A 69,965-nucleotide genomic window follows, 5' to 3' on the forward strand; every position below is an offset into this window, starting at 1 on the left:
CTGATTGTGTGTGTGTGTGTGTGTGTGTGTGAGAGAGAGAGAGAGACATTCACTGTTCCACTTACTTAGAGAGAAAGAGAGACACTTATTGTTCCACTTACTTATATATAGAGAGAGAGACACTTATTGTTCCACTTACTTATACACTCAGTGGTTGATTCTTGCATGTGCCCTGAATGGGGATTGAACCCACAACCCAGAGCATCAGGACGACGCTCTAACCAACGGAGCCACCCCACCAGGGCTCTTCAGTACATTCTGACTGCACCTGGGTATTCTCATCTCTCACACCTTGTGGTTAGAGTTCTAATCCAAGAATTCTAGACCCAGACTCAGGACTGTAGCTGTATGCGAAGGGTCCGATTTATTATTTTATTTCTAAAAGCCTGTCTGCTACTGCTTACAGTCCCAGGAAGGGAGGACAGCGACAAAGACGTGCGCAGCCAGAAACCAGCCTGAGCAGGCGGGCCTGACCGGAGGTGCACGGTGAGGAAGGTGGACGCCCATCCAGCTGCGGGAACCACTGGGCCGTGTCCGAGGCTCGGCAGAGCGATATGCATCATGGACGGCCCCGCCCAGTGCTCTAAGGGGTCGATGGGACTCGGAAACACACTTGTGCAAATCACCAACACTCGTACTCAGGAATAACAGAGCTTTCGTCCCAAGACCGGGCTCTCCGGACGCCTGAGACGCCCCGAGAACAGTGACACTCACCGACGGCTCCCACCGGGAAGCAGCACACAGAAGAGGCCGAGGACACCACTCAAAAGGAGAAAACAGGGTTCGCCTTAACGATTCTGGAAAGGGAACATGCTGCTCCAATGGAACCATAGAGAGAGAAAGTTTTCAGATTCAAATTTGGCAAGACCAAGATAATGTACTTAGCAATTAACAGGGAAGTTGAAATCGCTGTAATGGGCCATGTGCTCTGCCCCAGAATAACAGTTCAATACTACTGCTACCCTAAGTTATTACTACCCCTGGTTCCCAGGCCTGGCTTTGCCGAACATTCAGTCCTCGCCGCTGGATGCTACAGGGAAAACGAGCCACCTCCGCAAAGTGGACTCTGGCCCCGGAGTGGCTTACCATCCATTCGAGGAGGGGACTGGGGGCCGGGGCGGAAACGCACACAAGAGGCACGGAGCTGCGCGTGCTGGGCGGGCGAGCGAGGGAGAACGACGACCTCTGCGGAAAGGGAGGCCCAGACACGCACAAGCGAGAGTGTCAGTGGAGAAGCGGCGGTACAGCACCCGGGAGCTTCACGGTCGCCGAGGTCAAAGTTCGAACTTCACACATACGTCATACTTAGGGCAAACAAAATCTACGGTCCAAAAGAGCTACTTCTCGGAGTAAAGGGGGTTTACTTCTCGGAGTAAACAGGTGGACATGACCTAACATTGGCAGAGACTGGCCCACTGCAGGGAAGCCCTAGCGACAGGGCGCCACTCGGGGGACAGCAGTGGCAGCAGAAGGGGGTCCCTTTGTGAGGGACCGATGTGGGAAAATGAAACACCCAGGTGTATGCACCTCGGAAGAAATGGTGAGATCTGGAGGGGAAGTGTGTGGGGACGGCTGTGAGGGTAAGCTGAAGACCGGCCAGTCAGGTGAGTGTGCCCAGGGGGCAGGGACTCGAGACCGGACGGAGCACAGGCGTCCGGAAAGCGCGTGCCGCCCACAGTGGGGTTGATGAGCGTGGACGGGTGCCGGCCAGGGCACAGCCCCCCCCATCAGATTCCCGTCCGGTTTTATCGAGTCTTACTCTCCTCAATTCCCTTGGCTCACAATGATTAAGCCCTCCCAGCTCTGAAAGAGCTTACCATTCCATTAAAACATCAAATTAAACATCTCCGGCATTTACATTACATTTTCAAAGAGCTTTTAAAATACACTGTGTTTACAAGTACAACCTCCCAGTTTTAAGCTGTTTTAGCACTAAACTAGATAACACAAAACGTGGGAACATAATACCTGTCTCCACAAAAAATCTTTTTATTTTTGGCTAATAGAGCAATTCAAATATTTGTACATGATTTCTTTACTTTTCACAGAAATTTAGCTGTTGCTTCCAAGTAGAGCATCCAGGCAAAGGAGGGAAAACAGTAATGTCACAAAACTGAGTGTGAAGAGACGCAGGCGAGAGACACGTTAACGTCCCCTCCTGGGGGGTGTGTGGGGGAGAAGCTGGGCTGCAGAGGATGCAGGGCCAGGCCGCCTGCACGGGGAGCCTGAGGACGCCCCGAGGCTGGTCTGCAAACAGAGGCCGGGCACTGACTCTGTGGTTCCACAAGGGAAAGGGGGAGGGAGCTGCCACCCTGCCATCCACACAGGGGGCCATTCAGCACTGTCCTTGGCGCCTGAGAAAACAGACGCCTCCCCACGGGTGCAAGGAAGCACCAGTGAGCTGTGATCTGCCAAGTGGCAGGCTCTGCTGGGACCAGTGAGAGCCCGTATCTGAGGCTTGAAGGCTGAAGCCTCGATGGCACTGTGCTCCACAGGGGCCCTCACGGTCCCTCTTCTCATTCCACTAGCAGTACAGCGTGAACTGAGGTCCACCTCGGGGGAACAAGTACTAGAAATCGTGTCTTTCGCCCAAAACAGAATGCTTGAGATTTCAGATTAACACAAGAAGAGAACAAAGTATTCAAGAGTATTTTGTGCTTAAAACACATCGGCTTTCCCTACTTTTCCTTCTTCCCTAACTGCCTCAATAGCGAAAGAAGAAAAGCAGAGCTGGGCTTTGCTTCCACCACCAGGACCCCGGCCTCCGAAGCCTGCCGAGCAAAGCCAGGAACTAAGAGGGCAGGTCCAGGCGGGTGAGAGCTCAGAGAAGACAGCAGCCGAGGGCCCTCCGGCGGGCTGGCTCCCAGGCCCCGCCCTAGAGGCCGGCGCAGCATCTCAGGAGCAGAGGAGGGGGTGCGTCTGCGGCTCAGGGAGGGCCTGGGCCTCTCGGCCTCTCTGGCTTGGCTGACACGCATCTGAGTCACACCCTAGCAAAGAATCAACTTTGTGACTCAGATCGCCTATGAACACGACAGCTACTTTGGCTTCATGAGAACAAACAAACCAAAAAATACAAGCAAACAAAGAAACGGCAGGTAGTGTGAGGACGGCCTTCTGAGTGCTCACACGGTTCCGTGGAAGGCTGTGTCCCCCCCAAGGGGCGCTGAGAACCGGCAGGGGAGGAAGGCTGCCTGAGGGTTTCCCGGAAACACAAGTCAGGGATAAAGGGTTCAGTATGCAAAGTCTTTATTTAAAATTCTGAAAAGTTAAGACTTCCGGCCACCTCGGTTGACGCCATCCCCACCGTGAGGGGGACCGGCAGCTTCGAACTCGGGCAGAGCCGCGTGCCCCCGACAGAACTCTGTAGGCACTTTAGAAGTGAAGCTTGGCTTCAAAATACAAACACTGGGGGCTTTGGCTCAACCTTTTAATATAAAAAATTCACCGATGTACAAAAATGCGAAAGTGTGACCATGACAACATGAAACCCTGTGACTGAGAGTCCCCTCCAGTGCACGCCTCGGTGCACATGCGCCCGCCCACAGACTGGTGTGGAAACAGAAACTAATGCAAACCGGCGCTACCGGGGGGCCGCACGCGCGCTCCACTCCAGTCCCGACCGACAGCAACTCCAACATCAGCAACGAAAAGGAGGGCCTCTCCCAGGAACCGCGAGGCGGCGGCTTACTCCCGATGCACCAGCACAAACAGACCCAGCAGGAAGAGGACGGCGTACTGGAAAAGAAACACAGGGGTCAGAGGGGCCTTCCGGGCGCATGGCCCTCAGCGCTAACAGGCCCGGGACGTATCACTCGCCTATCCACTTAGTCTTCTATCTTTTCAGTGGAATCCATTTAATGGTTTCCAAAATTTAGCAAAAGATCACTTTTTAATGAAACAGAAAGCACAGGATCTTACCTTAAATTTGGGATAGTCATTCATGAGGATTGTCACAATCCCAATATACGGAACAAATCTAAACAAAGAAACAAACAATTGATGGTCAGAGAGCTCCCTAAGGGGCCACCGTCACTTACCGAACACCCTCAGTGTCTCCCACAGAGAAGGAACCTCCGGGTCACAGAGTCGGTCTGTGTGCGCAGCATCCTACAGAGCCTTCCGACGGCCCGCGGAGAGGGGAGGGAGGGGGGCGCCACTTTATAGATGAGGAAACGGGCTCGGCCCGGGCACGGGCTTCTGTGCTTCTGTGCGACGGAACCAGCACCAGCACCAGCTCCCAGGTCTCGGGCCTCTGTCTGGTGACTCATTCTACCTGCTGACCCAGCGCTGGGGGTGGGGCTGTCACCACAACCTTCAGGGAGCTGTCTATCTCGCTGAGGAGACCAGGCAAACGGAGCCAGAACGCTACAAGGCACTTCATGCTAAGTGTCCAGAGAGTGGGCATGAGAGTCCTGCCCCAGTACTTAAGACTCCTCACCTCTCACTCATTAACCACCTGCCACCCGCCTTTGGCTCTCTTACTCTCGCAACTTTCGGGAATGGTTGAGATCCCTCTACGCAGCAGACCAGCCTCAGCTCCCATCTTCCCTTATTCCACAGCCGTGGGCTCTGAACGACCACAAACTTGACCTTGAAATCCCCTGCTCCACCCACCTCTGGGCTGCTGCATCTTTGTGTTTTTACTAGTGTGCTCTTTCCTCCTGCCCTTGAGTCTGTCCCCTTACACTAGGTAAAACCACCTGTTCAATAATCTCATAGCATCTGACACACGTCCTTAAAGTCTTCACTCCCAACTTTAACAACACAGATGTACAACTGGCTATATGGTGCCTGTCCCTCCCACTGGACTCTAAGCTCTAGAAGGGTGGAAACGATGCCAGTCTTGGTCCCCACTGAATCCTCACGGATTCAGGGATCTTGGCCTCACTGTGTGTGAGGCCAAACACAACACCTCACACACAGTGCGCATGCGGTAGGTACTGCCCGACTGAATGTTCGGTGTCCAGGCCTCTTGTTTTCTCCTCCCCTCAGGGATCTCATTTTCTCCCAGGACCTCAATTCTCCCCTCAATGCAAACGACTCCTCAACATCCTAAGACCTCTGGGGAGAAAGAGGAAGTTAGCAGGGTACCACTGATGTGGGGGGAAACTGCACTGGACTCGGGGGGGACTGGGTGATACTGCCCTTGACCCTAGAGAGGGGAGGCTGGGCTGAAGGACAGAGTGACACTTCCAAACGACCCGGATACCTTTATTCTGAACACCACAACCTCTGCACCGTCCCAAAGGTGCACACACGGAAATCATCTCCCACATAACACTTCCACCACCTGAAGAGCAGAAACTCTGTCTTGGGTGTATTTCGCTGCCCTTTAAGAACTCCTCTCCTCTCCTGTCTGCTGTCCTCACCCTGACCTGCCCCTCCCTCCGAGCAGCATTACCCAGACCCGCCTCTCTCTCTCCCCCTCCACCCCCAAATCCCCACTCTGGAGGTTGAAGTTCCTTTAAACCTAGACCTCCTTTGTCAGAATCACTTGGCTGGCTTGTGAAGAGTGCAGATCACTACATCGTCCCCAGGTTTCCTGAGTCAGAGCGTCCCTGCAAGGCAGGGCCCAAGCGACGCCTCGGCACACTGAGGTCCAAGCAGCACAGAGGCAGCACAGACACGCACGGAACAGACGGGTGGTGGCAGAGAGTGACCCCTCGCAAGGCCTACCCTTCGGGTCCCACCCCTGGGACTCTCAGAGCTGAAAATGACAGTCACCACGGGCAGGCACAGCTAAGAAAGGAGAGTAGGTAGATGTTCTCCATGCCTTTAATACATGTGTTTCTTTTTAATGTGGTAACTCTTTGGTGTAATGTTGTTTGTCTCACTTATAACACCTTCATAAAGGCAAGGGCATGCAAAAAAGGTAAATCATCAAATTTAAGAATGTGAAGGAAATAAAACACCTGACAGTAAAATGCAGATTAAAAGACATAAAATCATCTGTAATTTCTATTAAGACACTATCACGCTGCTGGTTCTGGTCTGATGACCAGCCGACAGCCAGCCTCATGGGCAGAACCTTCACTGTTCCCTCCTAACTCCACAGAACCACCACCTCGGGCGCCCAGTGACCACGCAGTCTGTTTGAGGCATCCGTGGACACGTTTCCCCCGAAGGCTGGTCTCCCCTTGCCACCCTGGATGCAGGGGAGCACCTTGATCTGCGGGAGTAATGTGAGCAAAACCTAAGACGGCTGAGGTGAGAACTCCTTTGTCGGGCGTTAAAAGGGACCTATGTCTGGGAAGTCTGCACCCCAATACCTGACTTAGAGAGAATCATTGTTGCTATCCCAAAATAACCTGTCTCAAGTTCAGTAAAGAGTACATTTCAAAAGCCTCCATAAAGCCAACAGAGAGCTCCATTACATCACTCCTTCCATCTGCTTTTATTCCTCTCCTCCACGTCAAGGTGCCTCCCTACCCCTCCAGCTCATTCTTTTCTCCTCCTGCTGCCGTCGACTTGCCTTGGACCAGCGGGTCCTCTAGTGTCCAACTCCCCAAGTCAGAATCACCCGTGACGTAGTTGGTTCGGCGTTCATCTCACTGTCTACAATTGTTTCCCTTACATGTCACAACATGAATGAACCTTGAAAATACTGTGCTACATGAAAGAAGCCAGCCATAAAGGACCACACGGTGTAAGATTCTGTTTATATACACTGTCCAGAGCAGGCAAGAATCTAGAGACAGAAAGCAGACTGGGTGGTTGCCAGGGGCTGCAGGGAACAGGAGATGGGGAGTGACTGCAAATGAGCACTGAGCTTTCCTTCTGGGGTGTGGGAATGTTCTAGAATTAGACAGTGAGGACGGCTGCAGCGCACGTCTTGTGACTAAAACCCAACAAACTGTACACTTTAAAATGGTGAATTTTATATTCCAATACATGTGAATTATATATCTCAACCAAGTTTTTTCTTAAATTTTATTTATTTATTTTTAGACAGAGGGGAAGGCAAGGAGAAAGGGAAAGAAGCATCAATGTGCGGATGCCTCTCACACGCCCCCTACCTTGGACCTGGCCTGCAACCCAGGCACGTGCCCTGACTGGGAATCAAACGGAGGGGGGGACACTTTGGTTTGCAGGTGGGCACGCTCAATTCACTGAGCCGCACCAGCCAGGGCTTTTTAAACTTGTTTTCCTGAGGGCCTTTGGCCTCAGTGTAAAATTTTTAGTGTACAGGCAGCTTTTCAAAGAAAATTTTTAAATGCACATTGACATTTGCACCAGTACAGAATGATCTGCGAGAAAGCTCTACTCTCAAGGTCTGGGCACAGCCTGACTCTGAAATACCAGTTTAGGGTTTTATAAACACAATTTCCGCAAAAGGAGGCAAGGTACCCCGTTACGTGTCAGGGTTAAGTGGTGGTACAATCAATGGCAAGTGGATTTGTGCCATGAACATGCTGTGGCCTTGCTGCTCGCGCCGAGGTCCCACCCCAAGGGAGGTCGCTCGTGTCAGAGAGCACCCGGCCACCACGCTCTTTACCAAAAGCCACAGGAAGGTCTAAATCTTTGATGTGGAATTTTAGAAACGACACTGTATGCAGTTTACAATTTTTCAAAAACTTGTCAGAGGACAAGTTATTCCAGTGCAAACGTCTCGCCTTTCACAGGCTGATGTGCCTGCTGTGAATGAATCAAAATTACACCATTTTCTTTCTTCAGATTGGCAAAAAAATCTACCTTTTGGTGTGCCACAGAATTTTAGTGGTTAGTTTGTGTGTCGTGAGAACCGCCTGAACCCACACTGTCCGTTCCAGGCCAGTGGTACATCTGGGGGGGAGGACCAGCAGCCCCCCATTTAGCAACTGCTGTGCTTGTGATTTGGGGGTGGCGGCTAAGAAAGTGGCCCGAGGGGTCAGCCAGCCCCTTCCCGTCAGTGCGACCTTAGAGAAACAACCGAATCGCCCATGTTTCCTCATCTATAGAATGGAAATATTAGGGTTGTCCTGAAGTTAGCAAGAAGCGATGCTCCTCAAGCACTTAAATGAGTTGCTGGCAGGGAGTAAGTGGTGATGGATGGGAGTTACTGTTAACACGTTAATAACGCGAAGGCAGGTGCAACCGCGGACTTCCTCATACCGGTCATTCCTGGCCATTCCTGGCCTCCACTGATCTGTTCTCCTGATAAAATCTGAAACAAACAGGCTTCATATAACTTTTAAATTTCATTTGACCTCAATAATTCAAGACTAGAAATAAAGCAGTATGAAATAAATTCATATGACCAAATTAACTGAGATGAATGTCTCCCGTGGCTGGCTCGGTCAGCACTGAAGACTCGAGGTCCCGTGAGGCAGGCAGGGCTGACACTGCTCTGGCCCCGAGGGGGGCGGGCGGACGCGGACGCCAGGGTGCGGGGACGGTGCCCACGGACAGTTCTCGACCGGACAGAATAAACAAATGAGTCCCCAGCACTGTCACTCCAGTCCATCGTCTCGCCACTGACAGTGTTCACCGCACCTCCTTCCCTCCCCTCTGGCGCGAGGCACCTGAAGTCTTAGATGCAGTTTAAGATGCACACTTTTCAAAGGACACCAGTGACTGGGTAGAGCCGGGACCCAACCATCACGCTCACCTGTGCGTGGTCACACGCTGGGACCACATCGGCCACACTTCAAGGGGCACGAAACCCCCGGCCAATGCCCGCCTCCGCACTTACCCCCGGGCTCTGCCCACGACGTCCTTTTTCTCCAGCCAGTGCTGCCCATGCTTATAGAGGCCCCGGTCATCCACGGCGTTATTGTCTCCTTTGGTCAAAAACTTGATATGTCCATTTTGCCTTAAAAGAGTAAGAGAAATCCAAGTCATCAAATACCTTGAGGTCATTTGAAAGCATCAAATTTGCTTTTGTTAACTAAAAATTCCTGTGGAACTGTGGCATTTTATATCACTGTTCCCAACATTAAAATAATTATTTGTTTAACTAAAAGGATGTTTACAGGTATATGGTTTTATAACAAGGAAAAACTGGGAAAGAGCCAGAAGTCTCACATTCAGGAGGGAGCGGAGATGCTGAGCAAGTATCAAGGACATGTCATAGAAGACATGATTAGGAGAAGAAAAGATTACAAAATAGCATGCAGTTGTATATTTATATTAAAATAAACACAAGTCGCCAAGTTTTCTGAAATACAAAGAGCAAAGGAACACAGCAAACTGCCCCACAGGCTGTAACGGCCGACACGAAGGTCGTGTGAAACTGCAGAATGACCCAGCCTCTCCAACCAGTCAGTTGCAAAGGACAAAAAGAGTTGGAAAAGTAATCACGTTTTAAATAAAAGAGACTATAGAGCCATGTCAACCAACCGCACCCGAGGACCTTAGCTGACTCTGGATTCGAACACACTGTTAAGAAAAAGCTCAGTGATTATGTTTCACAGATATTTACTGAAATATCTACATATGACATGACATGATACCTACGATTTGATTCAAAACATGACAGGCAGAGGAGGGAGAAGGTGGTCCTGTGGGGGAGACAGATCGGCCCGGGATCAGTAATTGCTGGGCCTGGGTGAGAGGTGCACGGGAGTTTGTGGTGTTGTCTTGTCGACTTTTTGCATGTTAGAAATTCTCCATATTTAAAAATTAGGGAAATAATAGTATCTTACTTTAATCAGAAATGTACTAGGTTAATTCTTCTAAAGAAACATGAGGTTTCTAGTAATTTTAAAATTTAATTGACAGCAAAATGTATTTCACAATTGATAAAAACTGTCTTAAAATTGCCCTGGCTGGTGTGGCTCAGTGGATTGAGTGCTGGTCTGAGAACCAAAGGATCGCGATTCGATTCCCAGTCAGGGCACATGCCTGGGTTGTGGGCCAGGCCCCCCATAGAGGGTGTGTGAGAGAGGCAATCCATGGATATATCTCGTGCACATAGATGTTTCTCTCCCTCTCTTCCTTTCTCTCTAAAGATAAATAAATAAAATCTTTTAAAAATGTTTTCAAAAACTATCTTAAAATTAATTCAAGGGAGTTTGGGTTACCCATTATACTAGAAAAAAGAAAATTAGCTTCAGGCTCCTACTGACTAATATCCACTGAGAAGCTAAGCCAGGACCTGGCTCACTAGACACTAAATTCACAGATGAAACTAAACTGAGAGGTGTTGCAAACACCAACAAGAGCTAGGTGCAAACAGTCACATTAAAAATAAGATTCCAATAAGAAAAAAATGCAGAGAAAAACAATGTGCAGCTGACAAGTCACTAAGTGAAAACAAATGTCTGAAAATGATGGTGGGGGAGGAGGATGGGGCGGGGCCTGCGGCTGCGAGCCTGTCAGGCGACCCAGGACAGGAGGGGAGGTCGGGAAATGCCCCAGGAAAGGAAAGGGACGCTGCAGGAGATCTGGACTGTCCCCTAAGACTCAATTTGCCAATCAATCAACCAACCCACCAACCAAACATACCCAAGCCTCCGCCACCCCGATACAGTCAGCAGAGACCACTGTAGGAAAAAGCAAAGGTCTCCTCCATCTACTCAGTGGTGTAACCAACATTCCCCGGGGGCAACCAGCTCCCACCAGATCTGTTCCGCACCTCACAACTCCTAGGCCCCAGATACTGACTGACGGCCCCTGCCCCGGCTGGCACAGAGACCAAACACCTACTATGACCCACCTCCGCCTCTACGGAGCTCAGTACGCATACAGTTCAATTTAACATCATAACACTGTGACAGCAGGGGGGGAGGGAGTAAGCACGTTCTAGGTGGTAGAATATAAACCATGCAGTGTGTTTATAAAACAAAAGAATCGTCCCAAATTTAACATTCTCTCTGGGTGCTAGGATTACATGTGATTTTGTTTTCTGTATTTTCCAATTTGATGCAGCATCACATGTAACAATACACATGTAATGAGGATGTTCATAAGACGGAGATACATGAGTCAAACAGCGCTACATGATATTTACAGGTTTACCATGGCACCCTGTATACGGAGTGGGTGGAGGAGAAAAGGAAGGAAAAACAGGAGAGAGAGGCCAGCTGAACAATTCCTACCCCTACTCTCCGCAAAGCTCGAGATTTTATTTCTTCTGAGAGAAATGAACAATGCGAAAAAGAGCCCGAAAGCATTCAAGACAGACTGACCAAAATACTTAATTCATTTTCGTTGTTATTTGGTCCCACAGTTAAAAACAATGTCAATACTATTAAATCAGATGATTATTATAACCAGGTATCTTAGTTTCCCTGAAAGAAAAAAGGAAATTGGAAACTTTGGAATATTAATAATAGTCTTGCAGGTTGAAGGCATCTCAGGAGTTGAAAATAAACCAGCAAAAACCCCAGACTGCAAAGTATCATACATCTTAAAATATTCAAAATTCTGTTTAAAAACTGCCTTTAAAATTTAAGGATCTGCAGTTGATAGAACATGACCCTGCCCTGAAACAAGATGAAGTGTTTCAAAATTAAAAACCCAAACCCTCCCTGGACTACAACGGTCACAGATGCAGATGGGCAGTTTCTGCCCTCCCTGAGCGGGGTCAGGGTTTGATCTGCTCTCTGGTGAACGCAGGGGCTGGCTCTGCTGTGTGCACACAGGCCGGGCTGCGCACAGACAACACAAAACCACCTGAAGAATCTGGAAAAATGGTACCCGTACTAAAAAACCCTCCACAATTCCAAAAAATTTAAGTCATTCCTTCCTAGGCAACAACAGAATGCCATTTTCAAATTATCTCTTTCAAAATACGCACTGGAGTCAGAAGAAAAAGAGCGGTCTATCTCCCTTCCACCAGGGAAGAAAACTCTCCTAAACTGGGAGGTCTACAGGGGTTTTCAAAAGCAACCCCAGACAGCGGCCCCTTCCAGAGGCGGGGAGGACATGCTGCCTGGGAGCGCGGGGGGAGCCAGACAGCATTTCCTCGGGGCTTCCTCGCACTCAGGAACCTCGGCACCCCCCTCATTTTGCTTCCCCTCTGGGTGTCCTCCGGGACACCTGCTTTAGCCACGGCTTCCTCTTGTCCTTCCTTTCTCAAAGGGCCCCTTAACCGGAAATGCCACAGGTTTGGAGGGAGGGGCTGGGGACCTGTGGCTGGACAGGGAAGCACAGGTTTAGGCCTCAGAGATGTCACAACTCCTGCTCCTAAACCTCTTTATATCAGAAATAGGGAAACTGGGGCCCAGACAGGTGAAGTTTTTGGCTTATTCTCATGCCCTCCCCCCCCGCCCCCGGCAAGGACTCTGAAGGTATTTCATACATCCTTTCTAATTCTAAAACACAAGTCTATGCTTACCCCCCGCAGAAGCACCACACATTGTCTCTCTCTCTTTCTCCTTCCCTTCCCCTCTGTCGAAAAATAAATAAAGAAAATATTAAAAAAAAAAAAAAAAGAATAACTCAGATTTTAGAAGTTTTCTTGGGGATTTGAAAGAGTTGGTAAATTTATTTTTATTTGAAATGTCTGTTAGACTGCCTAAAAAAGTTGTTTTTGGTTTTAATATTAGGGCTTCCTCATCCATTATATCTTAAGATTCCATAATGTCCGGGCCCTGACCGGTGTGGCTCAGTGGATGTGGCGTCTCCCCGCAAAGCCAAAGTTGGTCGGTGAGATTCCTGGTCGGGACACGCGCCGGGGTTGTGGGCCATGCCCCAGGCTGGGGGCTGCCAAGGGGCAACCAATCAATGTTTCTCTTGCACATCAAAGTTTTTCTCCTTCTCTTTCTCCCTCCCTTCCCCTCTAAAATACGTAAAAATAAAACCTTAAAAAAAAAAAGAAGACCCTATTTGGGACCAACCTTTACATCATTTGGGGGGGGAATTATATGTATTACTTACAGACACACATAGTAACAGCAGGCTGTTCCTATGGCCTTTGTCTACAATACGGACAACTGATGTCACAAAACATGACAACTGTTCCTCCACCCCCTCAGAGGTGCAGGGACCATTCTGGAGGGAGGGGCATGTGAGATTACAGGAGCGGATCACGATATGTGGGCTGTTAGGCCAAATGGTTCTGGTGCTTGACGCAACCAACGCCATTTGAAGCTGCTCCGAGTGACCGCCAGGCTCCCTATCACTCAAAGGGAATGTTCTTACACAGACAAACAGGCCCATTAGCTGTTTACTGCTTTGGAATACACAGAGTTAATGGTCTGGTTGGGAAGCAGAAAAGGACCAAGAGAAAAGTCCAGAAAAACCTTCAGGGAAATAAATGAATTAATAAATAATTTAGTATTCAAATGCTCGCCAAGCCTTCAGACATTCATAAAAATTAACTGGAAGGAGGACCTAGGAGTTTCCCACCCTTTCTTAATCTTTAGGCTATCAAAATCAAAGACTTGTAAACACCAAAACATACACATAGTTTAAAACAGGAAACGTAGAGTTTGCACATACTTTTCATGAATCTTCAAGACTCGGTGAACTATAGGAATCTCTCTTCCTTCTATTCTAAAAACGACAATCTCTCCCACTCGTATGGGGTCCTCGACTCGGTTTGTGAGGAAGAGGAGGTCTCCTCTGTGAAACGCGGGCTCCATGCTGCCACTGCGGGGGCGAGAGGAGAACACGAGAGCAAAGAGACAGTCTGAGATTGAATTTACTTTCAAAATTGGACAGTCAACAAGACAATCAAAACTATCACCTTTGAAATATACTCAATACCTTAATAAGTATACTGACAACATAAATGTATGCTGTTCTGAAAATACGGTTTCTTCAGACTGAGTCACACAAGTTTTCTTCAGTTATTAGCATTCAGTAACTAGTTCCATTTCAAGCATTACTATTCAAAGGAGCTGAAGTTTTTGAAAAGGGCAATGTTACTGATTCCTTAACCTTTTAAAATTTCAAGTGACAAACAGAATATTAAAGAATGAACTTTATAATCACTGCCCTTATTCTCACTTCATCGGAACATGCTAAACATATTCAGATATTCAAATGAGAAGCAGATCACCCGCTCCTGCCATTTATAAAGATGATGACCTTATGATTCCGTACCACGAGGAAGGGAGAACAGCTCTTCAAGTCGAAGAACAGGCAGCGACCGAGACGATGCTTGCGCCTCATCACTTTATTTACTCATTTAAAAAAGAGAAACAAGAAAGAAAACCAGGGACAAGGGCAGAGATCTTTGCCTAAGAGATTCAGAAATGAGCAAAGGATTCAACTCCACGGTAAGTGGTGAGGACAGACTGCTCCCCTCTAACCTGCCCTGCCCAGCGCAAGTGCTTCCAAGGTCCTCAGACGTTTGCACTAATTAACAAACCTTTTCTTTCAATGAAGAAGGAGCCCATCAATATTATTTTCGGGAACTCAAGCTCCAGTTTTCCAGTAACAACAGATTTAGTAAATAGAAAATGGATAGACAGGGAATAAAAAGCAAGACAGGAGAAACGACAAAGCCCAAACAAACCCTTCTGCCGGAAGACTCTGGTTCCCCTACGGAAGGAGACTGAGAGATGGGAAGGCCCAACGCCATACACCACGGCAACGCCACGGCAACGTTCAAGGTGAAGCTGAACGAACCCAGGGAGTCGGACAGACTCCACTCGCACTGTGCTCAACTGTTTCCAAGGCACCGTAGAATTTTAAACGGGAAGTATCATAATAACACTTGCAGTTAAGAAACATCACTTCAGAAGCTACAGAGGGTATAGACGACATTCAAATATTTGCTGAATTAATAAGTAAAGTAGAACAGATGGAAAGGCAGACTGGGAGATCAGCGTCCAGGCTGTTACTTATAACACTTGACAAATACTAAGTGTTATTTAAAAATGGGCACAGGAGAACGAGGGGGCAAATACAGACAAAAGGAGGTATATACAGAGTTACCTCAATTATGTAAGAACTAATACACATGAAAAAGAGACCAAGATGTTAATGATGATTACCCCAGAACTACAGGGGACCTGGTTTCATCCACAGTTGTTTTCAGTATTTCATATAGTGAAAATATATTAACTTTTCCCCTGGTTTAAAAAGCATGATTTTAAAGGTCACGCCAACAGCCCAGGCAGGAAATGAGGAGGGCCTGAAATAGCGCGGCGGCAGGGGGCAGCTCTGACGGGCAGAGCTGAGACGGGACAGGACAAATCTGACTGCGCCGCCGCGGTGACTCCGGCAGACGGCAGTGACAGTCACAGAAGGAGAAGGAAGAGCAGGTTTGTGACAAAAGATGAATTTCATTTTTACTGCATGACTTTCAAGTGCCTGGCTGACACACACACACAGAAATCCAGGGTGAAAACGAGTCTAGACCCAGGGAAGAAAGGCAGATGAGAAATAAAAGGATTTAAAATTTCAGATATGAAACCCTGGGTGGCATAGCTCAGTGGATTGAGCTCAAGCTGTGAACCAAAGGGTCACCGGTTCGATTCCCAGTCAGGACACAGGCCTGGGTTGCAGCCAGGTCCCCAGTGGGGACCATGTGAGAGGCAACCACACATTAATGTTTCTCTCTTCTTTCTCCTTCCCTTCCCCCCTCTAAAAATAAATAAAGAAAAAATATTTCAGACATGGATGTGATTAAACACAGATAAAGTGAGAGGACCATTAAAGAAATAAACCAGGGGAGACTTTTGGACATTAAATAAAATTATTAGTAACCTCCTTAATATGATCTGATCAAACAATACTTTTAAATTTAAACATCACTCGTGACAAGTTTTATAAGGTATTATATATAAGTCACTTAAATATTTTTAAATTGACTTCAGCTCTGTGAAGGGGAAGGTTTTGAATGTCCACTGAAACTTCAGTTAGTCAAATAAATAAGAAGAAAGTATGTGTCCTCATGCCAAACGGCCCTGAGAGGGGCTTCGCAGCACCCGAGCCCCCCAAGGACCTGCCTTCCTCCTCCAGCACGACCTGGTCTCTCTGCTCATCTCTCTCCTTCACTCCGCAGCGGCAATCAGGCAGAAACAATCTACCTACCAAATAACTCAGGCCCAGCTGGTAATACAAATATTCCAGCTATAGCAAAACGGACTCTTCAGAAGAACCAACGAGCAAGTCCTCAGTCTAACCCCACCCACCTCAACACCGAGTCTACAGGTCATTAGACTGTCCTCTGCGCTGACAGCAGTACCACCTGAAGTAACCCAGAGGAACGGCCACGAGAAGCCCGCCTGTACCCTCCCTCCACGCTTCCCCTTCCCTCGGTGTTCGCGCCCACGTCTGGCGCCCTCCACTGAGCGCAGGACTGCCGGGAGCTCAGGACCACATGGCCGGAGAACTGGAAAGGTCTTCTGGCACCACCTAGTGCTGGCCCTCTTTCTCTCGGCCTTCACTTCATAGATGAAGCTGTGGTTCAGTGCATACGTGACTTGCCCAAGGCTGTAGTTAGACGTGAGAGAGACAGACCCAAGTCTCTATACTCCCAGCAGTACATTAAATGCTTTCCCTGCTAATAAAACCCATGTATTTCTTTGGATTGCTAAAATTCCCATTGCGTCTGATTATTCATAAAAACAGGGCTCAGGTACAAGTAAGACACTGGAGACTCAGTGCTTCCGACCACTTGTTCTTGCAAGTGTATCTCATATGACAATGAGGAAGTCAAATTCGTCTTGTTAAGAGTAATGTACTATGAACCAGACTCAAGATAATGTTAATGATTTGGTTCATTTTATGTTTACACTCCATCAGCTCCAGAAAAGACTTGGAAGAGCTTATAATTAAGCCCAAATTAAGGCAGAACTATAATGATTCAATTATGTAACCACATGGTAATTCTCCAAAAATGAGTAAGTTAGGTGTTTAAAGCACTAGGAGTAGGAATATGAGGAGGAAGGAAGTACAGTAGAGAAAAAAATTCAGCACTACGAGTATTTGTAACTTTCAGAGATGGCATTAATATATTCAACCCTCCTGAAGTCTATTTAGAAGTGAGGTTTAAAGGTCAGCAGGACACACGGAAATAACGAGTGAAGCTTCTGCACTCACACTGGGAACAGGCCACCCAAAACTCCTGGGAGTCGGTCTGTCCTCTGGCTCACTAACCACTAAATATCCGCCCTGATGTATCAGAGTGAAGAGTGTGAGAAGATATTTCAGAAAACAAAGTGCATCTTGAGAGGCGTGCTGAAAATAAAGCTCAAAGAGTAAATGTCTCGAAGGGTGGTCGTGAGCCCTGAATGTAAAGGGCCTGGCAGTGGAGAATTCCTCACACTGAGAAACAGCACCACGTGCTCTTCCGGGCCCTCCTCTGGGAAGGCGGAGCTTGCACAGGGACGACACAACAATTATTCAGTAGCTCAGCTTTCCTCCCCAGCAGCGCCATGCAATTCCATGCCCGGGAAAGAGCGGGTCTTACCTGAGCACCACTACAATGGGACTTTCACTTCCGGTTATGACCATTAACCCCTTCCAGATCATTAGCGCCGAGGAGACGATCATCCCAAAATTTAGGACCTGATAATAGAGCTGTGAGAGCAAAGGAGGAGAGGTCAGCTGTATGACTGTCCCTGCCCAGGACAGCAAGTGACAGCAGCGTCAGTGTCGAAGTTTCAAGCAGCAGCACTGGGGCCGCTGGAGTCCTCCTGAGACAGTCTTTCGACGTCTGTACTAATCACACCCTCGGCCTCCTGGGACATCCCCCTCTCTCACCCCTTGTACCGTGCGCCATTTGGTTTGCTAAAGTACGTTACACTTACACCACTTACTGTTTTCGGAACCTTTCACATAAGGTATTTCATTTGGACTTCACGGCCTCTCAGCTGCGATTCAAGCACATTCACGACACACCAGCCAACAGGGAAAAACCTGCTTCCAAACTCCGCTACCACTTCCTGTTCTGCGCATTCCTCCCTTGATAACCTCGGGCTGTTGGATGGCACTCAGTCCCACCCCGGGGACCGAGTCCCCGGGTGACTCAGTCCCTTCCCCGCTTGCAGCTGAGGAAGCAGTGCAGAGAGGAAGGGACTTCACCTGAGTCAAGAGCCCATCAGTCACACAGCTGGGACTTGAAGGCCAGCCTTCTTTCTGCCTTAATAAACTTCCACTGCATGACAAATGATAAAATTCTATGACCTGAGTAAGCAATACTAGAAAGGCATTTCCAGAGAGGGAAATGATGTGAGCTGACTGTGCTGGACTGAGGCGGGATCATGGGTGGATGCGGAGAGGCTGGACGCCGCGGCGCGGGGCTCAGGGAGCAAGCGGCAGGGTCGGAGGGCACCAGGAGAGACGAGAAAAAGCACACTGACTCATTCTGGACAACCTCGAATGTACCATTTTAAATGTGAACCTGAAAAGACATTCATAAAATGCTTTAAAGTGAAAAAACAAAAAGTTTGAAAATAGGTACAACGTAAGTTCACTTTTGTTATTTTAAAAATATACATGCAGGTGGACAATCTATAAGACAACTGTTCTAGTCTTCAAAGATTCTGTGTCATGAACATAAACATGGGAGACTGTTCTAGATGAAAAAGGACCAAGGAGATATAACCGAAGAGAGAAAATTCAGCAAAATAAAAGCAACATAATTTTAAACACTGTCTTTTAACAGGCCACACCTGAAGGTTACATACTGCTCATTTATCTATCACAGTTATCAAATGCAACAGTTCTATTTCTGTTCTTGTAAGAGATACCTGAAGTTCAACATACAGGATATTTTCACAGAAGCCAGACTCCAGTGATTTTAGGCAAAGACAGAAGCGACCATGGAAGCAACAAAATAGCAGCTGGTCTCAGTCTTATCCCAGGACCGAAACTCACAGACACACGAACACAGCCATGACCCCTGTGTTCCCACTCACAGACACACCGACAGCGGCTGGCCGTGACCTGCTGGCCCTGGACACACTGAAGCACGTTCGGAACGGACACTGTTATTGTGGCCCAATAAAGTGGCTGCTGGCCCCAGTGAGAATCTTAAGGGGTAATGAGAGCATCCCTGAAGAGTCCAACAGGCATAACGTTAGCAATAAGAGTAAGACAAATTTCATTTTTAAAAACCTGTTAAACTGTTTTAAAATCTGACAAATGAAAACATATCTATACAACACAGGTACAGGTATAGCCGCTTCATTCACAAGAGCCTCAGATTGCAAAGCGGAGTCCCTCAACAGATGAAATAAATGAACTGCCTTATTTCCATGTCATAGATCACTACTCAGGAGAAGGATGAACTACAACACACACAACAGGGATGAATCTCAAAAATGTCCTGTTTAGGCCAAGTGGGAGCAACAGGGACCAAGTTTACTCTGTGCCTGAAAGAACGGAGACGCTGGACAAAACACACGAAATGAAGTCTGCAGACACCGAGCACGGGACTGCATGCCCACCACGCAGGCCTGTGCTGGCTCCGAAAAGAGAAGCAAAGAGGTGGGGCCGCTGATGCTCCGACTCACAGACTGGAGCGTTTCTAGAACGAGGACAAAGGGGCAATCCAGACAGAGCCTGCAAGTCTCCGTGACCTGAGGATCAAGAACTGGGAGTTTGGGGAGCAAGGGCGGCTGGAGACCCCGGGGCCGTCCGGGGCCCAGAGCTGCACGGAGGTCTGCAGAGGACCCCCGCTCAAGTCCTCAGCTGACATCCAATCAGCGACCACCCACACAGGCACGTGAGGGGACCACCACGGGTGGAAAAGAACCGTCTGAAAGGAGCAGATGGACTAATTCTCAATGCTCATATGGAACAGGAATAGCTTGAGTTCTGGAAATAACAGTAGACTTCTTCAAAGTACTAAGAAAAAAACTATCAACCTGAAATTCCACACCCTGAGAAATTTCTTTCAAAACTGAAGGCAAAAATAAAACCTTTTCAAAGACACAAAAACTAAAATTACTCATCACAAGCAGACCTACATTACAAAAAAAAAAAAAAATTTTTTTTAAAAGTCCTCCAGGCAAAAGGAAAAGATCAAGTGAAACCTGGATTTATACATAAGATAAGCAGCATTAGGAATAGTAATATATCAGTAAATATAAAATATATATATTTTTTATTTAGCCTGGCAGGTGCAGCTCAGTGGATTGAGCACAGGCCTGCAAACCAACGGGTTACCAGTTCGATTCCCAGTCAGGGCTGCAGGCCCTGGGTTGCAGGCCAGATCCCCAGTAGGGGGCGTGGGAGAGGCAACCGCACATTGATGTTTCTGCCCCACTCTTTCTCCTTCCCTTCCCCCTCTCTAAAATTAAATAAATACAAATCCAAAAAAATTTATAAATAAATAAATAAAAGAGGTATTTTTTAATTTAAAGTTTGTGGGAAGCCCTTAAAGCAGTAAGTAGAGGAAATTTTATAGCAGCAAAAGGACTCACATTATATGCCATGTTTCTATTTATACTCAGTTCCAATTCTTTTGTAATTTCCCTTGTGATTCACCTTTGACTTACGGGTTATTTAGAAATGCACTATTTAATGTCCAAATATTTGTAGATTTCCCAAAGTGAGCTTCCACCTTGAAACACTAGGAAAAGCGGCCCTGGCCAGGTAGCTCAGTTGGTTAGAGTGTAGTTCTGGATGGATATGCCAGGGTTGCAGGTTTGATCCCTGGTCAGGGCACATGCATGAGGCAATCAGTGACTGCACAAATAAGGGGAACAGCAAGTCAATGTTCCTCTCTCTATCAAAAAACAAAACAAAAAAACTAGGAAAAGCAAATGAAACTCAAAGTAACTCACAGAAATATTAAAAATAAGAAGAGAAATAGTCCTGCCTGGTGTAGCTCAGTGGACTGAGCAGGGGCCTGTGAAGCAAAGGTTTGCTGGTTCGATTCCCAGTCAGGGCACATGCCTGGGTTGCAGGCCAGGTCCCATCAGGGGACCCATGAGACGCAACCACACACTGATGTTTCTCTCCCTCTCTTTCTCCTTCCCATCCCCTCTCTCTAAAAATAATAAATATTTTTAAAAGAAAATAAAATTAAAAATAAGAAGAGAAATAATGAAACAGAAGACAAAAAACAATAAAATCAATCAAACCAAAAAACTGGTTCTTTGAGATCAATTAGCCAGACTGATCAGGAAGCACTGAGAGAGGTGACATCACCAGAATAACTTTAAGCTAACTCACATTGATATACAAATACGAAAAGAATAATAAGTATTATGAATAGTATACCAACATATCACCAATTCCTTAAAAGACACAAGCCACCAAAGCTCACTGAAGAAAAAACAGATAACCTGAACAGACCTGCGTCTACAAAGAAGCTGAATCACTCTATCGTTTAAAAACCTTCCCACAAAGAAAAACTCCAGGTTCAGACGGCATTCTCTGGGGAATTCTACCAAGCAATTAATGAAAACATCATGAACAATTCTACACCAACTCTTCCAGAAAACTTTAGAAAACAGAATACTTCCCAACTCATTCTATGAGGCCTGCATTACTGACACCCAAACCAGACAAAGATGCTAAACAACAGTTATCATGGGTACAGATACAAAAATGATTAGCAACATCTTAGCAAATCAGACCCAATGATATATATAATACATTATGAGCAAGTAGGATTTATCGCAGGATAAAAAGTTGGCAACGTTGATATCCCTTTCTTCACAGCTTACAGGAGACAGAGAAGCAGCAAGGACAAGGGAAACGCAACCACCAGCAAACGGACAGCAGCTACAGAGCACTGCCCGCCCCGCGGCACAGGGCGCACGCCTGCCTGCCTGAATTGAATTTATTGGGGTGACACTGGTTCATAAACATATAGGTTTCAGGGGTACAATTCTATAACACATCATCTGTATGTTGTACTGTGTCCACCACCCCAAGTTAAGACTCCGTCCATCACCATTTACCCCCCTTACGCTTTCCTATCTAACCCCGCCCCCCCACACACATTCTGTTCAAACACATGGAAAACATTCTCCGGAGACCAGGCTCTAGGCAAGCAAAAAAGGGTCTTGACTTTTAAATTATTATAATCACACAAACTATGTTCTCCAACCACAGTGGAATTAAATTAGAAATAAATAAGCACCAGAAAGAAATTTGGGAAGCCCACAAATATCTGGAAATTAAACAACATTTTCCTAAGTCATCCATGGGTCAAACAGGGATCACAAGGGAAATTACAAAATATTTTGAACCGAGTGGCAACAAAAACACATCAAAATTTATGGAATGTACCTAAAGCATTGCTAAGAGGGAAATTTAGAGCTTTAAATACATAGAAAAGACCTTAAAACTATAACCTAAGATTCCACTTTAAGAAACTAGAAAAAATAGCCAACTAAACACGAAGAACCAAGGAAGAAAGTCTAGAGCAGAGATCAATGAAATAGAAAATAGATGAACAACATAGGGAAAAAAAGCAATGAAAGTCAAATTCAAAGACAGGAAGTAGAGAGGTGGCTGCCAGGGGATGGGCAGAGGGGAGAAGGGGGTGTTTTTATCGGGTACACAGTTTTGGTTTTGCAAGGTGAAGTCTTGAAGATTGCAAAGACAATTCAGCATCTACTACTACTGAATTCTACACGAAAAAAATGGTTCAGCCCTGGCTGGGGGCTCAGTTGGTTAGAACAGTGTCCCTGATGCACCAAGGTTGAGGGTTCAATCCTCGGTCAGGACACGTGAGGGATCGACCAATGAAAGCACAGAGAAGTCGAACAACAAATCAATGTTCCTTTCTTTCTCCCCCATCTCTCCTTCCCTCTCTCTCTAAAACAAAAAATTTTTTAAAAGTATGTAAGAACCACAGCAAGTAAATGCCTTAATTCTTACTATGAATGGTGCTGCATTCTATATTTTGCTCAAAGTTCCGCAGGGTAAAGAATGATTCCTGGGTGAAGAAGAATGTATGTTTGGATAGTAAATATAATTTACAACATAACTTTACTTGTAACTTCTTGTGGATGTAATGGAGAGTGATGTTAGTATTTCTACATCAAAACTGGACAACTCATTACTGAATGCTGACACCCTATCAGTGATGAAGATGTTCCTGCTCTTTAACAAGATCAGATGAGCTTTCAATAATCAATAGAGGTGGTGGACCTGTCCGCGTGCTGCTCACACCTCCTGTTTGCTGCACACTTACTCGTGCTGGGCCCGAGTCTAAGGAAGGAAGAGCTCCCAGGTTTCCGTTTGCTTCGCTAGAGGGCCAACTGATCAAAAAAAAAAAATTAAAAAGTCACCAAAGAGCCCCAAATTCAATCAGATATCACTGCAAGAGTGATGGCAATGAAGAGTTAAGTGACCCTAAGAGATAGGAAGATGTAAAAAGCATAAATGACTCTGCCAAGCCCTGAGGTCACTTGATTCAGGCAGGACGAGTAAAACCAGGGGACCCCATCACAGGGCCCACACGAGGACTGAAGCACCTCCTGGCCCACACCCACTGGCCGTCGGGATTCTCAGAAAGCAGAGGAGCCAGCCCTACAACTACGGGTGAAAGTGACATAAAAATTATTTGGCACGACAGACATATCTCCTTAGTGAGCGAGCCTTTGTGACCTTCCCCTCAAATAACTGAGCACAGAAAAAATATGTGTGGTGTTAACATTTTAACGTAAAGGTCTTTGTGCACATTTGGTACTCCAGTATTTGTAAAATTTAAGATCTGGCCTATTAAAGTATAGGTCAGGTTTGTAATTCCAATTTACAGTGTATAATCAATTGTTGTAGATATATTATTTTAATCAGAAAGTCTGCTGCCTATATAGTGTTGAAACATTTGAGACAACTTAAGAGCTCAGAATTTATAAAAATTACATAAGTATGCAGTGATGTGTGTGGACTATTTAAAAAGAAAATTAAAAAAAATTAAACATTAAATGTAACGTACGTAAGATATTTAAGTTTGTAAAGTAACCCGAATATTCAGAAGTCCTTAAAAGTGACAGTTAAAATTTGCTAAGCTTTAAATAGATTTGTAAAGTGATGCTAAACTTTAAGAACTTAGTTTTAAATTTTTAGCTTTCAATATTTTTTATTACACAGATTTATTTATTATTTTTAGAGAGAGGAAAAGGGAGGGAAAAACAGAGAGAAACATCAATGTGCAAATGCTACATCAATGATACATTGATTGGTTGTCTCTTGCACGCCCCCAGCTGGGTACCTGGCCAGAAATCCAAGCACGTGCCCTGACAGGGAATCTAAGCAGCGACCTTTTGGTTGCTGACCAGCACTCAATCCACTGAGCCACACCAGCTGAGCCACACCAGCCGGGGCAAGCAGTTTTTTAAATGACGATTCTAATAGGCTTCTCTGAGCACAAAGGCCATCTCAAGGGCATCAAGAACCAGTGGTGTGCATGAGCCAGCCTGGTAAATTTTCAGGCATTTTGTAAGTTGACTATTAAACAGTGTTACTGAAAATTAGTACAATTAAATTACATTAAAAACAAAGGTAAAAATATTCTAAATTCATGAGTTCCTAATTATTTTATTACATTTTATTATCATCTATGTTGAGGTTATTTTTTTTTCTATTTTGTCCGTAAGGTAGAAATTACAGTCACATGCTACTATTCTGTTCCTCATTCCACATTCAATGTCATGATAGCAGGTTCAAATGAGCCTTCTGGGGCGTACTGACACCACAGAAATAGGCAGACTCCACAAATCAGGCCTTCCTGGACTAAGAATGGTCTCAGGAAATCGGTTATCTGACCCCCTAGGAAAGGAGCCACCCTCTCAGGGGAAGAAGACAAATACACCAGTGTATAACAGCTCAGAGGACTTCAGAGACCACATAGTGTTCAAGGACAGTCTACAAAGATGCAGAAAGGTTACAAGGCAAGTTCAAAAGATGGTTAAACACGTGTGGTTTGGACAGAACGAGGTTCACAGAGACATGGACACGAAATGGGAAACGCGATGCGGGACAAGACCGAAGCAGTGAGTCACGGCAGGCTGTAAAGAGCCCGGGACTTACAGCAGAGGCCGTTCTGGGACAATGGGGAGCTGCTGAAGGTGTGAGGGAGGAGAGAGGAGATTAATCTGGCAATACTGCATGGGATGCAGTGAAGGTAGCGAAACACTTCATTTTTGAAAACTGTTGAAATAAATCCCAAAAGATCGCATTACATATAATAAAGTCCTGAGTAAGGCATTGAAAATCAACTCTAACTGAAAGCTCAAAAGAATACATACTCTGATTCGTTTATATAACATGCAAACCCATGCCAAGTGACAAAAAGCACATCTGTGGCTGCCTCATGCTAGGGGAGAGACAGATGACAAAGGGGCCTTGGGGATCTTGTAGGGGATCGGAATGCTCTGTATCAGGGTGTCCAACTCCCAGCCTGCAAACCACATGTGGCCCAGGATAGCTATGAATGCAGCCGAACACAAAATCCTACATTTACTTAAAACATTACTTGGTTTTATTACTAAGTTTTATACTAAGTTGTATTTCTTAGATACGTACATTGTGCATATTAGCGATCATAAACTTGGGACCTGCTCGATGATGTTAAAAGATTATCAAAAGGGCCGCTGCATAATTAGGGTTATTATGTAAGAACTTTTTTGCTCATCTGTGGTGACAGATATCACGAAAATATGCACGGACCTTTTTTTTTTGCTTATCAGTTTCCGTTAGTGTTTGTGTATTTAATGTGTGGCCCAAGACAACTCTTCCTCCACTGTGGCCCAGAGATGCCAAAAGGTTGGACACCCCTGCTCTACCTTGATTGTGATGGTTGTATGTGACTGTAGAAATTTATCAAATCATATACTTAAATGTATGGAGTTTACTGTACTAAACTATTCCACTATGAACCTGATGAGAGAAAAAACCAATTACCACTCCAACATACTAATGAGACATTTGATGATACGCACCTAGGCGTAAATGGAAAAGTTATGCAAGGCAGCAATTTCCGAGAAGTGCTGTGAAACCACACTTCTAGTTTCCCTTTTTCATGGGATGAGCTCTCAGTATCCATGGTCATGGCCAATTCTTTCTCCCAGAAGTTACGTGCAGGTGAAACCTCAATTCATTATGCTTCTTCACCCCACTCCCACGCTACCAGTCCTGTTGTCCAGTTTCTTAATCTGCATAATGGGAATAAGATTACCTACCTCATAGCTATACAAGGCACTTTACACTTATCCAGAGCTCAAAATAGTTATGGTTTTAACTCAACCATTTTCTACTCGTTTGTGCCCCTTGAAGGCACAATCTCTATTTACCTTTGCATTTTCTCTCATTGTATCTAGCATATGGTAAAATAAATAGCAGGCCGAACATATTTCTTCAGAGCAATGTCTGTGGTACCTAGAAATTCAGATATAGATGAAAAAGACACTCTACAACAAGGGAGATTCTGAAGTGTTATCTTGAAGACATGACCGTTTGTGCAACTCAAAAAGCATAATCAGATATGACTGAAGGAACTAAGAAACCTAAGAGAAGTTGACACCACGCTAACTGAAGTCTGAAGGAGGCTAAGGGGAGGCTGCATATCTACTTCCTTAAAATAGAAAAGTCCAAGAGAGAAATCTTTCATAGTGACATCAGGACAACTGTTAACAGCAAAATACTGTAAAAAGGCCCGAGGCAAGCAAAAGCAGGCTCTGCCGAGAGGCACACAGGAGATAAGAAGGAGCAATCTTTCCTACTGACTAAATAATCACAACAGCATTCCCAGTACCATTTGGTATACGATCTATAAGTTCGAGACGGAGTGAAATTTAAGGACAAAATCAAGAGATCTGAATTTCAAGATTCCTGTGCCACTAATATTGGGCAGTATACCCGAGGACTCTAGGAGCTGCCACCTTCGTGCTAAATGGACTCGAAGGCACGTCTAGCAACTGTTCCCACTCCAGTCAGCGGTGGTCCAAAGAAAAGTCGGTGCAGGACGTGGGGCCCAACTGCCCTGGAATGGATGCGACCGGCAGAAAGCAGTAAGACGGCTTCTGCGGGGCCTCCCAGAGCAATGAACTAACTCTAGTCTCCGAAATCCCTCGGGAGCAGCTGCGACTGGAAAAAACCTGAGTTGGCCGCCTTACCAAGTCTAAAACAATAAGCAACCCCAACTCCCACTTACAAAACGCTCCCCACCCCCCGGTTTCCAGTAGATCCTGTGCCTCACTGGGAGGAGTGGAAGGTGAAGACTCGACTTCTCGCTCCTCCCCTGGTAGGCCCAGAAGTAACTAGGGGCTAAAAACGAAGCGAACCTCTGATTCCACAAAGAGACGGTTCAGGAGTCAGACTCGCTCACGCCCTCACACAGGGGTCCAAAGTCCCGCAGGACCCCCAAGGGCAGCGTCGAAGGGACAGGGAAGCCCTGAAAAACAGCGGACCGACAACCTCACCTGCCGCTTGTTCATCCGCCGCACGTCGTCCAAAAAATCTAGAGACAGCATGGTGGGGCCGGCGAGAGACACAGACCCGTGGTAAAAACCGGTGCAATGTGACCGGCAGGCGGAACGACTGACGCCGGGCAGAGCTAGCAATGGACAGGATCCCGCGGCGCCCTCACTTCCGCTTCCGGGGCGGCAACCGACGCGGCCCGCCCCTTCGCTGCGGTGCGTGGACAAAGGGAATCGCAACCTTCGCGATCCAGCCTCCCGGCCAGGCCCGGCTATTGAAGGGCTCTCCCGCTCCGGACGTGTGCTGAAAACCTGAGAACCGACCGCAGCCCACTTCCGCGCTAGGCCCCGCGGCCCCTCAAGGCGGGATTATAAGGGAGGCCGCCTTGCAACTTCCGGGAGGCGGGCATTCGTGCAAGCCTAGCCAATGGAGAGCCGAGTCTCCAGAGTCTGAGGGCAGAAGCGGCTCCTGAGTGGCAGGCGCGGTTAAGCCGCGGGTCTGGGTGTGGCACTGGAGGTGTCGCCTGGCCTTGCAGTCTTGAGAGGGGCGGGGTCTCCTGCACTAAGGGAAACTGACAGCTGAGATGATTTCCTAAGTGCTTTTCCCGTAAAGGTGAAGGATGAGAGAGGCTTTGAAAGCATTACCTAAATCTCTCAAGTTTAAGAAACCCTTGGCTGGAAAGAAAGACCCAGTACGATTAGAAAGTTACCGAACCATGCAACAGTGTGATGAGAGCAGCGGTGGTGCGAGTAGTCAGGAAGTCCCTTTCTCCCTGAACTTGACCTCGTTTAGGGGATCTGACTGCCTCCTTGAACTCTACCTCCTGCACCTTGATGTGACCCTTCTCTCGCTGCGGTCTGTCACGCTGTGCTATCAACAGCCCTTGCTTTGACTAGCTGAAGCTCCTAATTGGCATCTAAGACAGGAAGGACCAGAGCCGGTCTCTCACTGTTATTTTTATTTCTATCTTTTTTCAAAATACTGTTGTCTTACATTGGGGGACGAGCACTTCTTACTAACCTGCTTATCCCCTAGTATCTTACACGAAATAAGCATTCAAACAATGTTGTCAAATGAGCGAACGGAGGTCTTAAAACCCAGAAGGCCCAGCCTTCCCAGACAGATGCATCAAGCAAGACTCTCAGGATAGGATTATCCTCATTCAGATCAGTGGGGATGGTGGCTGGCAGTACTTGCTCAAGGCTGAAAGAGAATGTATCCAATTAAAAAGTAGAAGATAATAGCCATAGTCCTCAAAGGGCTTTCAGTACCACTTGCAGCAGGAAAAAAAAAAAAAACAGGTTATCTTTATGAAAGGAGACAACAAATTAAGGTATAACTGCTAGCCTATACATGCTATAGAAACCCAAAGAATCTTCCAGGCATGGCTTCAGTCAAGTAGACTGCTGAGGGAAGCTGGGCGATGGTTGGGCCAGCTTTGCATTATAAAAGAGGAAGCATAATGTCAAGCACAGATTAGAAATGGGGTTAGGTGTGGGGAGGTGGCTGACGCTCAGGCCTCATTTGTGGAAGCTTACAGTCTTGAGGATAAGACAGACTGGGCAAGAAATAATTGGAGTGAAAAGAATGCATCAGGCAGGAATAGGTCCGGGAAGGATTAATATAAACTGGGCAGATCTGGAAAGGCTTAGTAAGCTTTCCCTGCAGAGCTGGGGAGGAAAGAGTGTCGCTCATGGAAATAATTCAGATATTTAGGACAGGTGATCCCAGACCAGATAAAGACATAAAGCCTCAGGAATTAAATTTTCCAAATGTGGGACTCTGACATGCTATTTTGTCTGCTCACTGGGCTGCCAAACTTCCCAACACATAAGTCCTTTGGAGTCCATCAATCACAATGGCATGTCTGGTATTTTCCTTCATATACAGACTGCTGGCCTGCCTAAAGCAGGCACCTCATTATAGAGATTAAGTCAGACCTGCCTGGCTTTGAATCACAGATCAACCACTCACTAAGGTGTGTGATCTTGGGCCCATCAGTTAACTCTTTTTATTGTCAGTTTTCTGATGTGTAAAGTGGGAATAAAAAATAATTTATATCATTTGAAGATTAAACAAGACAGTACCCATTAATACCACAGCTGGCACGGTGGGTGACAAATGGTGAGTGCACAATGTTATTCAAAACAAGAAGTGGATTCAAACTGATATCCAAACACTGGGGGCTAAGAAAGTCTGTCATTATAGTTGAGCCCTGGTGAAGGGTGTCTACCAGCAGAAACAAAGTTGACTCCATTTTTTAAAATGCTACTCAAAATAACCACGATCTCCCCAGTTTCTCTTTGTCCTTCAGAATGAAGGAAGTGGTGTGTGGAGGGAGAAGGTCCCCTCGTGACCCTGCTGGGAAAGGAAGTGGCCCCGGTGTATCAGGGCAGGTTACTGCACAGGCCGCCCTGGAAGCTGCGCTCTTCCCTGTCTGTCCAAAGGATCTCGTCCATCTGCCTCCCGTAGGTCAGATCTGGAGTGAAGGAGACAGGACTTTCTGCCCGCCAACCCAACAGCTGTGGACATCAGAGACCACAGTTTTTAAAAATGCAGTAGCTCTAAAACAACTATGGCACATTTACACAGTGAAATCCTACTCCGCTGTAAAAAAGAAGAAAATTTTACCCTTTGAAGCAATATGGATGGACCTGGAGAACATCATGCTCAGTGAAATAAGCCAGTCAGAGAAAGACAAGTACCATGATTTCGCTCACTTGCAGAGTCTAATGAACAAATTAAACTGACAAGGAAAATGGGGACAGACTCTGACGGAGAGCAGGATGACAGCTAGTGGGGGGAGTTAGGGGCAGAAGGAAAAAGGAGTCACGGACATGGACAAGTGTGGGGATTGTTGGGGGGAGGGGGAGGTAAGGAGGCTAAAAGGTAATGTAAAAAAATACAAAAAAGATTAAATAAAAATAAAATTTTAAATGCAGTAGCTCTTTGTAACAGGGGAAGAAACCTCATTCTCTAAAATCAAAGATGTCTTCTGTGCAGAGAGATTACCGGAGTCACTCAAGTCTCCCTGGAAGGTTGTTGGAGAGCTGTCTTTAAAAAGCCCTGGACAGCTGCAGAGGCAGCTGGGGGAGGGATGCGACAGCCTTCTGGGGTGGTATGTGTGTGTATCTGTGGTGTGAAGTTAGAGTCACCAACTTCCTGTTCGGCCATTCTGATTCGGCTCAAGGAAGACAGGGGCCTTGCTGTTTGCTTCATAAGTTCTCAGAGAGCAGAGAGCTTTGTGGTGAATCTGGGGGTCCTGTGGGTGAAGGGCTGACAACAGAGGCAACCTCAGAGTCTCCCCTGTAACTGGAGCTTCCCCCTTCAGACACTGGTGACTTGCCTTTTGGACTTTTGCATCTCAGAGCTTAATGACAGGGGATTGGCCCCTGCTGATAGCTAAAGGGATCCTATGGGGAGCTGTTGAGGCAATGAATCATGCAGGAAATGTGGCTCGTGTAAATCTGGATTTGAACATAATGTTCTCTTAACGCAACCACATTCAAAGATGTGATCATTAGTGATCATTTATGTGTGCACTTAAATAGTAAAAAGCATTGACCTGAAGGCTACTATGGTGCTTGTGTCGAAAAGGTAGGAGTTGGTCACTGCCTGTGTGACCTTCCTCACCAACCCCACACCCTAACATCCTGGGTACATGCAGCGCTGGGATATGACAGAGGGGACATCAATGACATGAGCTGTGGGAACAAACAGCTCTACCCCTTAGAAACTGGATGCTAAACAAGTTACAGTCCCTTTCTGTACCTCAGTTTCCTTACCTGTAAACAGGGCCTGTGGAATCCAGGGGTTTTCTATGGACATCGAGTGAGGTAACAATGTAAACTACCAGAATAGAGCCCGACGCTTAGGAAATAGTGGTTATGATTACATGGATGTCCTTCTGGGGAAGGACAGCAAAAAGCTAGGAAAATTCCTTGGCAAGTGAAATGGGGCAACTGAGGCAGAAGGTCCTATGATTCGAAATGGTCCTATTCCCACCATGACTCGCCTGCACCCTCCCCCCACTCCTTTAAGCATTAAGCCCTCAGGACAATGAGGTTCTGACCCAGGTCAAGTGATCTTAGGAACACAGCCTGGGGTCTGTTGACCGCAGAGGCACAGTTTTGATCAAAGCAGAGATAACTTCTAGGCCTCAGTTGTGTTTCAGCCTCAGGCCCAAGAAAGTAGCAAAACCAGATGAAGCAAGAGGCCTTGGCGAGCATCAGGACCAGGAGCAATATCCAGTGACCCCCTACCCCAGCTCCGGCCAACCAGCAGAGACCACGACTCTGAAACGACACACCGGAAAAGCTGATGACTATGCCATTGAGATCCTTTCCTGAGACCACTCCTAAAATTCCTGCCTTTAAAAAACAGATAAAACCCCCTACGGCAAGGGACCCAGTGTGCCCACAATCTCTCTAAAGCAGGCAGGCCCGTGCTCCCCACTTTTTCTCCTAATGCATGTGTCTTTGCCTTCTTTCTCCAATGGCCTTTCTTTTGACTCTGTAACTTGTTTCCTGAGTCCGTGCGGCCCAGATGGCTCACTTCTACCTCTGCGACTTTCTTTGTAAAGGGCGAAGGCAGCCATACCTGGGCTCAGTCCTGTTGCTATGATCTTGCCTCTTCTATCCTAAGCCCTTTCTTTGATTCACTGTCCCCGGCTTTAATCAATGTACTCTCAAAATCACCTGCAGTTGTGTTATGAAATCTTTTCCGGAAGAAGTCAAGAACCAAGAGCCCACATCGCCACATCACCTCCACCGCCTGCTTACACGTCAGTGTCTGTGCAAAGCCCACCCGGTCTGCCACGGGTGGAGTTCCTAGCCCTTCACGAGGTCCACTTCCGTAGTTTATATGTACTTTTGTAAGTCCTTTATCACATGGAACTTCAATCATGTCCAATTTTCAGAATCAAACCAAATCACTGGCATCCAGCAAGACTTAACATAATCCGAAAAGCAAATGATCCCTGTACAAGAGATTCTGGCTTTTATAAAGAACAGCTCTTGAACCCATTCGAGGCTGGAACTAGTGAACTCGTGAACCCATCTGGTGAGGGAATATTTTCGGGGTGGAGTACTTCCCGTGCTGGGCCCGCCCATTCCAGCTTTGTCAACATCCTGCCTTCCAACTCCCACCAGTCCGTAGGCTGCCAGGGAGTAAGGACTTATCGGCTTGACCTCTCATCCCGGGGGCCCTGGACAACACTTGCTCTCGGTTCTGGCCTCCAAGCCTTGCCTCCAGCTGTTCTTTCTGCCCTGAGCATTTTCCAGCCCTCCCTCCCAATCTTCATTCTCTTATCTCTCAAGATGGTGAAACTATTTTCGTAGGCAGCAGCTCGGCCCCTTATCCTGCCCTATCTCACTTACTACATTTTATTGTAATTACAGGTCTCTTTTTAGGCTAAATTGTAGGGTTTACAAACCAGGAAATATGCCTGTAAAACTAGCCCAAGGCACCGTCCCTGACCGATAAGCGATGTTTAGGAACAGTTGTTAAGAGAAACGATGAGATAAATAAATAGAAGGAATGAGCAGGTACCTGCATTCTCTTCCCCTGCCTTTTTTATCTTCTCCTGGGATTCTACTCGCCCTGGGGGAGAAAAAGCCATCTCTGGGACAGTGGAAGAAAACTGGCTGGGAGAGCTGGATCTGAAACCTCTAAAATGTCAAACTGCAGGCTCTCAGAATACGAGCGTTTTCTCCCATTTCCCTCAAAATCCAGCCTTACCCAATTCAACACACTTTGAAAGAAAGAGAGAGGGAAGGAAGAAAGAATACACAGACAAAACGCTTTAATGCTACGATGCTAAGTGTGGTCTTCTCTGAGCCTGTGCTCTCTGATGCAAAAGCCAGGAGCCACATGGGCCGCTGAGCTTCTGAAACAGGGCTTGTGCGGATGGAGTTGGGCTGCAAAACACACCCTGGATGTTGAAGACTTAGTATGGAAAACGGAATGGAAACGATTGGTCATATTGATCGCAAATGGGAATGATAATACTTTGATATACCGAGTCGATGAAGATATAAAATACATTCAATGGAACCTCACCTGTTTCTTTTCTGTATTCCATAGGGCTAGGAGGTCATTGAAACTCGGTTTTGTGGGCATGTAGAGGTCAGTTTGCCAGCTGGATCAGGTGGCTACCTCCTTTCTGCCCAGATCTGCTTTTTTTTTTCAGTCTTTCCCTGGTGCAACTAGTCAACTAGATGCCCTTGAACCCTGGCATTTTCTCCACTGCCCATGGTGTGATCTGTGGGGGCGGACTTTGGTGTGGCAACAGGGTCTGCCCTGTGTCCTGACCTCGGGTCCTGTTTGCCTGTTACTCACGGAAGCTCCCACCTTCCTTCTCTGGCCTCCGCCTGTGACCCGCCCATAACACCACCCAGTTCACTTGGGCCTATGGTTTATGTTGTCGTTGTTGCTGCTGGTTTTTTCTGTGTTCATTGCATGTGGGAGTTTGGCAAAAAGAGATGTGGTTTGTTCTTTATGCAGATATTTTGAAGTAACCTACAGGAAAATATTGATAGATGAGGAATATACCACAAAATGTTCCCAGATGGTAATTATAGTAAACAACGTGCTAATATGTGCCAGTTGGCTTCTCCTCCATTCCCTTGAATTAGGGAAGAGTGATTTTCCCATGAAGCAACTGTTTGGGAGAGGGTTGGGTGAATCAATTGGCCACACAAACATCCCAAGTCTTCAGCTGGAACTTTCTTGGCCATGTCCAATTAATTGTCTCACTACAGAAAGGTCAGCTCGGTTCTTGGGCCAGAGTTTTCTTTCTTTCTTTTTACTGAAAGATTTCATTTCTTTTTAGAGAGGGAAAAGAAGAGAGAAAGACAGAGAAACATCAGCGTCTGATTGCCTCTAAAGTACCCCTTACTGGGGACCTGGCCCGCAACGCAGACATGTGCCCTGACTGGGGATCATCAAACCAGTGACCCTTTGGATCACAGGCTGGCACTCAATCCACTGAGCCACACCAGCCGGGGCCAGAGTTTTCTTCTATGTAAAGCGATGCTTTCTCAATTATTCCAACTTTAAAAGTTCACATGCTCATGTATGTGAGTTGGGAAGGACAGTAATTCTAAATAAACACAGATCTTTAGCACGAACATCTCTTTCAACTTTTTCTTCCTTCTCTCAGTGCCTACAGAAGCACTTCTCCTTCTCCTTAGTTGTCCCAGCTTCTCTGCTTGTCTGTGGTATTAGAAATGTATCTGTGAGGGGGACCCCCAAAGAAACTGGAATTACCTTGTGGAGGGCGGGCTCCTTGTAGTCCAGGCTCCTTGTAGTCCAGGCTTCCCTGCCAGGCGAGTGTCTTAGGAACCCATCTGTATCAGTGTACCAGCTGGTGTTGTTGTGAGAGGCTGCGTTTGGCTGCAATGAAATTTTTTTGGAGACTCTCCCAATGTGTTTGCCCATTTCATGGTGGGTGATTACGAGCACACCTGCCCACACTGCACTGAGTGGTCATCAGTTTTTGACCAAAAACGGCCATGCCCCCGTGCCTCACCCTCCCTCTTCACTTGATCTCTCCCCAAGTGACCTTTTTTGTGTGTGTGTTTCCCCAGATGAAAACAGCCCTCAGAGGGAAACATTTTGCTGATGTGGAAGAGGTGAAACCAAAAACAGCAGAAACACTAACAGGCATCACCATCAATGAGTTCAAACACGGTTCTGAGCAGTGGAAAAACCATCCCGATTAGGTGCATTGCATCACATGGGGGGTCCTTTTGAAGGTGACGGGAGTCTAAATGTGTGAGAATGCCCAGTTTTTTAATGAATAAATTCCGGGGTTTTTTGGTTCCGCCTCGTACATCTAGATCCCCGGACATTTAGGGAGAAAGCTGCCCCTCCCTGGACTCAGTTACTCCCTCTGGTTGGTGTCTTTTCTCTTTCATTTCACGTCAGTGTGCTCGGGTGACACGTGGTTTACTGCGTCCTCGTCCTTTCTTTTCTTCTCTGCCACGTGTCATTTGCTCTGAAACTCTAGTGACACTCGAGACACCGCTTCGGTAATGGCCAATTCCTTGGCAAAGCCAGCGGTCCCCATTCTTCCCAACGTCACCACCGTGACACCCTGTACTTGCTGCTGCGTCTAGTGGCTCTGCCCTTCCTGCAGCCAGGAGCTGTCCGGGCGGGCCGGTCGGCATCCCTGGGAATGTACTGGCCCTGAACAATCCTCGGCCATCTCGTCTCCTCCTTCTCGTCACCATCGCCTCTTTAACATATGTCACAGCTTTTCTTTTCTCCTCAGGCCTCCCAGAAGCCACCATGCCTCGCTCCTCCCCCCGCCGGTGACATTCTGCCCTCCCCCACCGGTGACATTCTTTGTCACCCGCCTGTGGTTACTTCAGAGCCAGCACCTGCACCGCACCGCAGTGAACTCCTCCGAGCGGAAGCGGCTCCCTAGCCTAAGCCAGGCCCCTCCACCTTTGCCCTGAAACTCGCCCCTCCTGCCGACCAGGCACCTTTACAGGAAAGACGGGTCCTCAGTGCTGCATCTTTGGCCTCTCCCACTCCGCTACATGCTCCCTGTCCGCATTTACAAGGTCTTCCATCTGGAAAAAAGAAACCTTCTTTGCCCTCACTTCCTCTCTGGTGACTGCCTTTTCCTCTTCTGTTTCAGCTAACGTGCTTCAAATCAGGCCCACGTTCTTGGCTTCCTCCTCTTGCTTTCCACTCAGGTTTCTGCCTTAAGGCTCCGCAGAGAGCCCCCTGCGTGCCACGGATTCTAAGTGCTTTCTGGGAACGTAGGATTCCCTTAAAGATGATGGTGGTCATAGTACCATCTCTGTAAAACACCTACAGAGTGCGAGCCGCTTTCTAGTAAGTTAGCCAGGCTCACCGGGCAGGGGTTTAAAATCAGAACGGTTGGGCCCTGGCTGGTGTGGCTCAGTGGACTGAGTGTCAGCCTGCGACCCAAAGGGTCATGGGTTCAATTTCCAGGCAGGGCACATGCCAGGTCCCCAGTGGGGGGCGTGTCAGAGGCAACCACACATTGATGTTTCTCGCCCTCTCTTTCTCCTTCCTTTCCCCTCTCTCCAAAAATAAGTGAATAAATAAAATCTTAAAAAACAAAAAGCTGGTCTCAGAGCCTGGGCTTCTGACCACCATGCCCTTCCGCGCCCTGGCCCCCGCCCTCTGCCTCAAACGGAATAGGTTTGCTCTCAGCACTCAGCAGGGTGCTGTGCATACAGCTGGAGAGCAATAAATGTGCCTGAATGAATGAGCACCCGTGGCCACCATGGTTCACGTTCTTATTCTCACTCTTAGAATGACTCACCAATCACGGTTCTGAAAAAGCGCACAGGCCTCGGTTTATGTCTACCTTTCTGAAAGAAGGTATCATTTTCATGAGTTTTTTCACAGGAGACTGTGTCCAAAAAAAAAAACCCAAAAGTTAGTAAGTTCTTGATTCATTCATTTTTCTGTCTTTGGTTTCCTTTTCACCAACCCCCCCCCCCATATCCTGTACATGGCCGTTAGATGCTTAGGTTGTTTTTTTTTTTAAGATTTTATTCATTTATCTTTAAAGGGGAAGGGAAGGAGAGAGGGAGAGAAATACCAACGTATGGTTGTCTTTCGTGCATCCCCTGCTGGGAACTGGCCTGCAACCCAGGCATGTGCCCTGACTGGGAATCGAACCTCGATCCCTTAGTTCACAGGCCCATGCTCAATCCACTGAGCTACACCAGCCAGGGCCGATGCCTAGGTTGTTAATGTTTTTTTTTTTAATTCTGTAACTCATACAAAGGCAGAGACAAATGACCACCTTCTCCCTGAAAATTCCTGACTGCCTGCCTGGCTGACTGCATCCACCATAGAAATCACACGCCTCCCTCCACGGCCAGCACTCTCAGTAAACAAGCCCCAGCACACGGTACCGGTAACAGCACTCATTTTTCTCCTCTATGCCTCTGGTCCTCTCGTAACTTTAAAACCCCTGCTCCAGTCCACCTTTCAGTGTTTCATTCAATAGTGTGCACATCACGTTCCCGACCCAGGCCAGGCGCTGTGTCTGGGCCTGAGAACACGAAGATGCTAAACACAGCACAATCCTCACCCTGGAGAAACCATCGGTCCAGTTTGGGAGACGGATGTGAAAACAAAGTCCCCCCCAAAACGGGACGACGAGCTATCCATGGAGGTCATTCCTGCTTGGAGGCAGGATGGAGCTGAGAGTAAGGGAGGCTTCCTCTTTCTTTCTTTTTTTAATTTTTATTTATTTTTAGAGCAAGGGGAAGGGAGGGAGAGAGGGAGAGAAACATTGATCGGTTGCCTCTTGCCCCCAGCGGGCGCCTCGCCTGTAACCCGGGCGTGTGCCCTGACTGGGAGTTGAACTGGTGTCGTTTTGGTTTGTGGGACGACATGCAACCCCCTGAGCCACGCCGGTCGGAGAGCACCGGGGAGTTTTCAGCAGGGTGCTGTCCCGATCCACTTCAGGAAGATTCTCACAGCTGAGTGACAGCCGGCTGCAGGGTGCTGGCGGCAGGAAGATGAGGACTTTGCCGTCTTAGTCCGGGACAGAAGCACTGAAGGCCTCGCTGAGGCAAGAGCTCCGGTGTGTGTGCGCCTATGCGGCCTACATTGGGAGATTTTTAAGTTGAATGGGCATAATTTTATTTCCCTGTTCTCCTGTGTTTTTCTTTCTAGCATTTATCACCCTTGACATATTTGCTTACCTCCAGCAGGCAAACCCCAGGAGAAAATGGATGTTCATTCTGGTCCCGCAAGCCTCAGGGCACCCAAAAGGTACTAAACAATTATTTGTTCAAGGTCTGGAGTTTAGCTAGGAAGGAGAAATAGAGGGTGATACCCAATAGGGGAAAGATTTCGAAGGTGCTGGTCTAACGTAGCTCATAGCTACCTCCTCTAATCTCCTCCAGAGGTCAGACTCCAGTTTAGCATTTTATCAAAATAATAGGTTCCCCCCTCCAGGCCTGCTCCTATCTCAGCCCGAGCAGCCCAAGTTAAGATCTTTCCTGACCTTTTACCTACCCCGCCCGCTCTCTGGCTATCTCCACTCTGCATCTCTGGAAACCCTGGTTTTCTAGGTTGCCTGAAGGTCCTTGGTCAGGTGCCTGGCCAGGTTCCACATTGTTATAAGGTCACATACCTGCTAGATCTCTCTGCCTGTGTTCGTCCAGATCCGCTCTCCACACTTTCCAGGGCTGACCTTGGGGACCGGCATCATCTGAGCTCACTCGCCCCTAAGTCTACCTCCTGGGTTCAGCCTTGGGAGATCTGAGGGCAAGAGAGAGAAAGAGGTAGGGCTGTATTTCTCTAAGATGCTGTAGGCCCTCCCTCCCATTCAACTACAAAGAGCACTGGTTTGCCTTTTTGCCCTTTCAGGCCTATAATGACTGACAATGGCTTTCCAGCAGACGCTAGCCTCAGGGTGCTTCCTTATCCCTTATGGGTGTCCCTCAGCTCCGCCCACAACTTTGTATTCTACCCAGTACACACTTTGAGTCAGTTGCCTGTGGGCCCTGATATTGATCTTGGCTGATACAAGAACAGAAAAAGGCAGATTGTATCTTTAAAAAAAAATTGAGATAGGAGCCACAAAATTTCCTTTTTTCAAGTGTCTGCTTCAGTGGTTCTTAGTGAAGTGGAGCCAACTGTATCTTTTTTTCCCCTCATTTAATATGGAATTAAATGTTTTCCAAGTTATCAGTCGCCGAGTTCCCACTGGTAAGTTGTACAATGTTGCACACATGCTAAGTCACTTAACCATTCATATGTTTCAAACTTTCATTATCACCAATAAGGCACTTGGTAAATACTGTGCACATGGCCATTCTCTTTTGGGGAAGATGATTTCTCAAGGGAAAGTTTCTAGATACGATGAGTCAAAAGACAGTCACATCTCTACTCAGGCCGTTGAGAAGGACGCTCTTTAAAAGGATTCTGTCAGTTCCCGGGCTACAGCTTTCTCTGAACTATCAACTGTATGATCTCATTAGCATCGGCAGGTTCGTAAGGTACAGACATTCTGCTCTGGAGTAGTAGGTGGCATTACCACTTGAACTTCCCTGGATGGCCAAACCAACCCTAAGCTATTTAAAGCCATTGTTAGCTAAATGGGAATGCAGAGGGCAATGACTTTGAGGGGGTGGGGCGGAGGGAAGGTGAAGGGATTTGCTCCTCACCCCCCCTCCTTCTCCACCCAGTCTCTTCATCCCGTTTGCTGTCATTTTCTTCCTCTTCAAGGAGCTATGCGTCCTCAGGGCCCAGAGAGTGGCAGGCACTGTCCTGCAGGTCAATAAACATTTATAAGATGTACGCACACAGAGTCGGTCACACTAGTTTATGGGCATTAGCAGTTTTCCTTTTTAATGGACTCTCTGGAACCAGTGCTTCCCATTCCCTGGCAATAAGCACACCGACCGCCACCCCCCGGCCTGCGGGATGCTCCTGAGTAGTGCTTCGTCTCTGGGATACTTGTACACTTCTTCCTGGACATAAGGTGAGATGCCTAACCAGAGCCTGTTGTGTTGGGTCCCAAACTTGCTTATGACAACTGTGTATGCCAGAGGAGAATTAACTTAATTAAAATGTAAACTGTGGAAACTGTGAGCGTGAAAAGAAACAGTTGTTTCTGTGAAATGTTAGTTGGATGCTTTGGGAATATTAACAAAAGACAAGTGGAAAATTACTCTCAAACCAGGTGCAGGTGAGATGATTAGAAAGATTTTAATTTTTATTTTATTTTTAAAAGCAGGAGCCTTTTACTTATATCACTCTGCAAGAAGCTTTAAGGCCTCAGTGGACTTTAAAGAAATGACTTGGAAACCATAGAAAACAGATCATGGATATGATTTATGTAGGCACAAGAGCTCAGGAATTCTAACCTGCACTCTTGCTCACAGGAAAGGTTTTGCCTGACATAGAGAAACTGGCAAGTGGGCTTCCCTAGTAGGTTTTAAGTGAAAATAAAATGTTAAGATGTGTATAAATCATTTTTTAAAAGTATAATTCACTGCTTTAACCACTGGCTGGTATAGCTCAGTGGACTGAGCGCAGTCTGTGAACCAAAGGATTGCTGGTTCGATTCCCAGTCAGGGCACATGCCTGGGTTGCAGGCCAGGTTCCCAGTAGGGGGAGCACAAGAAGCAACCACACACTGATGTTTCTGTCCTTCTCTTTCTCCTCCCCTTTCCCTCTCTCTAAAAATCAATGAATAAAATATTTTTTAAAACTCACTGCTTTAATATACTTTTAAAATTAACTGATCTACTTTGGGGCCAGACACAATTTGCTCGGGCAGGGATCCATCCTGATTTCCTCGTCCTTTTGTTGTCCCAGGAAGGCAGGTCGGGGAGAAGTTGTCCCTGACCTTCCAGAAGGAGACAACTTGCTTAACTGGTGAATTCAGATCTGCCTGCCCTCAGATCGAGTGACTTAGACCTAGTTAAAGTTGCTTAGACCTAGTTAAAGTTGCTAGACCTCGGCGAGGGGGGTGGGGGGGTGACATTCTTGGGGGGCTCATTTGCATTCAGGGAATATTAAGAAGACTACTGGTCATCATCCCAATCACATTCTCCAGTGTAGCCTTATGCGTAATAAAGCTGATATGCCCATCTTTTCCTGGGTCCCGAACTTGTGAAAAAGGAAGGGTACTCACTGTCCCTGCACCGCTCCAACAGTGGCGGATGGGACGGTCTCTACGTATTGTCACCATCAAGACACATCATTCTCTCTTGACTCTGGTCCGTGACTCCGTCCACTCAAACAAAACGTGGTCTCTGGTTTGCAGGCGGCAGTCTTGTCCAAAGTCTGATCCGTGTCTCATGCTGGAAGCTAGACATAAAAGAAAACATCAGGGCTCCTGAGAAATACGGACACTAGGAAGGGTTTACTGAGAAGGGAAGCGGCTCCCGCCAGTCCGTCCGTATTTCGGGAACTGGTCCACAGGGCAGACTCAAGATCACAGCCTGTGTGGCTATTTAAATGAGAAATGGCAAACAGACCAGTGTCTCTTCAATGTTCTGGAAGGGATTTTGCTATCTTCTAGGGTGTCATAAAAATCAATGGAGTAGGTCTTGACCAGTATTGAATAAGAAATCCATGCCCTGGCTGGCACAGCTCAGTGGACTGAGCATGGGCTGCAAACCAAAGGGTCGCAGGTCCAATTCCCAGTCAGGGCACATGCCTGGGTTGCAGGCCAGGTCCCCACTGGGGGCCATATGAGAGGCAACCACACATGGATGTTTCTCTCTTTCTCCCTCCCTTTCCCCTCTCTAAAAATAAATAAATAAACTCTTAAAAAGAAAAGAAATCCAGATAATAAAGTTGAAACTATCAGCATGTGATGGGTGTGTACATGTCAAAGCAAAAATGGGTGTATTATATATAAACTATACACCTTAATACAGCAGTAAAAACACCCTCCAAAAATCCTTCTTAGAGTACAAGTGAACTTGAAGTAGGAAAACAACCCATCAACCTGCATTTCATAAAGCAAGGACAATATTTCGGAAAACTTTCGTCTCAGAGATGTGTGTATCTGTGCATGTGTGAGTTTACATTGTGGGGTGAGAAATGGGATGCATTTCTTATGGAGGGCCATGGTCAAAAAAAGCTCGCAGGGAATATTATTTGGCTACAGAAAAGGAAATCCAACCCTTGTCAACAACGCGGATGGATCTCGAGGGCGTTATGGCAAGTGAAGCAAGTCAGGCAAAGACGTCAAATACCGTATGGTTGCAGTTGGATATGGAACCTTAAAAAAGCCGAGCTCATAGAAAGTTGTAAAAAAATAAAAGATTGCAAAGCACAGGTTTAAGGCACACGTTTCTTCTTCCTTTCATTTCTGCTCTTCGCTAATTTGCTTTGAAACAGCTGCCTTGTGACTAAAACTTGTAATTAACAAGCAGAAGGGCCAATTCCCACTCTGTACACAGCTGGAATGCAAATACTAGTCTCCCACCTCATAGCTCTGAGTGAATCCAACGTCCAAACACCAGGAAGATAGAAGGGCTGAGACCCAGACCCTCATGAAGTAAGAAGTGACAGGAGAACTTACTGTAAAATTTACCCACACAGCTCAAGTTCTGGTGGTTCTTCCCAGCTGGCAAATTACGAAGGGTTCCGGCTGGCACTCCAGGACCACAGCCCTAACTGACCTTTCCGGATGGGCTCGCTTGCTCACTTTTCTCCCTGCGCTCCATCCGGATAGACTTCTCAGTGTTCCCAGAACACTCCACACACTGATCCTCCTGTCCTGGATGGCACTCACTGTTCCTAATGCCTTGGGCAGCCCCCTCAACGGGCCTGTCTCAGCTTGCCACCGTCCCATCGACCCTTCAAAGGTCCATCCGTGTTCAATTTCCTTGCCGGATTCTTAATACCTTTCTTTTAAACTCCAGAAGTATCTTCTAAAGAAACACTTTCCTGCCCTGGCCACACTGCTCAGTTGGCAAAAGCACTGTTCCAATGCACCAAGGTTGTGGGTTTGATCCCCAGTCAGGGCACAGGCAGGAGACGACCCGTGAGTGCACCAGTAAGTGGAAAAGCAAGTTGATGTTTCTCTCTCTCTTGCTTTCCTTTATTCTCTCTCAAGTTAATAAATAATAGTTAAAAAAGAAATGCCTTTCTTAAAGATACTTTAATAATGTATTTAAAAACACCATTTTTCCTGACTTGAAGAAAAACATTAATGTACTGTAAAAAAAAAACCACAGAAGTCACAGAAGAAAAAAAAAGTCCTATTCTTTTAGGATATGTAGATGTACATTTATTTGTATATTACCAACTGGCATATTATCTTAATCTGTTTCTTCAACATGATTTTTAATGGCTACAAATAAACTGTAATTTATGTAACAACGATAACATTGGGCATTTTGCTTGTTTTCACATACAGTGCCATATTTGGGGGTAGTATATATTGGGTAGTTGCAAGAGTACGGGGACGAATTTCCTAAAAGGGCACAGTGGGGTGTATTCTGGGAAATGGAAAGTTGGAGGTGAGAATTAGGACACGCATAAGTTTCCCCCAGGAATCTTCGGAGATATTTTGGTGGAATAGGGGTTTGAATCAATTGCACTTGTTTTAAAGGGCAACCCCAGCATTGCTGTGGATGCCTGGAGGCGGGGGTGTAACCCAGGCAGGCAACCCCACCTCAAGACACGTCTATCTTTTTGCATCCTTTAAGTGTCCTCGGAAGGGGTGTGCCTTTTCCCACCCCTGTATGTGGCACCATTAATGATCCCATCCCTTATCTCTTATTCTCCACTCTCAGCTCCTTACCTTGAGAGCGCCTCCTCAAACTGAAACAAAACACACGTCTTTTACTGTTCCTACCCCTAGAGCTACAAGCCTGCTTCCCCGCTCCCTCCCGTTCCCAAACTTCTGGAAAGAATCACCACAGTTACTGCCTTCAAGGCTTCAGTTGCGCGTACTCCTTACCCAAGTGCTCGACTCAGCTCAGGGGCGGAAACTCAGCGGCAGCCTCCTGCAAACCGGCTTCTCTTCCCTGCTGAGCGGTGGGTGCTCATTGCTGCACCCCAGGGCCTCGCCCGCGCTCCGGAGCCCGGGCCTGGCTGCCGCCTCCTTGCCGCGCGTTCCCAGGTGCGCCTGCTTCTCGGAACGCCCTGCCCGTCACCCCGCGGGCCTCGGGGCGGTCGGTCACCTCGTGCAGTCATCGCTTCCCCGAACCCAGACCTCCGGGTGCGCGCCCCGGAGGCCCCCTGCCGCCGGGCCGTTCCCAGCCAGGCTGCCTCGGGCATTGCAGCTCCCGGCTGCAGCGGCTGCAGAGCCTGGCGGGGTCCCCGCTTCCTGTCACGGCCGCCGGCCTCGGCCCACCACGTCCGCGCTCCGGGGGCGCGCTGGGGCGCGACGGCCGCGCGGGGAGCTCCCGGCCCCCTAGCGGGCGCCCCGGGCCGCGCCCCGGGCCCCTGAGGCCTGGCCCGCAGGCGCGTCAGAGGACGGACCGCCGGGTCGCGGGGCGCCGGGCCGTGCGGGGTGCTCGCGGGCCCGGCGGGGCGGGGCCCTGGACTGGGGGCCCGGGGCGCGGCCCCGCTCGCCGCCGTGGGGCCCGCGCCGAGCAGCCGACTCGGGCGGGAGGCGGAGGCCGGGCCGGGCCGGACCGGGGCAGCCCCTCAGCCGCACCGCCCTGGGCCGGTGCCCAGGTCCGAGCCGCCTTCCGCCCGCCGCCCCGCCCGCGGCCCCAGCCGGGCCCCGCCGCCAGCCCGGCTCCCGCCCCCGCTCCGCCCCCCGGAGCCGCAGCCCCGCCCGCCACCGCCGTCGCCATGTTGTGGCTCCCGCAGCCGGCGCCGGGGACGCGCGCGGCCGAGCCCGGGGCCTGCCGCCGCCGCCGCCGCCAGGTAAGCGCCCCCCGCGGGCCGGGCCGGGCGGGGTCGGGGCCGGGGCCGCCGCCGAGGCCGCCGGAGCGCGGGGCCGGGGCTGCGCGGGGCCGGGGCGAGCGCGCGCCCGCGCCGCGGCCCGGCCCTGCAGCCCCGCGCACCCTGCCCGCCGCCCCGGGCGCAGCCGCTGCCCCGACCGCCGCCTGGCGGGCCCGTCCGTCGCACACCCCGCCCCCGCGCCCCGCCGCGCGCGGGACCCGGGCCGCCCGGGCGCCGATAACGGGGCACTTTCCCCGGCGGGACGCCCTGTCAGCCCGCCGCGCGGGGAGCAGGCGCCGTCAGGGGGCAGGCACTTGGCGGAGCGACCCCGGCGGGCGCCCCGCGGTCCCTCCCCCACCTCCGCCCAAGTTCTGACCCGCGGGAGGGCTCCTCGCGAGCGGACAGGTACTCCCGCCCCAAAGCGCGGGGTCCTCCCGCGGCGGCCGGGCCTGTTGGAAACGGTCTCTCTGCAGCGGCGCTTCCTGCCAACCTGGGGGTGAGGCTCAATGTGACCCGCGGGAGGACGGCGGAGCGTCTGCCGGGCAGATGGCCTCCTGGCCCCGGATCGGCGCGCGTGAGGGGGAGGGGTCCGCGCGACCTTCGGGGCGCCTGCTTCCGCGCACCCCGGGCCGGTGGGAGCTGCCCCGGAATTTTTTACCTTTTTTTTTTTTTTTTTTTTGAGTAGGCCAGAGGTGGCATTAAAAGTCCTGGACTGGAATAAATCCACAGGCCCATCCAGGGAAGCCCGTGCGGCAGCCCTGGACTTACCTAGAACAGGACCTGCAGTGAGGGGAACTGGACTGGGGGAGGGCATGACGGTGGTGCTGGGCCAGGGGTCGCCCCCTTGCCCTCACTTAGCGCTCACGAGGGGCCGTGCTGAGCATCTGCTGGAGTGTGTGGTGTGGCTGAGCCTACAGGATGTGGACAGACAGATGTCTGCCCTGGGTGTGCTCGGCGGGACCTCAGGGGTCTGTTTCCTCCAACGCACAGGTCCCTTCGTGAACGAGAGAAGAGGAAGTACTGTGCGTGAACACATCTCCACCATTTTCCATTTTTCCCCCCCAGTTGGTCGTGGCTTTGATTCATTCAGTAAAATTTTTACTGAGCACTTACTATGGACCTAGGTGTTGGGAATACCGTGGCAAAGCGGCTCATAGCCCAGGGGCTAGGCTCCATAATAAACAAATACTCTGGAAATTACATCCAACAGCAAGTATTGATTAATAAGCATGTGCCAGACATGGTGTTAGAGGCTGTGAAGAAAGCAAGCAGAAATAACTACTCTTCTGGCGCTTTCATTTTCGTAGGGGGAAAGATAGTACAATAAAATATGTAATAAAAGATAGACTCTTTTTAAAAAAAAGCCAAGTGCTAAGGAGAAAAATAGGGAAGGAGGATTTGAGATTTCTGGTGGGGGGGGTTGAATTTACTTTTGCATGCGGTGGGAAGGCCTCCGGAGAAGGTATCTTTTGGCTGAAACTTGGAAGGAAGGGGTACATGGACCATTTCGAATTGTGCAGGGAAAGAAAGAGGAAGGAGAGTGGTGGGAACGTGGAAGGGGCCGTGATCTGGGTTAGGGGCTCGGGGAAGGAAGTGATGTTTAGGCCGAGACCCACAGGAGGGTGAAGAGTTAACAGTGTGTGGAGCAGCCCGGAGCTGGCAAGTTGGAGGAAGTGAAAGAGGCCCGTGCGGCTGCAGGGGGAGAGGGAGCGGGGAGGTGAGTCTGTGGAGAGGTGGGTCCGGTCCCGGGGGGCCTAGGGGACAGGCCTGCGTTTGCATCGTGTCCCCAGTGCTATTAGACACCTGGGAAGGGTTTTAGGTACGTGACACGATGCCATTTACATTTTAAAAGGTCTCTGGCCTCTGGGTGGGGAATGCACTCAGAGATAAGTGGGTGAGGCCCGGCTGTGGGCCCTGAGTGGCTGAACTACTTGCTCGGCGTGGGAAAATCTCGAGCAGCCCAGGGGAGACCCTTTTCTTCCCTGAGTCTGTTCTGCCTGGCCTTTTGGAAGGGAAGGGAAGGGAAGGGAAGGGAAGGGAACACGTTTATGGAGCGTTTGCTGGGCAGGGTGATCGATTTTAGAGACTTGGGCCTGCGTTATATTTAGTCCAATCCAGTGGTGTCAAACTCATTATCACCAGGTGCCACATCAGCCTGGCGGTGGCCTTCAAAGGGCCAAACGTAATTTTAGGGCTGTGTAAGTGTAACTACTCCTGAACAGTTAAGCGAGAGAGCCTGGTGCGGCCTCCGGGTAGAAACAAGGTGCCGGGCCGGATTCAGCCTGCGGGCCTTGTGCTGGCCACCTGTGGTCTGATCCTCTCTGCACCCTGAGAGAACAAGGTTGTCCTAACCCTGGAGAGATAGAAAACCCAGGGCAGACAGAAAACAAGCCCAGAGGGGATAGCTGACTTATCTGAGGCCACCTTTGTAACCCAATCTACATTCAAACCCAGGTCTGCCTGATTTCCAGAGCCCAGCCCTGCGCTCTGGAGCTGGTCTACTTGGGTTTGCATCTGGCTCCCTCAGCTTGCTAAACTGAATGATCTCGAGGTTTTTTGTTTGTTTGTTTTGTTTTTTACCTCTCTTGTGCCTCAGTTTTCTGGATTGCCTAGACACAAGAAGGACCTACCTCATAAGTTTGTCATGCAGGTCACATTAACTGAGCCATGCAAACGTTGTAACACCTCAAATATTAGTTACTGTTATTATTTAAAAGTGTCAAACACCCACACTGCCCCTCAGCAGTCTGCAGTCATTTTGGAGAAGGTTAAATACATGGATAGTTACGTTTTTGAATTTTTGTGAGACTCTTGTTCCCTTCTTTTCCCTCTAAATAACTTAATGCCATGTTCCATGTGATCAATCATTCAACATTGATCTCCCATTTCATTCTCGATACTGTGCTAGGACCTATGGCTGCAATGGACTTAAGAAGGCTCGAATGCACCTTTAGGTAGACAGCTGTTGGCAGAAGTAAGCACTGAAGGCCTGGAGAAGTAGGGAGGGCTTCAGGGAGGAGGTGACTTTTGAACTGGGTTTTGGAGGAAGGATGGGAATTTTCTGGGCAACACTGGACAAAGGATATTCTAGGTAGAGAGAGAACTGTGTGTGAAAACATGGAGTCACGAAAGGCTTGCTTTGTCTGGCCATGAGGCTGGAAAGCTGAGTTGGAGCTGTGAAAAGCAGGTCAAGAAGTGTGGATTTTAGTCTGTAAACCACAGGGAGCTAGCAGGGCAGCATTAGCTACGTCCAGTACTTAATGTGATGGGTGTTGCTGTTGAAGAGCGGAGACAGATGTCGTCCTGAAGGGTGGCTTTTTACCGCTGGGATCGCTGTGCTTCAGGGTCTAGTTCTCGGTTTTGTAGAACCAAACTTTAGCTTTTCGTAGGGCGTTCAGAACTGCCTGGGTCCCGGGAGACAGACTTACGAATCAAACTTGGAAGAAACTGATGCATAAACTCAGGGTATGAACTGGCCCTGAGAAATGAAACTGCAGAATGACAGATGTTTCTGTCCTCTGGCCGCGGCCTCCCACCCCCGCCCCACTTCGGGCCAGGCCTGGGACATGCTAACAAACTCTTGCTCCTCAATTCCTGTTTGTTTTTCCCAGGCTCCATGAAAACTTGTTAACATAATTTTTCCCCCCTCAAGCTCTGTATACTGGAGTCAGCAGTGATTAGTAATTGATAGAATCAATGATTCTGCATCGGCCGGGTGGGGTCCTATGTTTGTGAAACTGAAGGAAGAGGGGGAATAATTTTTTTAAAAGAAATCAACTATTAGGAAAAAGGGTTCCCTTGAATTGTGTGCCTGGAGGGGGCTTGCAGATTCTTACCTACTTATTTATTTTTAATGGACTTAATTGGGACGACATCGGTTAATGAAATTACTTACCGTAGCTTTCAGGTGTACACGTCTGTCACACATCATCTGTATACGGTATCGCGTGTGCGCCGCCCTGAGAGAGGTGTGCAGATTCTGAACGGCGTGGGCCATTTTGTGGCCGGGAGTGAGGGTTGTGGACAGATTCATTGGAAGTTGTTCTGGAAGCAGAGGTCTGTGGCCTGGTGGGGGGTGGGGTGGGGGGGCTTTCAAGTGTACTTGAAGGAGAGACTGGCATAGAATCTTCATCGTCCATACACACTGGACACAGAAAAGAAAGTAGCGATTCCTGCCTTCTGTCCACCCCGGCGGTAGCAAGCTCTCGAGTGGGGTTCGCGGTGTTCATGGGGTTCAAGCCCCTTATGTTCTTGCTGCTTCTGTGACCCCGGGAAGGGTGGGGGACCTGCTGGAGTTTTGAATCTGTGTGTTTCTACAGTGAAAGACGAAATCCAAAGAGACCGACCTAGACTGTGGATTAATTACTTTGCTTTCACGGCTCTGAAATGAACTCCTCAAGAGTATTCACGGAGAATGCTTAGGAATTGCAGGTAGGGAGACAAAGGAAATGAGAGTAGCTGGACCCGGAGCGCCTGTCAACATTTGCATATTTAGTGTTTGTATTAGACCTTTATCTTGAACTCTGGCGTCCCGCCTGGGTTTGTTCTTAACTTTTCCTTGTCCTGAAAGAATAGGAACCCCCTGCAGAGGAGAGAGCTCCGCGAGTGGATCGGTGGCATGGAGACCCCCAAATCTCTGTGTTTCCCTTTGTGGGCACCTGGGCCAGCGCGCTCCCTCTGCCCCCTCGGGAGTGCCGGCTGCTATGCCCTTTTGCTGATGACTTTTGAGATGTGTTTTCGGGGGATCAGAGCCTTGCTTCAGCCAACCACTCACTTTCACTTGACAGTGGGGAGTGTGCGTGTGTGGAAATGGCACAACCGATCCTTTTATGACTCAAAGAAAAGTTAATGAACACTCTTCAAGTTTGGTTTCACCGCAGAGTCATCTCTGGAACCCGTCAGCACCACGGGCCACCCTGGCTCACGTGTGCCTTTCAGTGATTCCTTTTCACGCTCCACTTCAGGCTCCGAAGGCAGGCGTTGTATCAGAAGGCATTGGTGGCCCCCTTCCTCGGGTTCACACACTCTGGGAGTCGGGCAGGAGGATGAAGTCTTTACACGTGACAGGTTAACTCCCGGCCTCCCGTGTGAGAGCGTCCCAATTATTGGGGGCCCCTGAAAATGTTCCAAGTGGCCCACAGGGGGCGTGATGGGTCTTTTGCAAGAATAAAGCCACAGACCCATACCCCAGCTTTCACTCAGAATAGCTCACTGCTGTGCAGAACCGAGTTTACTGAAAGAGTTCTCACCTCTGAGTAGTGGGATCGGGGTGGTTTTTAACTCTTTGACTTACATAGTTTTCCTATCCCATGGATTTTCTACAGGCTCCTATATCATCTTTACGAAAACAAACCAATAACTGGCGACTCCGTTTCCATTTTAGAGTCAGACATTGAATGCCCTAAAGCCCAGAACTGTGTCCGTATTGAAGACAGGCCGGCCACCCCAACTTGGGCACGTCTCCAAGAGGACGCCTCGGTCAGGTGTGCAGTGGACACAGCCCTTCCGGGCAGGGCAGCCAGGCCAGGACTTCCGACCGCCGTGGGCCCTGCGCCCACCTGCGGGTCACTGACCTGGCTGCTTCGTCTTACTCTCTTTCATTCAGCAGGGGAACGGTTAATGTCAGCGTCTGAACGAACGTCTTGGCTTCTAGCTTCATTTGTTGGGTGTTTTCTGTGAGAGTGCTTTTAAAGAAAGCATTCCTTTTGGGCGTGGTCCTGGGCTTTCTCCCCGGGACCACAGGGCCCCCTGGGCATGTGGACATGGAAGATGCGAGAGGCCTTGGTGCCACAGCCTGGGGGCCACTGGACTCGGAAGAGATGGGGTTCTTGTGTGTGAGCCTCACGGGCATTCCTGGGATTCGTTCCCTTTAGGGGCTCAAGCCTTCCTTAGGGATGAGGCGGGAGGCCATCCCTTCCTTATATCCAGCCAGTCTCTGGGCATGGGGGGCACTTTGTCCACGTGGCCCTGGGCAAGCTGGAGCCGTCTGTGGACGAGCAGAGCGGCCCCGGCTCCACTTCGCCTGCCCTGGTCTCCCGCCATTGACAACACTGTTCTACTTCTTCCTGCCAATTCAGTTCCCGAAGTAGAAGGTATTCCTTCAGCAGGCCAGGGAGCAGAGAGACCAGAGCGGGAGGGGGGCTTGCAGGTGGGTGTCCAGGTGGACCTTGAGCCTCTCCACGCGGTTCTGCGGCCTTCCAAGACATTGGACTGAGGTGGCAGAGCGTTGGCATTTTCGGGGGAGAAGGGAGCCCAGGGGTGGGCAGCGAGTATCTGGCGTTCGGCCCGGCCGAGGCTCAGGTCTGTGCCGGCATGGGCTGCCGTCTGCCCTTGGAGGGTCTGACAGACTCTCTGGACCGGCCCTGGACTGGCCGGGGCTGTTGGGGCCACCTTGCTGTGAGGAATACCACCATTAATTTTCAGTAAGGGTGTTTCTTTGCATTTAGGATTCTGTGGAGTCTTCTGGCAGCCGGGTTATCACCAGTCAGTGATCCACGGTTGCTTATGAAAAGCCCACCCTGGGCCCTCGTCCCCTGCAGGTGACTGAGGAACATGAAAGACTTGTGTCAGATGAACTTGGCCCTCCTGGGTCCCCCACAGAAAGCAATTAGAGCCACTCTGCTTCCAGACCAGAAGTGTCTTCCCCCAGGGGCCGTTCTGTCTGAGGGTGGCCGTTACATTCACACAGACCTTCCCCGAGGTTGCTGGGGTTCCCTCTGGGGAATGTTCTCTGGTACCCAGGGTGGCTCGAGTGGCCATTTGGGGGGAGGGAGGTGGTGGCAATGATGTCATCTCATCTTCCCCTGTCTCCCTGTCACACTGCCCCTCTGAGCACCTGCCCCCTCAGGACAAAGCGGCCACCTGTCCGCAAAATAGGAGCCCCGGGGCCTAGCACCATTGCGGCTCCATTTCTCCCCTTTCCTCTGAGTCTAAGGCTTTTGCATTTCCACTCAGAGTCCCCTTTGAAGATACTTACACCTCCTGGGAGAGGTCAGGCTCTTAGCAGTTCATCACCAAACAGTCGCTTTAATTACCAGGAATTAATTAAGTCAACAGAGAGAAAGACAGGGACCCGCGCAGGCACTTGGGGGCAAGAGTGCCTGAAGGGACGCAGTCCTGCTGGGCAGGAGAGAAGGGAGGGTGGCAAGAGGAACTCCCGTGTGCGTGTCAGGGGCTGCCAGTGGGTGCTGCTGAGCCCACCCCGCGGCTGGCTCTGGGGCCACCCTGCTGGTCCTGCTGGTGGGGCCAAGGGTGCTGCAGTGGTAAATGGGGCTCGGAGTCCGGGTGGCGGGGTGGGGGGCGGGGAGGAGACTTTAAGCGGAGTCCTAAAGGGTTGGGGAGGTTGTTTCTATATGCTCAGTTTAGAAGTTTTTGGAGCATCCAGGAAGGAAACGAATCTCTCGTCATTTTATACCTACGGACAGACAGACAGCAACAGGCAGGGGGTCTAGGCCAGGTGACGGAAGTTCTCACAAGCCTGTCTGCAGGACACTCTTTCACGTCTGTGAGCGGAGTGAGTGACGAGATCACAGCGGCGTTCAGGGAAGGCTGGTCTTAGGATGACGGTGGGAAGTGGCTGGGGGGAAGAGGTAACAAGGACAGGGACGGAGCCGTGGAGCGGGACCAATGACATCAGCGAGATGCGACTGAGGCCGGAGGTGCCCCAGCTGCTACGGGAAGGTTTGCAGGGCTCCCAGCCTGGCAGAGTCTAACGCCCTGTCCGTGGCTTTGGGTGGGGCGCATGGCAGAGGGAGGGAGGGCAGGGGCCTCCTCGCTGGGCCTGCATCTCCGACTGCAACTGGGCCAGAAGCCTGTCTGTTCTTTCTGGTTTGTCCGAAAGTGGCGGTGAGCGCTACCGGAGGTTCGGGAGTCCGCGCATCCAGGGCAGCGCCCGGAACCCGCGCGTCCCACCACCTTCCATTCTCATCTTCTGTCGCCCAACTTTTATCTGTTTCTCAGAACAAGTCATCTTTGACTCACAGACCCATTTGGATTGGTTTAATTGACTGGAAATACTTACTCTTTCTAAGCGGTTTCTGTCTCGCTAGACTGCTAGCCTGTTTTCAAAATGGCTTTGGCCAAGATGAGATTAGCACAGAAGTGATTTTGGCATAATCAGCTACTTATGATCTTTTGGTACAAGGTATGTTTTGAGACCGGTATTTCCGTGGTGTACATTTCAGTTTTTTTTAAGAAAAGATTTTACTTATTTATTTTTAGAGAGAGGGGAAGGGAGGGAGGAAGAGAGGGAGAAAAACATCAGTGTGTGGTTGCCTCTCGTGCGCCCCCTACTGGGGACCTGGCCTGCAACCCAGGCATGTGCACTGACTGGGAATCGAACTGGCGACCCTTTGGTTTGCAGGCTGGCACTCAATCCCCTGAGCCACACCAGCCAGGGCCATTTCTTTATTATTTTTTTTTAATCCTCCCCTGAGGACATACTCATTAATCTTTAGAGGGAAAGAGAAGAAAGCAGGGAGGGAGAGAGATCGAGAGAGAAACATCAGTCGGTTGCCTTCTGTACGTGCTCTGACCAGGGATCAAACCCGAAACCTTTTGGTATTCGGGACAGTGCTCCTACTGACCGAGCCCCCCGGCCAGGGCTAATGTATTCATTTTCTAGAACAAATATTTGAGCGGCCGCTACATGCTGGGCATGTTCGAGGAACTGGGAATGTAACAGGGAACAAAATAAAGAAAAAAAATCTTACCTTCGTGGAGCTCCTGTTCTAGTGCGTGTGGCCTTCCAGACAACAAGTAAAACATAAAGTGTGACACGTGGTGAAAAGTGTTTTGGAGAAAAACAGCAGGGACCGAGGACCGGGAGGCTGGGTCGGGAGGGAAGTCAGAGAAGCCTCACTGATTTAGAGACATTGGAGCAGAGATCTGAGGGAGGTGAGAGGGGGCTGTGCAGGTCGCTGATGGAGGAGCTCAAAGCCAGAGAAGGCTCGAAGTTTATGGAACAGCAAGGAAGTCAGTGTGGCTGCGGCGGGGAAGGTCAGCGGACCGGCCTCGTCTGAGAGGGTCGCCTGGGCTGCTGGGGGCGGAAGCAGCCGGCCTCAGCTCTCAGCTAAGAGTGGGCATCAGAGCTGGAATCATCTGAGAGCCTTTTCCAGGCCAGCTGCAGTGGGGGGGACCCCAGGACTCCAGGGTCAGCTGGAGCACATGCGTGACCTTGGGGACTCACTCCATGCCCTTGTTCTCTGACCCCCGGCTGACTGTCAGGGCCTCTGATTCCAAGCCAGGCCCCAGGTGGGCCCACAAGTCTGCGTCATTTAGCTTTTTGGGGTGATTTTTGGGGCCGGTTGTTTTCAACCCCAGACAGCATCAGACCCCTGGGTGATTTTTTTTTAAATGCCTGACCCCCACCCCCAAAGATTCTGACCAAACTGGTGTGAGGTGGGGTCAGGCATTAGTGCTGCTGCCAGAGATGCATCCAGGGCTCACATCACTGTTCTGGGGGATAAATAAGCCTTGTGCCTGGTGTTCGGTGGAGAAATTTGAAGGGGTGGCCGCGAGCAGGAGGCTTCAGCCCCTCTGAGAAGGCCGAGGCAGGGCCCGCCCCAGCCAGGAACAGTAGGAGTCTTTTATCTCATTTGATTACCTCCCTTCTCTGGGTCGCCATGTTCTTGGCACAGAGTCAGCCACTTACATTTAATGGTTTCCTGGGGTCTCCTTGGCCCCTAAGCTAGAACCACTACGCTAGAACAGGTTCTGGAACCCTGTCTTCTAATCTCTGCCTCCGAACCCCCAGAGGTGTGTCATCACTGTGGCAAAGGCCACGGTGATTGTCTCCACGCCCCACGGCGAGAGAACCCGTCCCACCCACCACAGCAGCTTGGGACAACGAGGCTGTTGGGAAATCCGAAATGTGAAATCTGAACTCCCGGTTCAGAGTCTCCGTTCAGAGTCTCCAGTGGCCCTGGAGGCCCGCAGTGCCCCGAGAGCTGGTCCTGGCTGCGCCGCACCCTGGCACGCCCCCTGTGAAGAGGGGATAGCGTTTTTGCACACTCGGAGGCTCCCAGACGTTGGAGTGTGCCATCGGGGTGTGCGGTGTGGTAGCTCCGCCTGGGAGAAGCAGCCGGCCGGAGTCAGCGAAGCCCGGTCCTCCGGTGCGCCTGCTCCTCTCCGCAGCCAGACTGTGTTCCTGGTGCGAGAGACAGTTCGAATGAGCGGCAGACACCAGGGGCGCAGGAGCTGGGGTTAACCCAGAATGAAGCCTGAGAACGCCCTCCCTCAGGACAGGGGTTCCGAGACCCCCTGGCCGCGGCCCCTGGTCTCTGGCTTCTGCCCTTGTTTGGGCAGCGCAGTGTCTGCTTGCTCGTTTATATTTTGAAGTGTGAAGGTTGAAATAAGAGAAGGAAACACTTCAGGGGAAAATAAGTTTGTCTGATTTTTTTTTTCTTTTTCTGTTTTCCTTCTATAGCGTTGGGATCAGGAGTTTTCGTTCCTTCCCCTCGATTTTTCCTTTGATATTGTCCGTGTCTCTATTCAGAATCCAAACTCAGGGCCAGTCTGTCCAAGTTAAGACAAAAATAAGGTGGTAAGCGAGTGCAGGGTGAGGGAGTGAGCAGAGTTAGAAGTGAAGCTTTTCGTTCTGTCACCCTCCCTACCTGTGAGTTTGCCCCGCTCGCCTGCCCCCTGGTGCCACGCCGCCCCCTGACCCCCGCGTCCCCTGCTTCAGCAGGCCTCTGCACCCTGGCGGGCGGGCTGTGCGTCACCGTGGTCGTCCCCAGGTACCTGGTCCCTGTTCCTCGGGCACACGTCCAGTCGGCCTGCCGCCTAAAGGCCCAGCAGTCTGCTGGGACGCGCCGAGCAACTGTGAGAGACGGCTCGATGGCCACTGCAGTGGGTGGCCTCATGATGAACCAACACAGACTTGCTCTGTGTAAGGCATTGTAGTGAGAGCCTGACAAATGTCAACTCGTTTAATCTCCGTAACACCCACTTACCTGTTGGGGCTCAGGCTCAGATGATGTGGACCCACCTGCCCGAGGTCACATGCATGGCTAGCAAGTAGCAGAACTGGGATTTATTTATTTATTTATCTATCTATCTTTAGAGGGGAAGGGAAGGAGAAAGAGAGGGAGAGAAACATCAATGTGTGCTTGTCCATGGGTCCCCTGCTGGGAGCTGGCCTGCAACCCAGGCATGTGCCCTGACTGGGAATGGAACCGTGATCCTCTGGTTCACAGGCCCGTGCTCAATCCGCTGAGCTACAGCAGCCAGGTCAGAGCTGGGATTTGAATGTGGGTCAAGTCTGCACTCGGAACCACCACACTGGGATGGGGAAGGAGGCAAGGTCTGGGTTCGGGGCGAGAGTCGTCCTTGACTGTTTGGGGGACCTGCGTTGAATCGATGTCGGAGGTTTTTCTCGGGGTTTGACATACACTATTATTACTGTTATTTATCATCTTAACCCACTTTAATGTTGACCTTGAAGCCTATTAAAAAACGTTGTTCTCTTTCTTTCCTTAGGTGGTGTTTGGACTGTAGACCATGTGCCTGCGTAGAAGCTGCCCCTGTCCCCGCAGCTCCGCGGCCCCAGCAAGGCGCCCCACGCCCTCCTTCTGAGAGCCCCCCCCCAGGTACGGTGTCGAGCTGGCCTTCCAGAGCCGAGAGTCTGGACACGAGTGATTTTCTTGTTGTTGTTGCTTTTCCTTGGGAGTTGTTATTTTAAAGTACAGTAAAATGCACATAACAAAATGAACTGTTTTAACCATTTTTAGTGCTGTTCAGGGGGATTCAGTACATTCACACCACCATGCACCCCCGGGTCTTTTCCTCTACCCCAGCACAAACCCTGTGCCCATTAAACGTGACCTCCCCCTTCTTGCCCCTCCCCCCGTCCCTGGCAACCCCCCCCCCCCTACTTCCTGTCGCTCCGAATCTGACCACTCCAGCCGCCTCCTGTGAGTGGAATCCAATGGGATTCACGTTTTTGTGCCTGGCCTATTTCCCTTAGCGTGACGTCCTCAAGGTTTACCCACGTTTAGCCTGTGTTGAGTCTTTATTCCTTTTCAGGGCCAAATACTATTCCACTGTCCGTTGATGGCGCATTGTGCCTGTCCACTCATTAGCTGATGGACAGTCTGGTTTGATCCCCCCTGTGGGCCATGCTGAATGATGCTGCCGTGAGTATTATAGGCAAATGCCTCTGAGGCCCCGCCTCCAGGTCTCCTGGGTCTGGGCCCCGACTGGATGGTGGGGTGATTCTATGTTTCATTTTTCTGAGGAACCACCCTGCTGTTACTCATAGTGTCGACACCGACACCGTGTAACATTCCCACCAGCAGTGAACAGGAAATCCAATGTCTCCACGGCCTCACTGACCCTTGTTAATTTCTGCGGTTGGGTTGTTTTTTTTTTCTTATTTTGGATAATAGTTATCCCAGCGGGTGTGACCTTGGTGCGTGTTGTACGTCAGTGCACAAATGTCGAGAAGACAATATGATGAACCTCCGCGGACCCCTCACCCGATCGGCAGTCCGTGGCCGGCGCTGTCTCGTTTCTCCCCCCACTCCCTGCTCGCTTCCTCCCTCCCTGTGTTGTTTTGAGGCGAACACCAGACATCACATAATTTTATCTGTAAACATTTCGTCACGTGTCTTGAAAACACGAGGGCTTGGGTGTTTCATTTTGTCTGGCGGTGGCGGCGGGGGGGGGTAGGGGGATGTTCCTTTGGGCACTTTGTTCCCGATCACTCCGGCGGGTCCGCGGGGACACACGTAGTGGACGCAGAGCTGGGCCCCCGTCACCGTTCTGGGTGGGCGGTGAGGGGCTGCTGTGGCCGGGGCCCAGCTCTCGCTGAGTGCCAGCTCCCCCGGGTCTGAGCAGCCGGCGTGGAAGAGGCTGCCTAGATCTCGGCTGAGAGCGGGGAAGGTGAGAGGAGGGAGGGGGAGGGGTATGAGGAAGAGCATGAGAGAGAGAGCAAGGTGGGCAGGGACGGGGGACACAGGGACTGGAAGGGGAAGAGTGCGTGGCCGTGTGTGGAGGGACGAGGAGGAGGGGAAAGATGGGGGGGTGGGAGAAAACACCTGGGAGAGAGCGCCTTCGCCAGCCCCCAACCTCCTGCAGTCATGCAAGGGAACCGCACAGAGACCCCAAGACTAACACCCCATTCCTTGTGTCCCCCCCAAGCCTTCCGAGTTTGGACTCTTTGGGAGCATAGTTTGCCTGTGGTGGACGAGACTGGTGTCACCCTGGGAGCCACCAAACACACAGGTGCCCACGATGTGGAAGGGTAACCCCACGGAATAGCCACGTTCCATTTTTGGGGGCCCTTTGATCAGAGAGTGTAGGCTTGGTGCCCAGGAGATCCGAGGCTGCTGGCTTCTTGCTTAAATTTGGGAGTCCCCACCACCCAGAGATGACACTTTTACAAAGTTCAGGGGGATGGACTCCTCAAGGATGGTGTGTGAACAAGAGGTGACCTGCGGCCCTTTCAGTCTCAGTCTGTTCTTCTTGTTCCCCTCTAACTAGGTTCACGCCCACTTAGTGCTAAGACTTGTTTGCCCTGAAGGGGGCGCTGGTTACAGTGTGTCTGTTTGGATCTCAGTTTGTGTCTGTTTGTGTCTGTGTGTCTGTCCCTGTTGAAACTTTGTTGCCCATTCCTAGCTTCTGCTCCCAGCACCGCAGCATCTCACTCAGCTCTATAGTCCTGCGTAATCCCGGCTCCCTCCCGTCCTATCCCCATTTCTTCCTTTTAATCTTTAAAAAAATATATATACATAACAGCTCTATTGAGGCAAAACTCCCAGGGCACACAATTCGCTCATTTAAAGTGCACAGTGCAGTGGTCTTTAGTATTTTCACAGAGCTGTAGCCCCGGTGTCCCCTCTCTCCCCTGGCATTGCCCCGATCCCTTCTCAAGACAGATGGCCTTATTGTGGGGACACTGGCCAGTGGGCACTTTGCACCAGTAGAATATCTCCCTCCGCCACCCTGCGGAAGCCAGAATGCATAGACATTACACGCTAAACACAAGGAACAGTGCAAATTTGCCAACTGCTTGACTGGTAAAAAGCCCGCTCAGGAAGCAGGGAGTATCCATGACTAGTCTCAGTTCTGGGCAGGCGAGTGTGTCAAACTGCTCTCCCTGTCGAGTGGCGGATTCCCCTCCAGCGCACACACCGGAGCCTGTAAACAGGCAGTGAGGACACAGGTCCAGAGGCGGGACGAGCTGTGAGGAAAAATAAGGTGGAGCGGACGGGTGGAGGTTGACGGTGGGCTTGGGGACTGGTGGCTTATGCACAGCGGTCACCAGCGGTCACGGGAGCCTCCCTGACAAAGTGGCATTTGAATAAAGGCCGACCGGCAGGCGGCGAGGACTGAGCCCCCGAGTCCCCGAGATCTTGGGGGGAAGGTTCCAGCAGAGGGCATGTGACACGTGGGCTCTGAGCGGGGTGTCCGGCTGCGGTGCAGGGACAGGAGGGCAGTTAAACTGCCCCTCACGCCCCCGCAGGTGGGCCTTGGTAAAGGTTTTACTCTGCGTGACGTGGGGGACAGTGTGGAGCGACACGAGATGACAGGTGTGATGGGCGGCACTGGGTCTGCTGTGTGCAGAGCCAGCAGCAGCCGGCAGGCGGTCGTGGGAGAGAAGGGGTGCAGAGGCTGTTAGAAATGTCCCGCTCGGGTAGGACATGAGGGCGCATTCCCAGGATGTGCGTGCAGGTCAGATGCCGGGTTCAGAGGGGCGAGGACTCATGGACGCCCAGGGTTTGGCCCAAGCCCCTGGAAGGATGGAGTGGCCACTTCCTGCAACAAAACGAGGAACCCGGGGAGGAAATCGAGGGCTGGATTTGGGACAGAGTGGGGTCGGATCGCCCGTCTCAGGAGATGCCCACACTTGGACTCTCAGGGTCCTCGTGGATAATTTAGTAGGTGCCTGTGGAGGGGCTTATGAAATAGAAGACGGCACAACATTTTCCCGAAGCAGCTCCTGAGGCAGCCCTCCTCGCTTCCTCCCTGCAGGACACCTGCCCTGGATGGGCCTTCAGGGGCACCGCCTCGGCGTGGCTGCTGGGGTCTCCAGTGGGGCGGGGTGGGCCCTCGGGAGCAGGTCCTGGCCCTTCTTCCCCCGGGTCCCCAGTGCCAGGCGTTGGTCTCGGCGCTTGGTGAACGTCAGACGGGTGGCCCTCCGTCTCCGAGGCTCAGCTCCGCCCGTGTAAGGTGCAGAGGTTGCACCGGGTCAGCACAGTAGGATCAAGCGGGAAGCTCAGACGAGCGCAGGGGTCTGCCCCAGACCCCCCGGGTCAGAACTCTCAGGCTTCAGAGCTGCATGTTGTTCTTTTGCAGTCGGTGCGGCAGCCGTCTGCGCACGGGCGCCCGGGAGCCACCGGACCCGATAGCCCCTGAGGCCCCCTCCAGCCCCGACGTCCTGTGAGTCTGGTTGGAGGGCTTGCGGGATTGCTCTGTTCTGGGGAAATGGGGCTTTTGGCCGGGGCAGAAGGGCCTGCGTGGGGAGAGGACAGGCTGCCTCCGGGTGAAGGGCGCCTGGGGCAGGGACAGCGGCCCGGGCTGTGGGAAGGCATTAGGAAGGGACCTGGGGCGGCGGAAGGCAGTGACGGCCAGCTGTGTTAGGTCCTGGAACCGGAGGTAAAGGGCGTGACCCCAACTTGTGGAGAAGCTCACAGACGGGAAGGAAGTGCTGCCACAGGGGGGGGGGGGGGGGACGGGAAGTCAGTCTGGGGAGGGCAGGGAGTCCAGGAGGGGCCCTGGGGCGGTGGAGGGACTCTGGGTGGGGCGGGGCGGTTAGTGTCTGGGGCCGATGGGTGTCAGGTGTCCCATCAGAGACATGAGCAAGGCCGAGAGAACCGCCTGGGAGCGAGAGGGGCCTGGAGAGTGGCCGGGGAGGCGGCAGGGACCCGGTGGGAGCGGACCAGTCCCGCCCGCCCCGCCCTGGAGCTCTGTGCCGAAGGTGACGGGAGTTTTGAACAGGGACTCGTCTGGGATCAGATCCGAGATCACGGCGTCTGCTCCAGCACGGCAGCGCCCAGGAGAGGCTGGGGCCAGACAGGGAAGGTGGTGACAGGCGCTGCTGTCCTTTTGCCTGGGTCCACGGGGCACCTGTTGGCTCGTCTGTTGCTCCTCTCTTGGAACCGTCTTTTGCTCACGGTTAGAATTCGAGCCGCCTCATGAAACGAAACTTCGGCCACTGACCAACCCAGAACATGGGCGACTTGGAGTCCCTCAGACCTGTGAGCGGGCCGTCCAACTCCTGTTGAGGGAGAGGCACGGTGACAGGGGCGAGGGCGGGAGTCTGCTCGTCCACGCGAGGAGTTAGTCTTCGAGGAAACCCAGCCCGCCTCCCTTCATTCGCCCAGCGTGCAGCCCCCTCGCCTGTTGAAGGACTGAGATCCTTCAGTCCAGTTTAATTTCACTTATTAAACCAAGACCTGCCCCAGATCTCCACCCAGGTAATTGGCGAGAGCGCAGGGGCGAGAGGCGGCTTCTGTGTTCCCCATTTCATACTTTTTTAGCTCGGCCATTCCCAGTAGGGGGGCTTCATTCTGGGTCCAGGGATGTGGGACTCCTTTTTTTTTTTCCTATTTCCTTGGATCCAGCCAAAGTTTCTCCCTTCTCCACCACCCTGGGTTGCACTGTCTCTCTGAGCAGCGTCTGAGCAGCGTCTGAGCAGCGTCCACACGGAAGCCCCTGCAGGTCACGGGAGCTGTGGCTTACTCTCGCGCTGGCTCAGACTCTCCCCCTGAGCGGTGTCCTGTCCTGCCACCGAGTAAGTGGTCCTCCCCGGCAGCCACTCAGGCACTTGCTTCTGGTCCCAGCTTCTGCTAAGTCTTCTCTCTCTCTCTCCCTTCCTCTCTTCCTTCCTTCCTTCCTCCCTCCCCCACCCCTTCCCATCTCTATATATATCTGTCTCACACTTCAGCCATTCTTTACTGTCTTGCCCCTGCTGTGTTCCTTCTTCTAAGATCCAAAGCTGAGGGGAACTTCACCCATAACCCATTTCTTTTTTTTTTTTAACAATGCTTTTTTTAAAAAGATTTTATTTATTTATCTTTAGAGGGGAAGGGAAGGAAAGAAGGAGAAAAATAACAATGTATGGTCGCCTCTCCTGAATTCCCCTGCTGGGAACTGGCCTGCAACCCAGGCATGTGCCCTGACTGGGAATCGAACCAAGATCGTGTGGTTCGCTGCAGGCCCGCACTCAATCCACTGAGCCACACCAGCCAGGGCTCGTTAACCCCTATCTAAACCCTTGCCCCAGTCAGAGTCAGCCGCAGTCAGTGGGTGGGCTGGGGAAGAGTTCCCCGACAGGTTATCTCACACACGCACGCACGCACGCACGCACGCACGTACGTACGTACCCGCGTCCTTCCTGCTAGTCCTGCGCCGAGGGTTGATCGTGAGTGAGGTTGAGGCACCACCGCACGTCTGTGGTCCCAGCCCAGCGCCGCTGGGTCGAGCGGCTCTCGCTTTCACCGTGAAAGTCTGCCCTGCTGTGTGGTCCCTTGCCCCCATCCACAGTGTGCTGCACCCGAGTCAGATTTTTCTAACTGCTCTCGGAGTGCCTCTGCCCCTTTGATGTCCTGTTACTGAACTTCTGTTAATCTGCTGTTTGTTGGTGAACGTAATTAACACTGCTAAAAAAAACATGGCCAAGTTCAGCGGTCACTTGAAAGTCGGCAGCGTCAATACCGAGGGCAAGGGAGCTCCTCGGTGTAGTGGCCGTTTCTTGTTCCCAGCTTCTCGGAGCCTTTCACTGTTCTTATTTCTAAAGTTGAGTAAGTGCGGGCTTTCCTGCATTTGCCTACACGTTTTGTTGTAAACTTCAACATGCTGCCCTTTCCTGTCCAGTATTTCGAAGTTTGATGAACAAACTTGGACTTTGGTTACGCCTGCTGGTCCCTAAACCTTCATCTCCGTGGAGCGAAATAGAGCGCAATTTTCAAAGGTTCTCACCAGAAAGCTCCTCATCGGCTTTCCATCCTGACTCGTTTCTCAGCCTGCCTTCCAGTTCTGGGGTGTCCTTCTCAAGGGGTGGGGACCCCCCCCCCAGTGCAGGGAGCCACAGACACTGAGTGGTTTGAATATGGGCAGGGGCACCGGCATTATCTCGTCTCCAGTGTCCTTGCAGGTGATGCCTGCTGTTTCCCGGGCCTTCTGTGACCACAACGTGCAGCCTGATGTCTTCCGGAAACGGCCTGGGTGGACACGAATTTTGTTATAAATAATCCTGTAGTGATGATCTCAGTCATGTGCATACCAATGTCCTTAGGATACGTTTCTGCAACTGGAATTATTGGGCCTTATATATTGCTAACTCGCCCTGGTTGTTTTTTTTTTTTTTTCTGGAGGGTGGTTCTAAAACATTTTTTTTAACATAACAATGAGGCCTCCCTGGGGCTGTCCACATGGATGTATGTGTCCCACACGAGTGAGCCTGAGCAAAGGCATGAAACATGAGTGACATAAAATTATGCTGGGGAGTGTTGTGTAAGCAATAAATGTCACCGTTTGCAGCCACAGGAGTTCTCTGCAGAGGCTGAATCCTGGGCAGCGTAACTCCTTCCGGCCGGAAGGGCATCCGTAGCAGCAGGCCAAGCAAGCGGACTTTCTGCTCTCGGGACGGGCTCTGTACATTTATGTCATTGTCAGAAGGCTGACTTTGCCATGTGTCTGCCAGCGCTAAGGGCGATCAGAAACCAGGGTGTGTTTGATAAGCCAAAGGTGGTTGCTCACGATTTTCGTTTATAGTTCTCTCACTTTATTGGTAGGCGCCCGGGGTTTTATCGGCAGAGTCGTTCCTGACAGTTCCTTCCCCAGCTTTTGTAACAGGGTTCCTTTCGACGAGCGTCCGTTTTCTACTTGTAAACAGTGTGATGCATGAGAGCCAAGCTGAAGGAAATGCACTCAGTTACACGGTGAGGCCCTTAGTCACTGCTATCAATCGCTGGCATTGGGGGTTCTCCTCACGAGGGCAAAACAGAAAACAGGACCGGATCTTTGGCTTCCAAAAGCATCAGCTTTACTGGTTAAAACCCAAGGGCTAGACATGTTTTCCCTGCCACCGACTCTGAACAGCCACCCCATTCACTATCTCTGACTTTCCCAGCAGAAGATACCGTACCTGCCTCTGGCTGTTCTGAGCCAGACACAGAGCTTTCTGGGCTTTGTGGAGGACATTGCTTTCTTCTGATGTAATATTTCTCTGCTTCAAGAGTGAGACAATAGGAGGCTCCCCGCTACTTCCCCCACATGCCACCAACTACCCCTCCTCCCCACACGCTCTCCCCAGCTCCTTAAAGAGACAAATCTCTTCTGCCTGGTCCTCAGTCTTTTTTTTATCCCTAGAGAGTAAAAAAAAAAAAAAAAAAAGGAGGGGGGTGGAATCAGCTTACAAAGCAAACGTCACCCAGGTGTGCCCTCGGTATTGGGGTGCCAGGCACCCACTGGTATTCGGTGTCTGCCCCTCCGTCTGGGCTGCAGCTGTCCCTGCCGTGGTGCATGCTCGGTGGCTGTCCAGGAGTGTTGGGCTTCGGCTGGGGGTCCTGCCGCTGCACGTGGAGCAGCTGCTTTGCTTCCCAGTTACCCACCATCACTGGGGAGCTTTGAGATGGCGGGGGGTGGTGAGGGGGTGGTAATTTTATTTTCCGTGAGAACTCTTAAGCAGATGTGGTGTGTTTTGTTGGTTGGAGGTTGGGAGGGGTGGAAACCAGACCTGCGGGCCCACGGATCCCATGGGGTGGTGACAGGCACACCCCTGCAATGCCACCTGCTGCCCTGTGGTCCTGGTGGTTTTGTCCTTTATTTTCCCCTTTTTAAAATGATAAAAGCCGTCTCTCTGCGCACACACACACACACACTTTTGAAAAAACAACCCACCAGTAGTCCTACCACCCCGTGTAATATTTTTTCTCTTTCTTTTAATCTTGACGCAGACGCAGCCTTAGGGTTACATGGTTGTCATCTGACATGACAATGCTTTGTCATAGTTTTTTTTTTTAAAAAAAACTTACCGTTCTAAGTAATTTCCCAGGTTGCTATGTAGATTTTTCCTAAGTAGGATTTTAGGAGATTAAATGCATTGGGATAATGTTGGTTAGTAACTTTCTATAAACTGGAGGTGCATCACTTTAGGATGCAACAGCTGTATCTTGCATTGGGTGCTCACCGCCCGCGGTCTGGGCTCCTTCCGTCACCTCGTATGGGACCCCATTCACCCGCCCCCGCTCCCTCTCCCCCTGGACAGCCACCATCCTGTTGTCTGTGAGTTTGTTTGTCTGTCTGTCTGGTGCTTTTCGTTTTATGTGCCGCATGGAAGTGGAATCCTGTCATTCTTGTTTTTTCTCGTCTGCCTTCTTTCACTCCGCACGCTGCTCTCGTGGCCCATCCACGTTGTCACAAGCGGCAGTATTTCATCTTTCTTACGGCCCAGTCATGTTTTGTTGTGAGTACGCACCACACCCTCCTTGTCTGGTCTTCTGCGGAAGGACACGTAGCATAATTAGGATTTTTTTTTAAAGGTTATTTTTAGAGAGCGGGGAAGGGAGGGAGAAAGAGAGGAAGAGAAACGTCCATATGTGGTTGCCTCTCCAGCGCCCCCTACTGGGCACCTGGACCACAACCCAGGCATGTGCTCTGACTGGGAATCGAACTGGCAACCCTTTGGTTCACAGGCCAGCACTCAATCCACTGAGCCACACCAGCCAGGGCTCATAATTAGGATTCTTCTGACTGCATTATAGTCTCTCAGTCAATCACTCTCTATCCTTGGACATTGACACTGTGTGTGTGTCTTTTATGTTATTTTAATAGTGCTGTACACTTTTGCCTATAGCTTTGGGGAATTTTTGTTCTTAGGATAAGTTTCTGGCCGTGGGGCTTGCTGGACCCAAGGCTTTCCTACTTGTCTGGTTTCTAGACAGCTCCTGTACTGCTTTCGACCAGAGTCATGTCAGCCTGCCCCGGCTGGTGGCTCGGTTGGTTGGAGCATCATCCCATGATGCACTGAAAGGTCATGGGTTCATCCTTGAGCAGGGTGTGCACCAGAGGCAACTGATCAGTGTTTCTCTTGCACATTGATGTTTCTCTTCCTTTCCCTTCCTCTCTCTAAAAATCAATAAATGTATCCTGGGGTGAGGATTTAAAAAAAAAAAAAAAAGCAAGAAAAGAAGAAAAAAAATTGTGTCAATCTGTGTCCAGAAACGTTTTCAGTATAAACACGGTGTAAGAAGTGTGTGAGCAAGTAAGGCTCTGGGGCGCTGGGCCAGGTGCGGGATTTGCAGACCGAACAAGGAGGGCAGTGGGTTTTCTCCTCCTCCTGGGGGGTCCGAGCTTCCAGTGTCACCGTGTGTGTGTCAGCGACTTCCTACGGGAGGCCTGCTTCCTGGGGCTTGGAGCTGCCCCCGCTGCCGCAGCTCTGTGGCTCTGCTTTTCCAGATCATGGAAGAAACTGGTAGATTTTCGTTTCTTTTTTTCTTTTCTTTCTTTTCTTTTTCTCTTCTTTTCCCTTCCCCTTTTCTCTTGTCTTGTTTTCTTTTATTTTCCTTTTTTTTTTCCTCCTTTTCTTTTCTAGTTAAAATAAAATTCAGGACATCTCCAAAAATGGTTCCCTGGCCAATTCGATAACTATGCATTTCTGTAAGCATCCCCTGGCCTCTTGGGTTCAGTGGCCTAGTCACCAAGTCAGTAACAGTTTTAGGGTGAACACTGAGGAATTACGTGGATGCCGACTAGACTAGAAAAGCACCGAGGAGATGATACGATCTTCTGGAGTGTATTTATGAGACAGCACACATCCCGACAGTAGCAAATCATTTTGAAGCGGATTGGATTTTATGCAGCCGAAATCCAAAGTTGTACGAAGTTCATGATCACTAAGAATTGGTTAGCGGGACTTACAGCCAGGTCACGTATGGGAGTCAGAAGTTTTTGAAGGAAAGGAGGTGCTGAGTCACACGTGTTTTTAGGGGACCAGTGAGAGGCCAGTGTGCCTGACCCGGGGCGAGGCGGCCCCTCACAGGCGGGCAAGTGTGCTTCATCTGTGCCCTCTTTCTGGCCGTGCAGCCCGCCGGGAATGCGTAGGCATGGAGGTCCGGGGCCTGCCAGGCTTGCCACGACATAGAAACTCCCCCCCCACTCCTCTCCCTACACCCCTCGCATTTTGGGAACCTGCTGGGGTGAAACACACGTGTGCGACCTCCCGCAGTACAGGGCATTGTGGGTGGGTGTGCTGCCCGGCAGAGTCTGGTGGGAGCCCGGTGATCAGTTTCTGTTCTCTGTTTCTGTTCTAGCCCTTGCCAGCGTCCAGCCATGGGGGACATGAAAACTCCAGATTTCGATGACCTTCTGGCTGCCTTCGACATCCCAGACCCCACCAGCCTGGATGCCAAGGAGGCCATCCAGACCCCCAGCGAGGAGAATGAGAACCCCCTCAAAGCCCCGGGCATGTGTATGGAAGAGAGCGTGTCCTTGTCTCACTCGGGGTCAGCCTCCGACGTGCCGGCCGTGAGTGTCATTGTCAAGAACACCAGCCGCCAGGAGTCGTTTGAAGCCGAGAAAGACCACATCGCTCCCAGCCTCCTGCACAACGGGTTCCGGGGCTCGGACCTGCCTCCAGAAGCCCATGGCTTGGGCCACCACTGCGGGAAGTTTGATTCCGCTTTCATGAATGGAGACAGTGCCAGGAGTTTCCCGGGCAAGCTGGAGCCTTCCAAGTCGGAGCCGCTGCCCACCTTTAACCAGTTCAGCCCCATCTCCAGCCCGGAGCCGGAGGATGGCATCAAAGACAACGGCTTTGGGCTGAAGTCCAAGCACTCGGACAGCTACTTCCCGCCCCCGCCTGGTTGCGGGCCTGTCTCGGGCCCAGTGCTGGAGGCTCTGGGTAAGTTTTCCGTTCCAGAGCTGCACATGTTCGACCACTTCTGTAAGAAAGAGCCCAAGCCAGAGCCCCTGCCCCTGGGCAGTCAGCAGGAGCAGGAGCGACGGGCGCAGCAGGCTGGGGAGACTCCCAAGGAGCTGGACGCCAGCCGCTTCTTTGGGGAGGCTTTGGAGTTCAACAGCCACCCCGGCAACAGTATCGCAGAGCCCAAGGGGCTCGCGGCCGAGCCGGGAGCCTGCTCCTCCGTCCCCCCGAGGCAGCGCCTGAAGCCCGCGCATTCCAAGCTGTCCTCTTGTGTCGCGGCCCTGGTGGCCCTGCAGGCCAAACGCGTCGCCGGCGTCACCAGGGAGGATCAGCCTGGCCACACCAAGGACCCCTCAGGGCCCACGAAAGAGGGCTCCAAGGGCAGCCCCAAAATGCCCAAGTCACCAAAGAGTCCGCGCAGCCCCCTGGAGGCCGCGCGGAAAAGCACCAAGCCCTCCGACAGCCCCCGGAGCATCTGCAGCGACAGCAGCAGCAAGGGCTCCCCTTCCGTGGCTGCCAGCTCCCCCCCAGCGATCCCCAAAGTCAGAATCAAAACCATCAAGACGTCCTCCGGGCAGATCAAACGGACTGTCACAAGGATCCTGCCGGACCCCGACGATCCCAGTAAGTCACCCGTGGGGTCCCCTCTGGGCAGCGGTGCTGCGGAGGCCCCCAGCGAGGCGCCCGAGGACGAGGTCAGCGCCCTGCCTGCAGCGGAGCACTTTCCGGAGGGGGCCCAGCGCGCAGGGAGCCCCCAGGGTGACGCGAAAGGGGCCGAGAGCGCGCCCAAAGCCAGCGAGCCTGTGTCTCCCAGCGGCAGCTCTGGGTCCCGGGTCCCCAAGGCCGCGGCCCCTGGCTCGCAGGCGGGCAAGAAGCCGCAGCAGAGCGCCGGGCTGCAGGCGTCCGCGCCGGCCTCTGCCAACCTGCTGCCCAAAGCCGTGCACCTGGCCAACCTGAACCTGGTCCCCCACAGCGTGGCCGCCTCCGTCACGGCCAAGTCCTCCGCGCAGAGGCGGAGCCAGCCACAGCCCACGCAGATGTCCGTGCCCCTGGTGCACCAGGTGAAAAAGGCCGCCCCGCTGGTCGTGGAGGCCTTCAACAAGGTCCTCCACAGCTCCAACCCTGTGCCCCTGTACGCGCCAAATCTCAGCCCGCCCGCCGACAGCAGGATCCACGTGCCCGCCAGCGGGTACTGCTGCCTGGAGTGCGGGGACGCGTTTGCCTTAGAGAAGAGCCTGAGCCAGCACTACGGCCGTCGCAGCGTCCATATCGAGGTGCTGTGCACACTCTGCTCGCAGACGCTGCTCTTCTTCAACAAGTGCAGCCTGCTGCGGCACGCCCGCGACCACAAGAGCAAGGGGCTCGTCATGCAGTGCTCGCAGCTGCTGGTGAAGCCCATCTCCGCGGACCAAATGTTCGCCGCCGCCCCCGTGAACTCCTCCGCCCCCGCGGCGGCCCCGGCCCCGACCCCCGCGCCGGCTCCCCCGCCCGCCCCCAAACACGGCCCCACCGTGCCAGCTCTGCCGCTCTACCCGGACCCCGTGAGGCTCATCCGGCACGGGGTCAAGTGTCTTGAATGTCACAAGCAGATACGCGACCACACGGTCATGGCTGCGCATTTCCAGAGGATGTCAGAGGAAACCGAGGGGCTGGTAAGTGATCCTTCCTGCGTGACGGGCGCCTGGTGCTGGTTCACCGGGGCTCCGCGTGGGGCAGGGACTGAAAAGGTCATCGGTGGGGCCCATGGAGGCACTGCTGGTGTCTTAGGAGAGGCTGTCCAGCTTGATGCTTAGCGACCTGCTGCAGTACGTGCCGTGGCCGGTGTTTACTGGGAAAAGCGTCCTGCCCGCACTGAGGGGAGCCCGTGAAGACTTAGTGGGTGTCTATGGACATGCTCCATCGTCCACTGTGCTGTTGGGGCCCCTTGGCAGGCCTGGGCTGGGTTCCAACTGGCTGGTGCAGTCCTCACAGGCGCAGGAGGACTCGGGGCAGAGACCATATGGCACCGCCCTGTGCCTCGGAGGGTCCTGAGGACCTGCCATGGCTGCGCTCTGCTCCGCCCACCGTGGACAGGGGTCAGGGCGTGGAGTCCCCCTGGGGAAGCTGCTGCAGGCACGGAGTCAGGGCCCGAGGGCCTCTTCCCTGCTCCTCCCTGTTCTTGCCCCTCTAGCAAAGCAGCTGCTCATCTGCTTCCGGTTCTTGGTTATGTTTGATGAGGCCTGGCTGTATTTAAAGGAGAAAACGCATCCGTGCAGAAAATACCTTTTGGCACCCTCCGTGCCAGTGGCTGTCTGTGTTGGCAGGGTCTTGTGACAAATCGGGGCTCCAGACAGGCTTCCAGAAGGTTCTTTTCCTCCTCCACCTCCGCGTGGGAGAAGTCTCTTCATGACCCCGCTGGGCCCTCCCCCAGCCAGGGCCACAGGGCCTGGGCCCACAGCGCAGTGCGGGAGGGCCTTTCCTTCAGTTGTGGGGTGGGCGGGGGACTGCACACTGGCTGGTGTGGGTGCGATGAGCCGTGCGC

The 69,965-nt window shown here is 50.7% G+C and overlaps 3 protein-coding genes across 6 annotated transcripts in view; 2 read left to right on the forward strand and 1 right to left on the reverse strand.

Annotated features, from left to right (window-relative positions):
- Positions 1 to 3,229: 3,229 nt before the first annotated feature.
- Positions 3,230 to 27,531, reverse strand: SEC11A (SEC11 homolog A, signal peptidase complex subunit). Of its 2 annotated transcripts, XM_037149165.2 has the most exons (6): positions 27,210 to 27,526; positions 17,291 to 17,400; positions 13,366 to 13,515; positions 8,672 to 8,791; positions 3,919 to 3,976; positions 3,230 to 3,735 (listed from the first exon to the last, which is right to left on the reverse strand). In XM_037149165.2, the coding sequence occupies exons 1-6, from the start codon at positions 27,258 to 27,260 to the stop codon at positions 3,685 to 3,687; spliced, it is 540 nt and encodes a 179-aa protein (XP_037005060.1). In that variant the 5' UTR covers positions 27,261 to 27,526; the 3' UTR covers positions 3,230 to 3,684. The 2 variants fall into 2 exon arrangements, with proteins under 2 accessions (XP_037005060.1, XP_037005061.2); XM_037149166.2 differs by lacking the exons at positions 3,230 to 3,735; positions 3,919 to 3,976 and adding an exon at positions 5,457 to 8,143 and having other exon boundaries at positions 27,210 to 27,531.
- LOC128626425 (translation initiation factor IF-2-like) lies at positions 27,350 to 56,631 on the forward strand. The gene is made up of 3 exons (XM_053658832.1): positions 27,350 to 27,422; positions 43,718 to 44,559; positions 56,056 to 56,631. The coding sequence occupies exons 1-3, from the start codon at positions 27,350 to 27,352 to the stop codon at positions 56,071 to 56,073; spliced, it is 933 nt and encodes a 310-aa protein (XP_053514807.1). The 3' UTR covers positions 56,074 to 56,631.
- A 3,247-nt stretch (positions 56,632 to 59,878) lies between these two features.
- ZNF592 (zinc finger protein 592) overlaps positions 59,879 to 69,965 on the forward strand; it is a 26,420-nt gene continuing 16,333 nt past the window's right edge. Inside the window, exons 1-2 of one of the 3 annotated variants that reach the window (XM_037149126.2) lie at positions 59,879 to 59,958; positions 66,834 to 69,096. In XM_037149126.2, the coding sequence (XP_037005021.2) occupies positions 66,853 to 69,096 (2,244 nt within the window). In that variant the 5' untranslated portion in view covers positions 59,879 to 59,958; positions 66,834 to 66,852. Of the gene's footprint in view, positions 59,959 to 61,232; positions 61,313 to 63,319; positions 63,462 to 66,833; positions 69,097 to 69,965 lie in introns of those variants that run through there. The other 2 variants (XM_053658842.1, XM_053658841.1) reach the window with 2 other exon arrangements.

Source organism: Artibeus jamaicensis, unplaced genomic scaffold (genome assembly GCF_021234435.1).
Source record: "Artibeus jamaicensis isolate MK-2021 breed Jamaican fruit bat unplaced genomic scaffold, CSHL_Jam_final scaffold_612, whole genome shotgun sequence".
Classification (NCBI taxonomy): domain Eukaryota; kingdom Metazoa; phylum Chordata; class Mammalia; order Chiroptera; family Phyllostomidae; genus Artibeus; species Artibeus jamaicensis.

Excerpts from the sequence above, each read along its gene's own strand:
- LOC128626425 (XM_053658832.1), top strand. The coding sequence starts at position 27,350 with ATGGACAGGATCCCGCGGCGCCCTCACTTCCGCTTCCGGGGCGGCAAC. Across the intron at positions 27,423-43,717 it reads CGGCCCGCCCCTTCGCTGCG|CGGTGGGTGCTCATTGCTGC; the intron begins GTGCGTGGACAA and ends TTCCCTGCTGAG.
- SEC11A (XM_037149165.2), bottom strand. The coding sequence starts at position 27,260 with ATGCTGTCTCTAGATTTTTTGGACGACGTGCGGCGGATGAACAAGCGG. Across the intron at positions 8,792-13,365 it reads GTCTTGAAGATTCATGAAAA|GCAAAATGGACATATCAAGT; the intron begins GTATGTGCAAAC and ends TACTCTTTTAAG. Across the intron at positions 3,736-3,918 it reads ATGACTATCCCAAATTTAAG|TACGCCGTCCTCTTCCTGCT; the intron begins GTAAGATCCTGT and ends TTTCTTTTCCAG.